At 40.1% G+C, this 67,805-nt stretch overlaps 2 protein-coding genes across 2 annotated transcripts; one reads left to right on the top strand and one right to left on the bottom strand.

Annotated features, from left to right (window-relative positions):
* Nucleotides 1-5,652: 5,652 nt before the first annotated feature.
* On the top strand, nucleotides 5,653-13,522 carry PSMC1 (proteasome 26S subunit, ATPase 1). Its single transcript, XM_058025630.1, has 11 exons — nucleotides 5,653-5,700; nucleotides 6,082-6,135; nucleotides 6,963-7,059; nucleotides 7,382-7,506; nucleotides 7,975-8,160; nucleotides 8,352-8,480; nucleotides 9,396-9,492; nucleotides 9,671-9,860; nucleotides 10,852-11,003; nucleotides 12,322-12,476; nucleotides 13,225-13,522. The coding sequence occupies exons 1-11, from the start codon at nucleotides 5,698-5,700 to the stop codon at nucleotides 13,357-13,359; spliced, it is 1,323 nt and encodes a 440-aa protein (XP_057881613.1). The 5' UTR covers nucleotides 5,653-5,697; the 3' UTR covers nucleotides 13,360-13,522.
* A 2,725-nt stretch (nucleotides 13,523-16,247) lies between these two features.
* Nucleotides 16,248-44,393, bottom strand: NRDE2 (NRDE-2, necessary for RNA interference, domain containing). The gene is made up of 14 exons (XM_058025629.1): nucleotides 44,293-44,393; nucleotides 40,418-40,526; nucleotides 38,147-38,359; nucleotides 35,978-36,127; nucleotides 33,291-33,753; nucleotides 32,690-33,092; nucleotides 29,060-29,193; nucleotides 26,951-27,071; nucleotides 24,764-24,939; nucleotides 23,671-24,057; nucleotides 22,437-23,365; nucleotides 20,095-20,233; nucleotides 17,678-17,749; nucleotides 16,248-17,041 (listed from the first exon to the last, which is right to left on the bottom strand). Exons 1-14 carry the CDS (start codon nucleotides 44,369-44,371, stop codon nucleotides 16,916-16,918), a joined length of 3,501 nt encoding a protein of 1,166 aa, XP_057881612.1. The 5' UTR covers nucleotides 44,372-44,393; the 3' UTR covers nucleotides 16,248-16,915.
* Between the last annotated feature and the right edge of the window lie 23,412 nt (nucleotides 44,394-67,805).

The following is a 67,805-nucleotide window of genomic DNA, read 5'->3' on the forward strand; positions in this document are numbered from 1 at the left end:
GAAAAGGAGAACTAAAAAAACACCCTCCTCAGCAGCTAAAGGAATCATCTGTAGAAACTGCTTCTTGAGGATGACTGAGTTGACTAACTCAACAGATTCAATTTGCATTATTAACAATAAACATAATTACATAGATGTATCAACAATACTTCCAGATAGTGCTGCAATTACAGGCTGATTGAACAGACTGTGCATCATGAAATCAAAGCCACAATTACTCAACAGAGAATGTGAACATGGTGAGACACTTGTGCAGTATTAGATTACAGTGCTGCAGGAAATGACAGAGGAGCCATTACATTAAAGTCAACAGATTAATGCAGAACCAGTACTTCAGGGAGGAGCAATTAAAGCCAACATGTCTTCAGTTCCAGTGGCAAGGTGGTGAAGCTTGTGGCTCCTAGGTTACCAGGGACCTTGCTTTTCTGATGTCTCACACAATTACTTCCCATTCTCCTACACTGATGATAGCTCTCTCCCTTCTTTCCAATTTCCACTGCCTTTAATACTCCAGTGCATTCAGCCACTTATGCTTTTCATTGTTAGAGCCAGCCTGGCTTTCTATCCACCTCAGTGGGCATTGGGACTGTCCCTAAACACTTTCTGACAAAGACTCTCCTCCAAACTCCTGTTTTTAATGAAGGCTTTGCTGGTGTATTTGTGCAGGTGGCTCTGCCCTCTGGCCTCTCTGCACTGCACTGTGAGGAGAAGACCTGCAGCAGGCATAATGGCTTTCCTGGGCTTTGCAAAGCAGGAACACTTGCAGCATTAGATGAGTAATTTTAACAACTCTGCCCTTTCATGACGGAAAACATACAGATCATTAGCAGTTAATAAAACAGTGGAGCACAAAGATTTGGCAAACATTTATTACTGTCTAGGAATTTCAGACTCACAGCCTAAGTAGTAGCCAGTATAATATTTAGAAAGCATTTGTGTCATTAGAAATACTGCTTTCTCAGAAATAAAAGGAAAAGTCTGTTTCTTCTCTTTACATAAAAATTATTTCACTATCTTTTCATAATTTGATTGAGTCCTGCAAAGTGAATCCAACTCATTTATGTGAATATTGATGTAATTACTGAAGAAATGTTCCATTTGTTAAAACCCTCCTCAGCTATTAGTGTATCAATGGGCTGACTCTGAGGACCACTGCATGATGGGATCTTTTCAACATCAGCAATCATTAATTAGCCAGGTGAAGAACTCTGTATTCCATTTAGAGGATAACTCCCTATTTGATCACTTATCTTTTCCTCTTTGCCCCAAATGTAGTAAGTTTCTTATCCCATAGTCTTTTGTTCCAGCTTTCCTAAAGCTACCAAAAACTACAGAATTTTAACCAGCTAATGTTAGACTTTACAAAAAATCAGTTTCTTATTACATTTTCCTGCCACACAACAAGGAAGCAACATAGCAACATCATTCTGTGCTCACTGCTGAAGTACCACAGGATCTTCTCTTACCAAGAAGCCACACTACCTGGTATTTTGCTGACCTCTGCACAGTGAGAAAGAGAGAAAGGTATATTCTTCATGCACTTGCTTTCCATTGGGCTTAGGATTCCACTTTGCTCTGGCTCTGCTCTCACTCCTTGGAATCCTTTGGGCCAAACTTTGCCATCATTTATGGGAATGTATTTGCCACCAGATGGGTGAGGTGTCTCTGATACTTCTCACACTAAGGGAGAAATAGTTTCACTTCAGCTGTTGGATGGTAAGACTGAGGCAGTCTCCTTCAGCTACCAGCCTGCCTGCAAGACTAGGAGGCTTAACTTAGGGGAATTGTATGTTGCTCTGAGACTTCCAAATGACATCAGATAAAGACATAGGATATTATAAACAGAATTTTTAATAAAATTACTACTTCTGTGGTATTCTGAAAAAAAAAATATTCAAGGTGTCAAAGTCTGCTACAGCATGGAAAGATTCCCAAGAGATTTATTACCAAAATTTTTGAAAACATTCATGCACTTCAGATGTTTTGAATTCTGTTTGTTTAGTTCTAAATAATTCCTGCTCCAAGAACTCTGCTTTTCATTGGTAATCAGACCACAACAACCACACATTATCAGTGGGAGTTGATATGCAGATGAGTCAATAGCCAGAAACTCAGGTGAGCTATCCAAATTAATAGATACTGCAAAAAAATTAAACATATTAGTTGTGGCACTAATCAACTCCCACCAGAGCCAGAAGGCAAGCAGGATGGGACAGAGACTTCATGATGTGCCAGCACACCTCAGCCCCTAGAACAGAAAAGGGAACTAAAAATTATGCCATCCTGTTTATGCTGTAGTAAAGCACAGTGGGATTAATACAGCTCTGAGAGTGAACACTTGCTGTACTGCTCAGCTGTCTCCTTAGTAATTATTTAGCTAAAAAACAAACACATATTTCCTTATGATTCTTGCTATTCAGCAGTTGATAGTTTTTCCTCATTTCCTGATCTCCCTCTCTCAAATACACACATTTTACTGCAATACCTTCCTTCAGCTGTAACAGTGTGCCAAAATGAACTCTGCCCTTTGCAGATAGAAATTGTTTTTTCTACTCTATTCAATTTGGCATCATTTGCCCTTCAAATAAATCTTTGATATATTAAATTTGGTCATTTTGGCTACAGAACCAAAACCAGATTTGTTCAACTTTATTTAAGGTAGTAGTTAGTCTGGAAAATGGACAAACATCACTTCCTCACAAAGCTAATTAGGGATATCTGGTTGGACATTTTGACATTTCTCTTTGCCAAATGTTTGGGGGTTGTTTTTTTTCCAAAAATAAGACTATGGCAAGGGTTGGTTACAATTCATTTCTTTATTCAAAGAAAGCTTGAGAAAAAACTTCAACATTGTCAACTCATTCTACTTGCTTTTTAAACTAAAAAAATATGTTGCCTTTCCACGTGGATGAAAAAAACTTAATTCTGTTTTCACAGAAAATGTTACAGTATACTCCAAGTTTATTTAATAAATCTCTTAAACTTGTTATTGTTAAAATTAAGTACATCAGCTATTTTAAAGAATGGTCTCAGCAACCTTTCATATATGACCTTGTTCTAACCAATATGTAGTAATCATATTTAAAGCCATTTATGAAAAGAGGGTGTCCAAATTGCAGCTTTTGAAAACTCAACCCACTATATGTAGCTGCAATAGCAAGATCAGTATTTTTCCAATCTGTGGGTTTATTTCATTTTATGCAAACATAAAAAGCTCTAGGCAGCTAGACATATACTAAGAAAGACAAATTAACATCAACCACATAAGCTATCCTAGTAATTTCCTGTATGTGCAAAGGGAAAATAAACCTCTTTGCTATTTATTAGTCCTAAGCCCAATGTCCCCCAGCCCTCAGCTGCCCTCTCCCTCCTCAAAGGCCTGGGAACAGAGCTGAGGGCTTTAGAGTATGCCTAAAAGATCAGCAGTAAGCTTGCTGCAGAAAAAAGAACAGGGGTAGAAAACACCGACTAAAAACAAAGCACAAAAGCTCCCACCCTCTCTGAACAAGTCTCAGTATTTTTTGATATGAAGAGCTTTTTGGTGCCCCTGAGGCTATGTTCATCTTTAACAAACAAGGATTCTGTGTTCCTTCCTGTTACCCTGGCTCACTCTTTTGGTTTTTTTGTTTTGTTTTGTTTTTTCTAGTGAGCATAACTCTAGAAATCAGAGGCCCTTGGATCATTTTAATTTTTTATACAATATTTATTGTTTAAAATTCCTAATTTGACATTATCTGTACTCTGCAGCCAAACTAAAATTCAGGATGTGTAAAGTTAAGGCAAGCAGCCAGGTTACAGAACCAGATTTCTATTTCACTTCCAGTTTGCCAGCACTGTTCACCCCAAGAACTGAAGCCATTAACCAGATCACCCCAAACACAGTTTTCTCCTCCTGCAGTTCATGTTTTCTGTCACAGCTGTTCCATAGTTTAAGTGAATGAGGTGGGAGACAATCTTGCCAACATCCTTTCACACTTGCTTCCATATATAATTTCCTAATATTTATTAATAGTAAAAAAACAAATAGATGTCACAAATTTGTCTTGTCAACTTGTAAATGGAAAGTTCAGTTTTACACTCATCCTACACCCTTACCATTTAGGTCAGTTTATGCCATAATCCTCACAGTTAAAATGTCTGCAAAGCTACATGGCACTAAAATCAGGCTTTCCAAAGAAAAAAATGATAAGAATTCTCAATCATAACCAGAACTACCAATTACAGGTATAATTTGGAATAAATATGAGTCTATCTTAGTCTAAAGGGAGGTTAAAGGGAGGAAGAATTTTGTGAGGGAAAGAATGTTCTAGCATCTTTTACACTGTAAGGTTAAAAGAAATACAGGTGCAATCCTGTAAGACTGTAAACTCCAAAAAAGTGAATGTTATTAAAGCAAAGAAGGCCTGTTATATTTAATTTTGTTTCAATGCCTTTAAAAGTTACAGAACAGCTGATACTGTAACAAAAAGGCAGCTAATTCATAAAACAATAAAAACAATAGATAAGTCAAATTAAATTCACAGTGCACAGCAGTAACCCTTGTGAAGGAATGGAACCAAACCAAAGTAAATGATCAAAACCAACCTCACACCTTTCTACACAGCTCAGCCAGTGACGTTAATAATTAATAAAGTTCCCTACTCAGACAGGAATTCTAGAGAAAGTGTGAAAGAAAATACAACATCAAAGCAAAGCAATCCACTTCCTACTGTCTGCTGCAAACCAAAACCTCTTTTTGCAAATGCTCTGATCCCTACACTGAACACTGATGGATGTAAATATGATCTATATGCTGGTTGACTGGGTGAGAGCAGGCTGGCGGTATTTTCAGGCCATGCCCTCATCCTGGCTGAAACCTTCCCGCTGACAGCGATGCCCTCCCAGCCCAAAGCAGAGGGGAGACCTGCAGAGCCCGGAGGAGCGGAGCTCCGGCCGTGGCGGGCACGGTGTCACGGAGCCGCCGCCGGCAGAGCCCGGAGGAGCGGAGCTCTGGCCGTGGCGAGCACGGTGTCACGGAGCCGCCGCCGGCAGAGCCCGGAGGAGCGGAGCTCTGGCCGTGGCGGGCACAGTCACGGAGCCGCCGCCTGCAGAGCCCGGAGGAGCGGAGCTCCGGCCGTGGCGGGCACAGTCACGGAGCCGCCGCCGCTGCGGCCGCGCTCACGGGCGGCGCCGCCGGTGCCGAGGAGCGGGGTGGAACCGGCGGGACCCGACCCTGCCTCGGCTCAGTCGGGCTCGAGCTCAGGCCGAGCTGTGCCTTGGGAACGTCAGAAGCGGGCACTGACAGGTTCTCCTGCGTATCCCAGGAACACCCCAGACCGGTACAACTCAGTGTAGGTACAAAAGTTATGGTTTTATGGAGGGAGGGATTTCCTGAAACTTCACCCATGTTCCTACAGTGCTGCCACAAGAAAAACAATTCTAAAAGCATACACAAAAACGTTTTTATATTGCCCAGCTGATGCGAGAGAGGGAAGGAAGGATCAGCGGTAGGAAAAGCCCGCTGGAACTTTAAAGATTTGCCACTTTTCGCAGCCCCTCCGCCGCCCTCCCCTCACAAACCGCGGGCGAGGGCGCTCCCTGCCGGCCGCTGCGGCGCCACACCGCGTTTGGTCCCGCGCGCTCGCGTGTCCCTCGCCGCTGCCCGTAGTGACGCGGCCTTGAGGTGCGGGCGGTGCCGGTGGCGGCGGTCGCGGCGCGATGGTGAGAGCGGCCCCGGCACCCCGGGCACCCCCGGCACCGAGCGCGGCACCGAGCGCGGCCTCGGGGGGCAGAGCCGGCTCTGACTGCAGCGCCGAACCGGGGCCCTGCGCCCTTCGGGCTCCGCCGCCGGCGCCCGGCGTTTTGCGGAGTCACCGCCGGCGCCTGCAGGCCGCGGCCCGGCCTGGGGGGAGCGCGGGCGGGGGCGCCGGGCGGGACGGTTCTTTGGTTTTGGACAATAAGTTAAATAAGTCAGCGCTTTGTTTAGACAGGAGAAATCCAATTACGGCACTTCTGTACGTGGAATTGCCCGCAGGCGTCTCGATTCATAGAACTGCACCTATGTTATTGTTTTTGTCGTTTGTTTTTTTACCTTTTGTCTAGGGTCAAAGTCAGAGTGGTGGACACGGGCCTGGTGGGAGCAAGAAGGATGACAAGGTAACTGAAACCCAAATAAATACCTACAGAAAGAATTACGGGTGTGATGCTACAGAGCCTGGCTGCAATAGGCTTCTTAAATTTACTTCTAAAAATTATTGTTGTATTTGGAACTGTATAAAATTATGCTCTTGCTGGATCTGATGAATGTCTTTTCTGGGTGTACATTGGAGGAAGCAAGTGTTGTTCATAAATAAAAAAGGGAGCTTAAGAAAACTGAAATTTCACAGTGATTTGTTTTTCTAAAAAAGAACCAAACTATAAATGTGTCGACTTAAGAAAGAGTAGTTGCCTTCAAGCTGTCACTTAGGGAGCTGTTGCTGGCTTGGAAGTGGCATTGCACAATCATCTGCAGTAAGAGTGTACTTCAGGCTGGGGGACATCAGGGGCCTCCCCGGTCTCCTTTGGAAAAGGAAGGTTCAGTGCACATGGCAGGCAGTGACTAGGCTGGGAAACTGAGTGTGTCTGATTTATTGACTGAAAAGCAGCAGGAAGGTGGACATTCAATATTTTTCTCATTGTGTCATCTATTAGTTTTGTTTGTGATTTACTTCAGGCTTGAGCCTTCCATGTCCTATATTCACTGAAAAATGGCAGAAGTTTAAATTAGAGGGGTGTAAAATAAGCAGGAGAAAAAAATTTTGAACATTCTTAAAAAATAGGAGTAATGGGTTTTTTTGGGCTTTTTGCTAGAGATCGTGAAGAGAAAGTTTTGTTATGAAGTCCTTCACCTTGAGCCCTTTTTTAGTCTGTGCATTTAACACCTGTGTGTATTGTTTACTTGTTATTATCCCATTTTTTTTAATTGCATTCTTTTTATGAATAAGGACAAGAAGAAGAAATATGAACCTCCAGTTCCAACCAGAGTGGGGAAAAAGAAAAAGAAGACCAAGGGACCAGATGCTGCCAGCAAACTCCCTCTGGGTAAGCATTCTGCCTCTGTGGAGGTCACTAACACAGTGCCAAATGTCATTTTATTTCTAATTAACATAAAAAAGCTCCCCACAGAATAAAATTGTAGTTTTGCAAGGTGCTGCCCATAAACTCCAGGTAAGAGACAGGGAAATTGAGCTGAATGAAAATGCAGGGGAAACATTAAATCTGTTTTTCACCTGGAGTTACAGTGGGACAAGTAAGATACAAGTTACAGTCAGGAAAATGAAGCAGGATTTCTGGTAATGAATTAGTGTTAGTTGGTGCCATGTCAAACTTGTTCTGAAATCCTGTGATTCTGCTTTGGTTGCAGTGACTCCCCACACACAGTGCAGACTCAAGTTGTTGAAATTGGAGAGAATTAAAGATTACCTCTTAATGGAGGAAGAGTTTATCAGAAATCAAGAACAGATGAAGCCTTTGGAAGAAAAACAAGAGGTGAGGTTTGAGTGAAATGTTACTTCTAATGTTACAGTAAGTGCTCTTAATTAACGTGAGCTGCTTCCTACCAGAGCAGTGAGATAAAGTACCAGCAGTGTGCAAGTTCATGCAAACATATCAGGTTTATCAAATTCCTCATTAATTAGCTAAATTGTTTTAGACCAAGCACAGATCACTACAGATGAAGCCATGGGAGTTTTTTGTTTGTTAATGCTCAAAGTACAGCTCACAGCTATCCATCAACAGGGAGAGAAGGTTCTAGTTATTCCCATCCATGTGGATGGTGTCCATAGGGTAGCACTAAGTTAATAGTGGGTTTTGTTACTGACCTCTGTCTTTTTGGGGCAGTAGAACAATAGCAAAGACTGGTTCTGCTGTGTTCTGTCTGCATTGTTGAGCCAGTGTTGTACAAGAGTGTTTTTGCCTGTGTTGTTGAGTTGTTTCCTGGGTTTTTGCTGACTACAGGAGGAAAGGTCCAAGGTGGATGACCTGAGAGGAACGCCGATGTCCGTGGGTACCTTGGAGGAGATCATCGATGACAACCACGCCATCGTGTCCACGTCTGTGGGATCAGAGCACTACGTCAGTATTCTGTCTTTTGTGGACAAGGACCTGCTAGAGCCAGGCTGCTCTGTTTTGCTAAATCATAAGGTGGGTTGTTTTTATCAAATCAAGTTTCTTACAAGTTCTTGTACTGTTTTTAACTGGCTTCATTTTTCTGAATACCCCAGGAGAGAGAATGCTATTTATTTCACACCTAAATAAGTGGGAATAGGGATTAGACTTCAGCTTGTATTAAAATCCTGCTTGCCTTCTTTGACAACTCTTAATTCTTGAATTAGGTTCATGCTGTGATAGGGGTCCTGATGGATGACACAGACCCTCTAGTGACTGTGATGAAAGTAGAGAAAGCTCCTCAAGAAACCTACGCTGACATTGGTGGCCTTGACAACCAAATTCAAGAAATCAAGGTATTCAGTTGTACTCATTTACTGTTAACCAGCAATGTAACTGTTGTGCTAGGAGTTGAGAAGAGAAGCAGCAGGACTGGCTGCTGTTCCTGGAGTGGTGTCCTTTATCTTTCTGTAGTGCATTTCCTTGTTAGATTTTACTAGGCAGACTCGTGGAACTCAATCTTTTAAGCGGGTCACCAGAGGCTGTGTGCACAGGAACCTTTCTCAGTGCTCAGGAACCTGTAGAGCCCAGAGCTTATAAAATCTCTCTAATAGCTTATTACTTTGCAACAGGTAAAGTTTCATTTGTTGCAAGATGAGAGTTAAATTGTACAAACTGCAGAGGCTATTTTGCGTGTCTGATGCCATCCAATCTAGCTTAAGGATTTAGTCTTTCAGGGCAATTGCTTGTTTAGTTTTTGCATTTGTTTGTTGTTTGGTTGGGGTGTGTTTGGCCAGTTGGTTTTTTCCCTACCAGCAGAACTCTGCCTGAACCATACTAAAACTCAGCCCTTTTGATCTGGGTAGGTGTCTAAAACCACAAATGCTCTTAAAATCGATGGTATTGGGTGACTCCTTATAGAAGGCACCCTTTCATAGTTCCCTGGCCTCAAGGTCATCCTCAAGGTTGTTTGGGGTTCAGGAGCTCCTGGGTTCTACATGTGGGATGGTGCATTGAGGATGGAGGAGGGGGAATGTTCACTGCTGCTCCACCACACGTCAGGTGGGAGCAATAGGAAGACTTGTGCAGGTGGAGCGTTTGTCTGCCTTACATTTGGAGGCAGCAGAGGGTCATACTGTTTGATGTGTGTCTTGGAATCAGTTTAGTGCTTTTTGCCTTCACTGCTTTCATTATTGCTGTTTTGAAGATCCCTACAGATCTCTGTTGGAGATCACTCAGTCTTACAAAAACATGTTTTTCTTGTGTTTCAGGAGTCTGTGGAGCTTCCTCTCACCCACCCTGAATATTATGAAGAGATGGGAATAAAGCCACCCAAAGGAGTCATTCTGTATGGCCCACCTGGCACAGGTATTTTGCAGTCAGCAACACCTGTGCTGAGATAATACAAGTTAAATAATTTACACTTGGTTGGCATTTAAATCATTGCCAAGTCTGTCACAAATTTCATACAACTGTTTTGTTAGGGCACTTTTTTCTTTTCCTTCTCTGCAAACTAATCACAACATTTCTTTCCAACTGAAAATAGGCAAAACTTTACTGGCCAAAGCGGTGGCAAACCAAACCTCAGCAACGTTCCTGAGGGTGGTGGGCTCGGAGCTGATCCAGAAGTACCTGGGGGACGGCCCCAAGCTGGTGCGGGAGCTGTTCCGCGTGGCCGAGGAGCACGCGCCCTCCATCGTCTTCATCGACGAGATCGACGCCATCGGCACCAAGAGGTGCAGTCACGGGGTGCCAGGGGCAGTCAGCTGTACAGAAATGCTGCTTCTGCAGCTGTACTGAGACTCACTTCCTTTGCTCTGCTACCCTTTGCATACACTGCTTTGATGTATTCGTTTGTAACAAGTAACACTTAAGTAACTTCCATGGAAACGCAATATATCACAGCCTTTTCATACTAAATAGACATGACAGAGATAACCTCTCTTCTCTTGTTACATGGCAGCATCTCCAGGAGAGAGTGTCAAAACCTGAAAGAGACACTGTGTATATGGGATTCTCTAGCTGCAAGTCCATATACTGTAATTAACTTAAGTGATCCAATGTTAAAGCAGAATATTTTAAATATAGAATATATCCATTTGTTGTTTGCCTCTTTAGTAGGTGGCTAAATACTTCTGCTCTGAGAGTATTTTACAGAGGGTTACACAGTGTATGTTGTGGAGAAGCATTGCTTGTGCCACACTAAACTGTTGTTCAGCCCATATCCAAACTGTATTACTCTGAAAATTCTGTAGGTTTGTTCGATGGTCCAGGGCAAATAGTCTGTAAAGTAGTCAGTGGTTTTTAAATAAATAAGAAAGTAAGAAGAATACACGTTTATTACCAACCCAAAGTGCTGCCAGCCCAAAGTGCTAGCTGCTGCCTTATGTATGGATGTATGTGCTGTTAAGAATTAGATTTTTTCCTTTTTATGTTGATTTTGTTAGGTGTGAGGAAGATATTTCCAAATATATAACAAACATGTAAAAAAATCCCAGATCTCCTTCACATGATGGCTGTTACCTTCCCTACCTACCAGAATAGTTCAGTGTCTCTTTACTTAACCTAGATGTCACAACACGATTCTGGAAATCTGTGTTTTGTTTATATGGATAAACATTAATTTTTTATTTAAATCTCTTATAGATGTGTACAAAAAAAATACTCCTCTCCCACCTTTGTGCCAGTTACTTAGTGCTTTTTCTGACTGTTTTTTTTCCCTAAAAGGTATGACTCCAATTCAGGGGGTGAGAGAGAGATCCAGCGCACGATGTTGGAGCTGCTGAACCAGCTGGATGGGTTTGACTCTCGGGGGGATGTTAAAGTTATCATGGCTACCAACAGAATAGAAACACTGGACCCAGCTTTAATTAGACCAGGTAAGGAACTTCTCTGCTGTGTATGCTTAAGCCACTTCTCTTGTGAAAGGACTTGTCATAACTGGACACACACAGGCAGATAAAAAGACTGCAAACTTGTTCTTATTCATTATCTCATCTATGCTGTTGCATCTGTTGAAATCAGAACCTATTCACAAGCTTCAAAATAGGAGAAAAACCTTTGGAAGAGAAGAAACACGTTAATTCCTTTATATATACGTAAACAATATGAATATTCTTCCTTTCTATTAAGATGGCACAGCCATTTTAAGTAGTTGTTAAGCAGGCTGTGTGCAGCAGCAGTACACCTGCAGCAGCAGTACACCTGCAGCAGCTGGGGAAGGCAGGGCAGCACCACCTGTGTTTTGGGGGTGAGAGCCTAAGCTTTGCCAGAGCCAGCCTGGATCCTGGTGCAGGGAAAGCAGGCTGCTCCTTACTGACCTGGCACACTCCTGCCATATGGGGGATGAGTGAGGGAGACATGTTGAGCTTGAGCAGCCACAGGAAGTATTTTCAAATGGCCACTAAAAATGTACCAAAGCATAGAATGTCTGTTAAGTTGGAAGGTAGAAAATCACACAGAGATCCAAGGAAAAGCTGAAATACCTCCATGGTATGAAATTGCTGAGGTATGTTTGGCCTGGTTTTGTCAACATTTAGCTTTAGACCCATAAGCTCAAACGCAGTGCTGTTAGAGTACAGAGGAGATAATACTGTGTCAGAATTGAAAGAGATAGTCTGACCTTGCTTTCTACTCCAAGACATGATTCATTGTGGCAGGTAGAACCATGGAACTGTTCAGGTTGGAAAGAATCTTTCAGGTCATTGAGTCCAACCATTAAGGTGTCATGGCCAAGTCCACCACTAAGCCACATCCTCAAGTCCACTTCTGTGCCTCCTTTGAGCACCCAGGGATGGCAGCTTCACCCCTTCCTTGGGTAACCTGTTCTAATAATTGACAACCCTTTCCATGGAGGAGTTTTTCCTAATGCCCAATCTAAACCTCCCCATGTGAACTTCAGGCCATTTTTTCTTGACCTGTTACCTGAGTGAAGAGACCAATCTCCACCTGGCTACAGCCTCCTTTCAGGCAGTTGCAGACAGTGTTAAAGGTCTCCCCTGAGCCTCCTTTTCCCCAGATGTTCCTTCAGGTGTTCCTCACAGGACTTGTGCTCCAGACCCTTCACCAGCTCCATTGCCCATCTCTGGACATGCTCCAGCTTGAGAGTTACTGCCAGCTAAACCCTTCAGGTGTTCTTCCTGCTGTTTGCAACAGCTGCATGCAGAAAACCTAAGGCTGAACTTCTCTTTGGCACAGGACGGATCGACAGGAAGATAGAGTTCCCTCTGCCTGATGAAAAGACGAAGAAACGAATCTTTCAGATTCACACGAGCAGGATGACCTTGGCAGATGATGTGACTTTGGATGAGTTGATTATGGCAAAAGACGATCTCAGTGGTGCAGATATTAAGGTCAGTGCACATCACCATTGTTTATACTTCAAAGCAAAAATCAAATCTCATTTTTGCTGCATCCAAAACCATTGTCACCTGAACCGTTCCCCAATTTTCTGTGCATACATCACCGAGGGACAGTGGGGTGGTTTAAAATACCTTTTGTGAGTACCAGGTACTCTGCTGTACAAATGGGAAATTATCAAAATTGTAATTGTGAAGTAGTTTGTGCTGGTAGGAGTATGTACCTGTGTTACCTGAATATGAAATTTTAAAGTAGTGAAGTAGAAACTAAAAGGAAAGTGTGTAATCTTGTGCAAGGTATCTTAAACAGTACTTTAGATAGGATAAGTAGCATTTTTAGGAACTGTTGCAAGGTAGATTAAAATGCAATTGTATATTAGGAAGCTTCAGCAATCCTGTCTGTTTTTTTAAAGCAGAGCCCTTGTTACAGTTACCACACTCATGAGCTTAAACTCATCCCTGCAGAAGGATCACACAGCTGGATGTGTCTGCCCTGCCACAGGGAAATTACTGTTGTTACAATGCTCCCTTTCTGTCAGGGAGGTGTAACTCTTGACTACCTCTGTCCTTTCAGTCAGCCCACCTGGCTTTATCCAGCCTGCTTTAATGCTACAGAACAGTGTCAAACTACAGAGCATAGATTTTGTTAACTGCAGCAGTAGGAAAGATGCAGCTGCCTTTGAGGGTGTGGTTTGAAGGGGTTGCACAGCAAGTGTAACCATTCTTGCTTCCTGTGTTGCAGGCAATTTGTACAGAAGCTGGATTGATGGCTTTGAGGGAGCGGAGAATGAAAGTAACGAATGAAGATTTCAAAAAGTCTAAGGAGAATGTTCTCTATAAAAAGCAAGAGGGAACCCCTGAGGGATTGTATCTTTAAGTCATCTGTCTCTTTGGGAGCTCTACAGACTCTCTGTGTTGGTGAGAACCTTGTGTAAAACCACACAGCTAGTTTGCATTCATGAACAGGTTAAAAGCTGGTGGGTTGTGGGTTTCAGTCAGTGTAACTTTTCACTTCCCAATAAAACATTTATTTGAATTGAGCTGTTTTGGTGGCACAGCCCTGCTATTTACATGAAACTGTTGCATTCACTGACTCAAGAAAAAGTGCTGGTGACCCAAGTGCTTGTCTCAGTGATCACACCATGCAGATGCTCCAATTCTTAGTCCTCCTTAGGCATAGCAGTCTCTTACAACTACTCTAGCACTGCTGTTGTTCTTGATTACCTTCTTATATCTTTTTTTTAGGAGCTAATAGGACAAGTGTCACTTTTGAGTAACCTCAGTGTCATCAGTCATTTATACATGAAAATCAATGACAAGTATGCAACTGTGAGCAACAGTGAGACACACTTTAAAGGTAACCATCTCTAGCACTTGCAAGATGGATGCTCATTAGTAATCCTACCTTAAACAACTAAACATGTTTGGATAGGGTACTTTTAAGATTAGAGTTTATAAATTTGTTTTTCCCAAAAGGGTTTCAGTTCATTAGATAAACATCTGAAAAGAGCCAGCAGTAGGAACAGGTTCAAGGGCCCCATGCTGCCCATGGCAGGATGTGCCCACTCCTAAGGCACCAGCCCCAGTGCTGGAGGTGCAGGTCTGGCATGCAGCAGATGTGCACAGAGAAATCCCAACTACATGTGCCAGGCTTGCTGTTCTGCAGCATAACCTTGAATTCTTCCCCCTGGACAATTCTGTTGCCTACAGCTCCATTCCCATGGGGCCAGGTGTCCACTGTCCATTGTAGCCATGCAGGTCCTACTTACCAAGTATCCTGTGTAGTACTCTTCTGTGAAGGGCTTGTTAAGTTCTAAGGAATTCATTTCCAGATGTTGTACATGTGAACTTTAGGGTTTATATAAAGTTCCACATGCAAACCAGTTTTGCATTATGCAGTCTTTGTTCTGGGAACTTTCTGTGGGAGCAAATGCAGGCCAGTAACAGAGTGTGGAGAGTTACACCCAGAGCAATGCCTTCCCTCACTGCCAGTGCTCCAACAACAATGGCAGCAGCAGGGCCAAGAGATTTTATTCTTCTTTGTAAAAATTATGTGGCTCCTTGTTAAAAATGAACCCTACAGATGAATGGAATTCTTTATTTAATCTGGATGACAGAAATCCTGAAATAGAATTGTTTTTCATCTGAAGCTAGAAAAACAAGTTTTATTACCCATTCTTATAAATCTTAGGAGATCTGTCTCCTTGGAAAGGTCACAAAAAGCTAGGGGATTTTTAGCACTTTCTAATCATGGCAGTTGATCTCACTGTTGCTTGAGGGGCTGAAGAGCTGTATGACATGCATGGCAAGGCACTTTTATTAGGAACATGGCTGTTACTGCTGGCTCAGAGCAACAGCCACAAAGAGATGGGTTCAGCTCCCTGAAGAACAGCTGCATTGCATTAAAGGAACCTAAGGACTCTGTTCTAGTACCCTCTCTGCCACCCCAGGAATTGAAAAACACACCTTTGAAAATTCAGCTCTTAGCTTTTGCAGCAGAATTTAACTGCTGCCACTTTTGCCAGAGTTTCTGAACTTGACCAGACAAAAGTAATAAATATCAGGAGAAAGTGAACAGCAAGTATATTCCCCACAAGGACAGGAAAGCTACTGGGGACTGAATTAAAAGGCAGGACCTGCTCCAGGAAGCCTCTGACCATCAAAAGGAAGGAAGCAGCCCAAGTGCTGCTTTGGGAGAAACTTCAAAGGAAAGGACTTGGGACAGGATGCATGGAAGAACAGAGAAGTGATGGGTACAGAAGTCATTGCTGCCATCACTGGAAGTTTTCAAATGTGACTGCAGAGAGCTTGTTAATCTCATCCAGGCTCCCTGTGCTCCAGAAGGTTGGACCAGATGATCTTTCAAGGTTCCTCTGTGACTAAGCAGGAGCACAATCAAGCTTTTCCCCCTCCCCATGGCCCTTTCAGGGCTTTAGAGGTGATGGCATGTGATGGCAAAGCATTAACAAACACAGGCAGAATTTGTCCTGGTCCTGTGCAGGGTACAGAGTAACTTCTACCTCCAATTCAGGAGCTCTGTCATTTTTGTAGAAAGTAAAAAATTAACCGTATTTTTCAAAAGACTAATTGATTACAGCAAAACCAGCATCACTTGCAACTACATCAATATTATAAGGCTTTTCAGAAGTGCTGTAATGGCATTTTAAATTATACATATTCCCTGCAATATTTAAAATCATTTTAGAAAGGAATAAATGAAATGCAGCCTGGACTAAAGTGTATTCTATCTTGCACCGTGGTGGCAAACCCAAGCTAGAAGCTCTATGTCTTGGTTCAGACACAGATTCATGTGGAATAGGATCTCACCAGCTGGATGCTCCCAGTTGCTTTAGTGCTGCTAGTGACAATTTGTTTGCTCATGAAAGCTGTCTGAAGCAGTTTAGGGTATTCTGTGGCTGCAGGTATACTTGTTTCAGATGAAAATCCAGTTTCTGAGTCCTTGGCTCTCAAGAGTAGGGATGCTAAACAATCCTTTCCATGTTTCAGCATGTTCTGTGTTAGAAAATATATATATAACATAAGTGTATCTGTAAATTGTTACCATATTTCATACTATTTCTCTAGGAGCTTGCTAAAAGCCTCATGGACTAGAAGCTACTTTTAAAATCATCATAGAAGACTATGCCTTCTTGATGAGAATCAAATACAGATCAAACCTTCACTTCTCTTACAACAACTGCCTGGACTTGAGTCAAAGCCAGTAATTAATTACAAAAGTTTGTTTAGAAGTGAGCTGCTTAGAGATGCATTATGGACACATTTTCATTTTTAATACACTCAGTTCTATTTTTAATACATAAGAAATAAGTTACTTTTGAATTTTCAAATATTCAGGTATATTTTTCAGGAAGATTTACATTTAAATGGTCATCTGTCAAAACATATCAAAATAGGTGCCTGCTCAAACAAAAATGTAGCTTTTACAGTATATGTACAGATGTAATGGCTGTTTGACTTGGCAGCTGCATATGCACAGCCATACCATGCTGAAGGAAATTACTGAAGTCTGCCAAGTGGAGGACAGTGGAGCATCCATTTGGCAGATGTTTATTTCCTGTGCTGCTCATCAAGCCATAGTTGGCATGTACTGAACCTCTACTGAGCCCTGGGGAATGTAATTTCAAACAATAGAGGAAGAAATGCAGGCAACTTCCAACAAGAGGCTATTTAAAGAGGCTGTCCTGTGGGAGCCAGCAACACTGCAGAGAAATGGATCCATTATTAAGGGCAAAATGCAATCCTTGATTCCAGAGTACTTGCAGGTAGTAGAACTCCATTTTTATAGGAATTTATATAAAATATTTAACAACAAAAAATGTCAAGTACATAGTACCCAAGTCCCAACAGAGTTCCTGTATGAAAATGGATCTAATTGTTAGCTTTGGAAGCAGCTTCTGTACTGCCAGTAGATTTTAAATCTCCAGTAGTAGATCCAGCTCTTCCATAGGCACCCGCACCCTCAGCTCCTTCTCAGTCATCAGATCGAGCGTTTCCTGCAGATCCTCAGGGAAATACTCCACTGCATCCATGTACAGCACCTGCAGAGACAGCAACAACATTTCCTGTGCTACCTCTAGCAAGAAACACAGGATAAAGTAAGTAGACAGCAACAACTGTAGCAAGAACATAAGAAATACCATGTGTTATTTAAGGTAATAGGAACAGAATTAGCACTCCTTCAGTGCTTGTTTAATCAAAGTCTTTTCTAAGTCATACTGAGTAACTTCATTCAAAAAGATGAAATGGAGGTCAAGAGGCACTGGAGCATTTGCAGCAAATACAGACATTACCTGAGGAGTTGCAGGTTCTCTCAATAATTTTTATGTATTATTACATAAATAAATTTTTATTTAGCTATGTATTTCTGATAATCTCATGCTCATGATAAAAGTCTGAAAGACTCAATCATTTCTAGATCACAAAGGATTTCTTACTGCTGTGCCTCAGCACAACACCTTTCTGTCCTGGAACACAAACTGCAGTGACTATTGATCATGCTTCCATTTAAGATACATCTCTTATTTGCAGAAAATTCTAACATTACTGCCTCAAAAACCTCTCCTTTCATTTGCATATAACTTCTTACAACAACTGCTAAAGCTAAACTTTATTTTCAAATACAGAACTTCAAAAATTAAAGTATGATGACAAGTTTACTTGTTTTCTGTGCTTACCTTTGCCCAAGGACAGTTTTGAAGAGCTTTATAAAACAATCCTTTACTTTTTTCTTTTTTTCCTAGTGAAGCCTGTGTGATAAAAAACATTCATACTTCAGTGCAGTAATAGCTGAAATACTGAAACAATTACTTCTGAGACAAAGAAATGATTGCTGAAAAGCTCAGTGTTCTTCTGTTGAGAAATCATTTTTATTATACATTGTGGTAGCTATGTATTTTGTCAGATTACACTCTGCAGATGTCTTACAGGAGTTTCAAGGCTTTACTTTTAAGATAAGGAAGAGAACAAGGACTCTCAGCTACTCAAAGAAACCCAGACAGACCAAGAACAGAACATGGTGCTTTGGCCACTCGTCTTGGTTTGGTATCAGATGCAAACTTGCTGGTGGCACAGACTCTCTGACCATCCAGATCACTACTGAAGGTGCTGAAGGGCACTGGTGCCTGTGTCAGTCCCTGGGGTGCAGCAGGAGTTCATGCTGCTGACTGAAGCCTTTGAGCCTGGCAGTTCAGGCAGACTCCAGCCCCCATCCCTGTCCACTCACCTAACCCATGGTTCATCAGCTAAGACAAAACAGACCTATGGACTTAGGGTAATACTGAACAACTTCTTCTGTGACTTTGTCTGAAAATTTAAAACTTTCTGATTGATTTTGCTTCTCTAAACAATGCTAGTCCAAGCTATTACTGTATTTGCCTCCATCTTACTAGCATCTAGTAAATACTCCTTGTTGTGCTTGTGGAAAAGGTATCTTCCATGAATGGAGCACTAGTGATAAAATACATAATGGCTGATCTTTGGTATTTGTGCATACTGGGGTGTCATCATTAATCTGCAAAGAATAACAGTAATTCACTTGTACATTCCTACATACAAAGTTGTATAAAATATTTACAAGCATTTATTTGTTTAGAAATGGTCACAATTAACAGTCCCACACAGGAGATCTTCTCAAACACAGAACGAGATTTCTTCCCCTGCCTCCTCTCTATTTCACAGCCTTCTGACTGCTGATCCCCCTCTGACAACTCATTACACCAGGGGACATGAACAGAAGAGTAACTCTGGGGAATGAAAGTTATTACTTGAGTGTTTTCATCTTCCATATTGTACTGTAGAGCAGCAAGAAAACCAAGATGGCAAAGCTGACTGTATAATTTTATTTCTGTACTTCCACGGGGAACTATGGAAGAAACAAACATTATTGCTTTTCAGCATTAAACTGCAATGCCAGTTAATGTAACTTCTATATGCAGCTTTTAAGAATCACAAGACTGTCAAAATTGAAGGCAAGTACAGAAGCTATAGCTATGTTTTGCCTACCATGCATTTATTTTGCATATGAACTGCACCTCAAGCGTTGAGGGAGCTGGCAGATGTCACTGAGAGGTCACTCTTGACAATCTTTGATTGATCACATCAACTGGGAGAAGGACCCAAAGACTGAAGTAAGTAAAACATCACTCTTGCTTTCAAGAAGGGGAAGAGATGTACCCAGTGAACTACAGGCAGGTCAGCCTCACCTTGTGCCTTGGGAAGGTGACAGAACAGCCAACCCTGGAAACCATTTCCAGGCACATGAGTGAGAAGAAAATCAGCAGCAGACAGTGTGAATTCACTAAAAGTCATGACTGAGCAACTCCATAAACTGCCATGATGAAATGCCTGGCCTGGTGGATAAGGGGAGAGCAGTGGACATTGTCTACCTGGACTTCAGCAAGGCCTTTGATACTGTCTCCTGTAAGAGCCTCCTAAATGAGCAGCTGACAAAAGAACTGGATGCACAGACAGGGAGAAAACTGTCCAAGAGGGCCCAGAGGGTGGTGATGTGTGGAACAAGTCTGGTTACAGGTCAGTGACCAGCAGTGCCCCTGGTACTGTGGGACCAATCTCATTGAACACCTTTGTTAATGATCTGGCTCATGGTGCAGAGTACACCCTCAGCAGGCCTGCAGACCACACAGAACTGAGAGCAGTGGCTGATCCACCACAGGGTCATGCTGCCATCCAGAGGGATGGCAATGGGATGAAGGAATCAGCTGACAGAAACCTCCAAGTTCTACAGGAAGTGCAAATTCCTGCACCCAATTTACACTGGAGTCCACTCCACTGGAAAGCAGCTTGACATCTATTGGTATCTCAGGACATACTTTTATCTATGTAAGATGACAGACACAATGTCTGCATCTATATTAAGACCACACTGTCAGAAGCTATTACTCCTAATCCACATGAATTACCTTTTCCTTAATGTTCCCAACAATAAGGAGCAGTACAAGTCAAATATATCACTTTGCAAATCAGAGAGGCATGGCAGAATTTAGTGTTCCCTTTTCTAAGCAGTATTCCAGCTGTGTTGATGAGAATTCCAAATAGGGTAAAACAGAACAAAACAGATTATTTTTCTTCTTACCATAAAGTTCAAATACATTCTCCATAGCAGTGGACAGTGGGTACCATTTTCACTCTGAACTGCATGTTCAAACAGAGCCACAATCCGATTTGTTAATCCAGTTTCAGGAATAGTGCAATGTATTTCACCAACCTCTGCCCTGAAACACAGAGAACAAACAACAGTCCTTTAAATCCAAGCCAAGGGACCACATCTGGGTAACAAGGGGTAAAGAACAGAGCACTGCCTCTGTTCACAGCACCACGTATAGCCAGGTTTTTTGTAATGTGTGCTATAAGCTCAATGTTATAAACCAGATTCTTAGCACTTGCTAATGCAATCAATGCATTTCTAAATAGGAAAATTAGGAAAAAAATACAAAATTCAGTATTTTGGTGAAAATTCATGTAGTATGTTCAAAAATAATTTCTCTTTGAAAATAAAAATCCACTATCATATGATCTTAAAACATCTTAGTCTGCCTCCTCGATAATTTATCATTCTAAGCTTGGCAGAACAGCTCAAAAGAAATTCAAATCTGGATGAGCACATCTTCTTCTGGTGCCCAGGCAAGTTTGTTCAAATTTACCCATCACTTTTGCAATGCCATACATTGGTCTTCAATCAAGGTCAAAATTACAGCTCTGGATTTCAACCACAATTATAGCAGTAATTTTCACCCAGAGATTCAAATTGCCTAAGTTCCAGGCAGAACACAAAAGCAGATACACAGCTTTCACCAAAGCACTGATTTCCTTCAACAGCTGATACAGACTGGCTTACTTCTGATGCTTGATCTTGACAAACAGACTGGAGCACTGATGGCAACATCACTTGTCTGTGCATGTTCTCTGAGCCTGCCAGCTTCCACTCACCACTAACACCTGGCTCCTGACCTATCTCTTTCATTTCTTGTGTCTTTGAAGTAATTTTCCCCTCATCTTGACCTTTGCCATGAGGGAAAATTATGTAACCTTCTCTGCATGAGTCAAGCATTTGAAACCTTGTACCTAACAATGACATAAAAACATTCCTGTTTTACCCTTTGTGCTCATTTTTCCATCTGAATTCCATGTGCTTAAGGGGAAATACAAACCAGAACATGAAATAGTCAGACACAACACAGACATTTTCTAATTTTATCACAACATCACAAAACATTAGTTTTATCCATGACTGACAGGGCACATCTCCCTGCTGCAGTAGTTCAGCTCTGCTCTTCCAACACCCAACTTGTCCCCTATTAATGTAATCTATAAGGGTAGTGAACAATCTGGAAAGGAACTCAACCTCACAGGGAAAATAATTCTGAAATTTTCAGTTCCAAGTAACAATAATGAAAACCTATCATAGTGTTAGTCTGAAATTAACAGTAAATCAAATCACAATCCTTTACATTTGGTGGCTGTAGAATTCTTATAACAATTTAGGATTACACAGACTGAGTTCAGGAACGTCACTATCATATCTGAATGCCTGTTGCCAGCCTGCAGCAATCAAAGAAGTGGCTGCACCATCATTTCAAAGTATACTGGTAACTGTGTAACTTCACCAAGTGTGAATATTGTGAGCTCACAGCCCTGTAAAACCTCCAGGGAACTGTTTCCCAGATATCTGCTGTCATGTACAGACACAAACAGCCAAGCTGTCAATGTCACTGCAGATAGGAAGGCAGCAGTGGACAGGCAGCTCCAAACAATGAGAAGACAATAGTTAATAGTTAAGCTCTAAGAATGAACAAGTACCTTGTTCCCCTTATCTTCTACCCTTTCCTCCTTTCTCAGGAGCAAAAAATCTGAGCCCAAACAACTGTGAATTCATGGAATTTCCAGCCTCTTCTCCCTAGTAACAGCCCCACACGAAAACTCTCAAGGACTCACTATGGAAACAGATCTGCCACAGCTGTATTTGTGATTCAGGAGTAAAGTAGGGCAGCCAGCTCAGGCAGAAACTGCAGCACAGCTCTGTATTATGCTCTTTATTGCTGTAGTACTAAAATGCAGCAGTTTCTAAACTCACTGTCTATCCTGGCCATCTAAGCAGGCTTAGTTATTTAAAAATTCCTTAAAGAAATGTGTACCATCCTGATGCTAGTAGCAAGTAATCAAACAAACCCAAACACAATCTGGCTCAGGAGAAAGGACATAAGGCTATCACCCAGGGCTTTCATTCTGTTCAAGATTCTGCCACTGACTCACTGTTCAGCCTTGAGCAAAAAACCTCCAGCTACAGCTGGAGCTACAGCTCTTGCAGCTACAGCTTCTTCACCTGCAAAATGAGAACTGTGACAGCATTTTCTCTCCTCTGTTGAGTGATTAGACAGATTCAAAACAGCATAATTGCAAGGAGGTGCAAGGTGTTACCTCTGGACCTTCTCTGTGAGCTTTTTTCTCATTTGCTCTGCTTGGATTGCAAACAGCCATGGCTCTAAAGAGTTAGTAGACCTTGTGACACTATCAAAAAATCTTCGTGCTTTGCTGGCACAGTGAGACTTCCTTTGGATGTGGATGTATGACCTCCAGAGGGACTGGTTGCTTGGATACCGTTTCAGAGCCCCTGCCAGTGCCTCTCGCAGGGGATTCAAAGGATAGACACTCATTTTCATGTGGAATCTCAGCAAATTTGTATGCAGCAGGGTGACAGCTTCAAGAGCAGTGGGAAAATTTAGAATGCCAAAATTCTCCCCTGTATTTTCACATTTCTGTGAACCAGAAACTTCAAGTTTTTCTGAAGCCTGCGTATATATTAATACTGCAGCATCAATCCCAACAGTCAGATACTGAAACAGTGCATAGCAACCAACCAGGTTAACCAGCTGATCAGTATCATTGGCCTGACCCTGATCAGAATTTGCTGCTTGACTTAAATAATCTTGCAGTGCATGCTCATATGTTTTACGAGCTTTCAAGACATTCACAGGTGACACTTGTCCACTATAGGGCACAAAGGGTCCATTCTCAGTCAATTTGGTCAATACATGAACAGCACGAGAGGTGACAGCTCCTTCCAGGCTTTCCAGCAGCTCCACTTCCAGCTGAGCATACAGCAGGCTGAGGCTGCAGAGCTGAGCACTCTTCAACCCTCCTGTCCCTGCTGTGCAAAGAGCTGTGTCAAACACCTTCCTGGAATCATCTGTGTTGCCAAGCAGCCACTCCAGGTAGGCATAGAGCCTCCAGAGAGAAAGGTTGTTTCGGTTGTCAGGTGCTTTAAGGAAATTCTTGGCCAACTTTTTACTTTTCCTCCCTTGTGCTTTTAGCTTCTTTTTCTTTTTTGCTTGGAGACACTGAATTACCTGCAGGGAAAAATAAATAGAGTATATTTTGAGAGAGATGGAAGCAGAAAGGAGAAAAAAAGCCTCTCACAGCAATTTTTAATAATATAATTACAAAATTACATATTATCATATAATAAAATTTATGCAAAACTTCAAAAAATTGTTTGCTACAGGTATGCCACTCTTCAACATGTTCTGAAGGAGTTTTTGGTTTTCTTCTTTTTCCCCCTTGTGCAATCTTAACTGACATTTCCTGATTTGAATACTTATTACAGAAGAAAGCCACACATCACAACATTGATTATATGCAGACTCCTCATTACCTTAGATATTTCATACTGCAGCCAACAAATGGCCAGGTTAGATTTTTCCTTTCCTGTAAATATCTGGGACAGAACTTGGAAGACATTCTGTATGAACTCCTCCCCTTCTCTGTAGTGGCCTATCTGATGTCTGCCTCGTGGCATTGTGTCCATATGACCAATACTGTTGAATCCAGAAAGTGGAAAATCAACAGAAGTCAGTGGTTTATCATCATAAAGCACATTGTCAAAGATGTTATTTTCATCCATGGCAATATAGAGACTGGAAGGAAAGAGTTTACTTGTACATGGAACTCCCAGGAATTGCAAAAAAGAGTACAGCAGTTGGTGTTGAAGCTTTGGGTTAGAAAGCCGGATTAAAGATGGTCCAAGGTCATCAAATAACACCTAAAAAATCCAAATTAAAACAAATTCCATTAATTTATGCAATCAAAAGCAGCAAAACTTTATGCAATTAAACAATTTATGCAATTAAAGAACCTTTTAAAATCAATAGTATTTAGAATTACCATTAAATAGTACCAAAATGTCATTCAAATTAAAAATGGACAAGTTAAACAAACAATCTGTTTTTCCAGTCAGACTGTAAATTTTCTATCAAGAGATTTCTTTGCCTGGGAACAACAAAGACTGCCACAGAAAATGTACAAAATGAAGGTCTGGAAGATTTTATTCATAGGCCTTTTAACACATTCAAATTTGAAAATCAATGTCTGACTTGACCTATTTCCCAAGGAATAAAAAATATCCAACTATCTGACTTGAAGGCAATGAAATCTTTGTTTATTTAATGCACATCTCTTCTTAAACACATATTTCTGTGAGATTTCTCCACACAGATGACAGGAATCACTGAACAGCAAAGACAGACTATTTTGCCTGCAGACTTTCCAAAGTTTACCATGAGCTTCCCATGGCTTTCAGAAGTCTCAGCACAAAACCTCAGGCAAATTTTGAATTTCAAAGAAAAAAATCTTTTTTCCAAACAAAGAAAAGTATTATTCTTCTAAAATATCCACAAACATGGCAATGAATTCAAATTAAAGGACAACTAGTCTTATCATCTCCCCTTGTTCTATTTTATCACAGTGACCTGTCTTTCTGGATCTTCACAATCTTCTTCAGTTTCCTTTTTGGTTTTGTCTGGCCTCCAAGGTAACCAGTGCCTTGCCTCCCGGGACTGTTCAATATCCAACCAAATATGCCACTTGGGAAGAGTTTTATCTTTTATTTCTTGATCTTCATCTATATCTTCTTCATCCTCATCATCTAAAATCAAATCAATATATACACACATTATTAAAGAAAAATTATCCCACCAAATCCAAAGGCCAGGCATGACATACACTTTATCTACTTTAACAATGGAAATAAATATAGTTAATTAAAAAAAACACACAAGACTTAGCTGAGATTTTCCACATCACAGTTCTGGGTTTTGACACCAGCTCTGTAATAGGAAGGTAGGAAGCTTCCAAACTTTTAGAAGTTGTGAATCAGTGTCAGCAGTCAAACTTTTCACAGAGGAGAAGAAAAAACACTGACAGGCTGTGGAGCACTTTTATCAACAGCAACTTGCAAGCTACAGCCAAGAGTCAGTCATCCTTTTGTGCAATTTACATTCTTCACTTCATACCTGAGCATAAAATTTCAAGTATGCTCTATCAATACTAGTTTGCATAAAACATTTTGAGAAAACCACTGACCATAAAAAATGGTATTTGAATATTAAACACTGCAAAACAAGTTTGGCCATGATGCTTTTAACAAGTGGTACTTTCAGCATTTGAATTAATGTGCAGATGAAACAACGCACACGTTTACACACACACACACAAAAGGATGTGTTTAACCACATCTCACTTTTATGATAATCTTTCTGGACTATTGGATATAATTACCATATTTTTCCTCTGACACTAATATATTAATTCTGTGCAGAAACTGATGAGCACCTATAGGCAAATTGAAAGCTTGTAGAGATGTTTCTTTTTATTGCTGAGGGAAAAAATTGCCCTCTAAATTTGATAGTTGCCTGCATCATAAAAATCAAGCTATTTCTCCAATACCATCTCCAACACCATCTCCAAATTCTTGATCCTGACATCTGCCATCTGAAACACTCCCAATCCCAGTTCTTCTTAAACCTCAGGTAAAACAAACAGGTGGTTGCAAGATTTTTACTCTCTCTATATTTTTGCGATCAATATAGTCAGCAACTCTATGAAAAAAGACAGTATTTCAACAATCTAATCAAAGTTTGAAGAAACCTGACAATTTTAAATGAACACACTCAATTGAAAATTGCACCTGGAGTTTGGGGGTTGGCACATAGGGGGAAACCACTGGTAGGTACTGGAGCTGCCCAAGACTGGCAGTGGTCCTCTTCTCTATACTGAGTCTTCTCAGTTTGTGAACAAAATGCCTAGAGCCATCAAAAATAAAACTGCTGAATTCAGGGGCCAAGGAAATTCCATCTTAATCCAGAGACAAGGGAGGGACTTAATTATCTTTCAGTTCCTTTGTTTACTAAAAGTAGACCCCAACTTGCTTCACCAGAGTTGCTACAGCAGGAGTAGCAAGAGCAAAGACAGTTCATCTTTGGTCAGACACATTCCAGCCTCCTGCTTCCTGCAAGCTGTATCTGCTTGAGAAATAGTCCTTGACATGAAAAAAAGCACTGTAGGCCACAAGACAAGGTAAGGCAAAGCAGCAGGGAGTGTTTTCTGCATCCCTGCTCATCCAGAAGCACTCCAGCCAAGTGAAGACACAATTCCTTCATTTCTGCATCACAAAGAGAAAGGAAACGTTTTCCTCCTATTTTTGCTATACCTTTGCTTGAGAAACTAAAATGTGACTCTAGAAATAGAATCATGAATCTAGGTATCCTTGAAGCAACTGTCATCTAACAATATAATCCCACTTCACCTTAATATTATGTTGGAAGGGTCTTAAGGGAAGCTTACTCTCACTTTTGATGGGTGTGACTCTCCACCAAGTACTCACACCTCTGGCTTTTCCAACACGAAGTGTAGGGTATGCCATCCTCTCCTCTAATTCTCACTGTAGGAAGGGCAACAATGTTCCATAAACAATATCATACCCAGAACATTCAGCACCTGCTATTCCCTGTGAAGTATGATATACATTATCTTGATATCAGTAAATATTTTTTAAAACTTGTATGCAAAACCATGACAAGAATCAGATTATATCATTCTAATCAAAATGTTTAGAAGAACACATGGACATACAACTACACATATTGAGACACACATACCAGGCTTAAGAACAACCCAGCCACCCTTTTCCTGTTGGTGCATCCATGCTTTCCAGCCTCTTGCTCCTTTTTCTCCAATTCGTGGTTCTCCACTATCCCAAAAGGGCTCAAAGAATTCCACCTATTGTTTTTGACAGGGCCAACCAAAACAAAACATAGGAAAAATCATTTTTGCTGTTGTACAGACATTATCTCTGTCAACTTAGGTTTCCCAGACCCTACAAGCATGTACTGGGTACAGTTTCTGTATCTGAAGACTTTGTTAGATACTGCTTAAGATTCAGCAGGCACAACTGAGTACTTCAGTTACAGCTGTGGCACATAAGGACTGCCATCAGCTCTTCTCATGAAAATAAAGATTGTTTTAAAAGGCAACAGGCTTTAAAGAAAGCAAAACACTTTTGTGCCTACAGTCCTTTATAGATCTTTCAAGGATAAAGATCCAAAGTCCCTAAGGTGTGGCTTTCAGAACCCAAAGCTCCCCTCCTCCCTAAGTTCTATGGGTCATGAAGAATTTGGCTAATGGAATGATAATTCAATCACACACCTATGGTCAAATAAAAATGTTACAGTTGCACATAAATATGACAAGACTAAAGACAAGAGGAAAAAGGTCCATAAAGACTTTAATCCTTCAGGTTTAAGGATGGCCAAAAAGGTCAGGGCACTTTCCAGTGAACCAGAAGTTCAGGGTTCTAATCCTGGTGACTTTGTCACTGCCAGTATGCAATCAGTCATCTCTAGATTCATCAATTCCTCCTCTGCTTTTATATCCTAAGCTCTAATGACAATCCCTCACCTATTAAATGCTTCTGCTGTTTACCAGCCCTTGGCTTGGACATTGAGATGTGACTGTTAATACTAATATTAACAATAAAATTTACTCCAAGAAAACCAAGCATTGATACATGAGAAAATTCCAGGCTTACAGCAAACTGCAAAATAGAATTCTGCTCCTTGTGGATTTATTCTTTGCTGCAAGTGAGAAAGTGAACTGTGAAAACAGTACAGAAACAAGTAATTCCAGACTGAGTCATAACACTTCTGTATGACAGCAGAATGTGTGATCAGCTGTAAATCTGGCATTTTCCTATTTTCAAGAACTGCATTTTCCAACCTAAACATGGTCCTTTTGAATCAAGGTTCCTTTTCATCCTGCTCTAAGATCTTTAAAATACTACAAATGAAATGCAGTTTTTCAAATGACTGGAACTTAACTACATGTATCTGTGCAATTACTCCATGACAGCTATGACTGAACTCTAAATTTTAGCTCTTTAAGAAGACATCACTATTTTTTAACCTGTAAGATTGCTCCATTTGTTGGTAACAGTATTAATCACCAGAGCAAGAACTGGAGTCTGAGTTTCTGGGAAGACAGTGAAGTAACTGCAGCAAATTTAATGTTTATCCTCCAGAGTAGCCCAGCTGCCTAAATGGTGGCCTCTCTACCACTCATTAAAAAGGAAACAGTTCCTAACAGTTCAGTGGGATGAGGCTACTGGCAAATATTAACTTCCTTATTATTAGCGGGGTGCATGTGCAACATCCTACTGAACAAATTAAGAGAAAAAGTAATTTAGTACTTCAACATTTACCATTATAAGCTGAACAGAATCTCATGGGTCAAATAAAAGGCACTTGAAAGCACAAAAGTGTTCCTAATGTAGCCATCAAATTAATGGAAATAGGTAACAAAATCTAAGAAACTTTGGCAAAAACTACCTGAACGGAAAGATTTTATGTCCTATCAGGTCTCTCCATCACCAGTAACAAAAAACCAGCATTTTGGGGAAAAAGAAGCAGGGCAAATGCTAGCTAGACACAGACATTGGTCAGCTAGCTCCATTTTTTTCCATTTTTAATTATTAAAAAAGATGAAATGACTGGTTATCACACTTCAATTATATACAGTAAAAGTAGCCATTGGCCTGTAGTTCCAGAGGACACACAAGCATGTTTTCAATGCAAGCATCACCTTGAAGAACCTCTAAGTAAGCTGTTATCCAAAATATTTCCCTATGGCCTTAAAAAGTCATCAGCATTTTTCTGGTACAGCATTTTCTGTAATACATAAAGACACACACCCATTTAAATGGAAATTGCTACCTGTCCCCTTGTTGGCAGATCTTTTACACTGTCAGGTTTAAAGAAGGTGAAGTCAATCAGAGCCTGAAACAAAGACACTGCTTTCTCAGAATGACCAGCCTGTCTCAGGAAGTGGCATTGCTGAATAAATATAGCTGTAAAGAAAAGAAGATAAAATTTTAGTACTTCAGATTTTGTTGCAAAGTGTTTTATTACAGCCCACAAATATAAAAATACATACACGACATGCTGTAGAAAATAATTGTTTTGGAACAGTATCAAAATCCAAACTATGAAGGGTAACCAGCATAAATGCATGTCAAAATGGTCACAGTTTAATGAGCTTTTAGACTGCTCACTTTAAATGTGCCAAAGAGATGGCTTTTTATCCATGCCATACAGGCACTGTCCCTCACTGTACCAACACCTGCCAGTGGGCCACAGCCCTCTCTGAGGATGCTGGGTGTTATCACAGGGCACACAGGAGGTGATAACAACAAAAATCCTTTTTGCCTCAGTTTTGCATGAGATATTTACATTGATAATATATTAGCAATATAGAATTTTCATTCTAATTGTGATTTCCTATTTCTGTATGCAAGACCTGAATCAAGTCAGTATTCTGGTCAATATATTACTGCTTAAAAGTAGGGAAAAGCCCTATCCCTCACTCTTCAACAAATTATTTGTCTAACCACTGCCATATTCCCACTGCACACCAAACTTCAGTCTCAGCTTGAAAAGGGAAGCAAAGTCCCAGTGTTCCTCTCCATATTTTGGACAAGAGTTGGAGAAGTAACAGGTATTATAAACACCTCCATTATGAGGCAGCTCAAGGACATTTCAGTGATACTTAATCACTCCAAATGACACTCCAGTCTTAACACAATAAAAGCTGTTTAAATTGCTTTAAATCATAACAGACTTGAAAAAAACCCCAAGCCCATAAAGACTGAATCACTGACAGCATGGAGAACAGTAAAACAGTTCTTTAAATGCTACTGTTCCTTCACTAAACACACTGTCTTTGGAGGGTTTGAAACAATCCAAATATTAGGTGTCTAGATACACACATGTAACAACACAGGTTAGCAGCAACTGCTCTTCATCGTCATCATCATCATCTTATATTTAGCACATGGGAAATTAATTACTCCTTACATCTGAATTTAGATATGTATCAGACACATAACCTGAATTCAGCAGAATATATACATTGGGCATTAAATAAATTTTTTTCTGCAAAGTCAATGATTATTCCTGCTGACAAAGACTCTGAGATTTGTGAAGGTATTTAAACAACAAAAACAATTATTAAGTTTATAATACAGTCTTCCTACGTATTTTAACTAATTTAGGCATTGTGTCAAACTGATACTGTAAAGATTGTCCTCTCCTACTCTCTTAGCTTCAGAAATGAACTTTGATTGAAATACTCTGAATTAGAAAATGCCTCATCAGGATTTGCTGCCAAACTGGTGCCAAAAATAAATTACAGTGTAAATTTTTCTGCATTAGAAAAAAAAAGTATTTGATGAAATGCAAAGATCAGCATTTCTTTGTGGCAGAAACTGAAAACAGCATGAATACATACTTAATTCAGTCCATGATGCTAAGACAGTTCTGCAGCTGACCTGACCTAGAAGATAAGGATGTTTCTCCCCAACCAGGAGGTCTAATTTGAAAAACAGAACACTGTTTACACAGCAAAAATTAAGAATACTTTATATTAATCTGCTTTATATTAACAGTTTCTAGTAAATTTAAAGTATTATAAATTATTATCTCAAAATTTATGTAAAGGCTGATCTATTATTTCAAATTCAGCTTTACCTTTTCAAAATTTTTCAATACTTAAAAAAAACACCCACCTATTTCCAAGCAGACAGTACTCCATACTGAACTGAACACTAGATGGCACAGTCCCCCACTATTTAAAATCAGAGCTCTTACACTGTGTCCCTAGGAAAGGTCAAAGGTTGAAGATATAAACCTAATGTACATCTACAGTGCTACTCACCTCATGGTAAGTTTGTGAAATATTCTGTATATTTATCTTAATGAACAATTTGGTTACCTTCCTAATAAGTACAATATCAATTAAAACTCAGCCCAAGAATTACACAGCTGAGTCACAAATGAAGAAATCCCAAAGAAATATCCCAGTGAAATTTCTCTAATCCTATAATTTGAATTCTGAAGAGGAAAAATAAAATACCTGAGAGTGTTCATAAACAAAACACTGGAGGCTTAAGACAGAACAACAAGAAGTTACTTTTTGTTCTGTTCCATTCAGGAATTTGAGTTCCTTTTCATTTTTAGCTTGCTGTGGATATTGCCAGCAAAAAAGTATTTAGAAAAAGATCAATCTAATATTGGTTAACCTGCTAAAGGAACTCTATTAAAAAATCCTCATAGCAGTTGACAATCTGCTTCATGAGTCATATACCTTCAAAGATGTGCAGGAAAACAAAATGAAAGAAAACCCTTCTTGTTTCCAAAACCAGATTCTGAATAAAACCTTTGTCCTGAGAATCATTCATTTTGGTGAGTGTACAAAGTGACTGAAATATTGGAAATCAGAGACAGGAGGAGCAATTAGAAGCTATCAGGCTGTACAATATGCACTGGCCAGTAGAGCATTTTTCCTCTGCAGCACTTTTGCAGTGCTTGATCCAAGATGAGTCAGCCAAAGACTGTATGAGATCTGAACACCTGAAACCAATGTGGTAACCCAGCATCTCTATCTGTTAGTCCAGACTGGATATTGCATAACATCATTGCTCCAACAGGAGTTACAGGACTGGATAAAAACAAGAGGTTTCTTGGACTATGATGCACATAAAAAAATGGACTTGTCTATAATAGTCTCTTAGATTGAAAATTAATTTTAAAATAAAAAATATCAAGTCAAAAATACACATGGTGACACTAATCTTTTCCCCTCCTCAAAGTATTCACAGAACAATAATCACAATGACATGCCAAGGTAGAGAAGTAAAGCTGAACTGGATAGTATAAATCATTTAGCTCCAAATAAATTTAAAGTGCATGCCAGAACTGAGCATGAACTCATTTCTTCCCTGAATCCACTCCAGCATCCCAACTATCTGAATTATTTTCCTTCCAGGGATAATTATACAATAAATTATAAAGTGGTAGATGTATGCATAGGAGAAATAGAAAAGGCATGATCACATGGTATTACAGCTTGGAATTCTCCATCTACAGACTGGGATTCTCAACAAAATTTCACATCAGACTTGTAATGTTCCTCCTCTTTTTTACAATTGATTAAAGTATCAATTGTAAAACTTCCAAACAAGAGATAATTCTTTTTTTCACAAGTCTCCCTTTTATAAAAGCACATCTCCTGGCTGTTGGCTGTGATCCTCCAGCCTTGACATTGTGCTATAAACCACTCAGCACATTAGACTTTAATGGATGTTGTATCACAAACTGTCCTGGGGAAGAGAAGGATCTGCCATATCCATATTTGGTTGGAATATCTGCTTCAATTCTCAGCTAAGAAACCAGGATGCCAGGCATTTTGGAGAGAAGAAAAGCTTCATGCAATACAGGAAAATCTGTTCTTAATGCATTAGCACCTGTGAAGGCCAATCTGACCATAATATGCAGAAAGAGCCTTACCCAGCATAGCTTCCTCAGTGCCAGGCAGCAGAGGGTGGGACACCATGCTGCCATCCTGCACAGCTGCCAGTGTTGTCAAACATTTCCCATAGAGGCTGTTGATCTTTGAAACAGAGAAGGTAGTGAACTGACTTTGACAGAACAGAAGGTATTTCTTCCACATCTCTGGATTATTGGGATGTAAAAATATTAGCTTCTGCCATTCTTTGATCACAGCTGGTGGTTCCCAGAATTCTGTGCAAAGCTTCAGCCTGGCAAGCTTCAGATCAACATTACTTGGATTGCTTTCAATTGCCCTCTCTAAAATGGCCAGTTTCTTTTCCAAGATTAACTTGAGTGATTTTCTCCTTAATTCCTGCTCTCCTGTACTGGCATAAGGGCTAGGTCCTCTCATTAATTCATCCTAAAACAAAAAGAAATATCATTACAACCTTAGGAAGAACAATCACTAGAATCACAAGAATGCTGACATTTGTGAAGCTGAGTTAACAATTCATTCTCCACCAAGAAAAGATATACAGTTCTAAACAAATGAAATTACACTATAATGTTCATGTATTTACTACTTATAATAAGCAACAAGGTCCATTAGAACACATACCTGAAAGGCAATAAATTCCATCCAAGCATTAATATCTCTTGGGTTTTCTCTTACTTTCTTGTTATATTCTTCTACTTTTGTCATTAGAACAGAGTTCATGTTTAGCCCAGGCTCTTGAACTGCTTGCTGTGTATTTACAGACTCACTGTCTGCACTCTTGCACCCTTTTCCTTGTAGCCACACTGTGGTTGATGGATCATAAATCCCAAGAGGATTTACTTCTGTTGTGTCAGAAGAATCATCAGTTTCCACTTGGGAAACTGGTATAAAAGCAGGTGGATCAGATGGAGAACTTTTATTACAGACAAGAATCCCATCTGTGTTCAGCATCTTCACATTGCTCTTTGTAAAGTAGCGCTCAGGCCGACTCTGTGCTTGCTTCCTTTTTGATGCAGAGCTGTCCCAGGTTATGCACTGCTTCTTTGCATCTATGCCAAGACAGGAGTCTCCTTTTCTTTTATATCTTGAAAGGGAAAATACAATTAAACATCTTCTAAAGAGATACCTCCTTTTTGAAAGAAATACTTTCATTCAAATTAACCCAAATAATGTATGCATATACCTTTAAAAGTTTAGGAACCTGGTAAATTTCTGCTTATTTAAAACTTCAAATTATAAACTCCTTCACTGCCATCACACTTTACATCACACTAAGCTTCCTCTGAATTCAACAACATATATCATACTCAAGCAGAAGAAACCCTTTTTCCTTTTCAGCATTTTAAACCATGTAGACAAACCCAGAGGAAGAACAACAGACACTATTTAGGGTTACTTAGATTAGACTATTTTAAACTGAAAATGAGACACCAGTTGTTCATCCAGCAATTTCCTTCTGCATCCCTAAGCCTCTGTCCATTTTATATGCCAAAGTGGAGAGGGGTGTGAAGAGAAAAAAATGGCCATGTTCATAAAGGCCACAATAATCCCATGGATTAAGACAGGAAAATACCATCTTCAAATATTACCAAGAATGTCATTTCAGTGGCAGATATAGGGACATGTAACACTAAAATAATACTTTTCATCTCAGAAAATAGCTGACAATCCAAAGGTGATAGAAAATTGAAACAAATTGTAACCAGGCAATTTTATTGCAAAGGCACAAAAAGCTACAAAAATATTACCCATAAATTCTCCCTCCTCCACAAATAATTATATACAGTATTATTGTATATACAGTAAACAATTTTCCTGAGAAAATCAGGAAGTGTACATATATAATGCATGAGTCAACTGTAGGCTCCTTTGGATGGGCTTCTGCATTAATGCAAGGAAATGTTCTGAAGGGTCATCACAGCACCAGTAACTCACTAAGGATATTGAATGTGCAATTTCTTCTATACTAACTTGAAATGTAGCATTGCATAGGACAGACACATTTTAGTACAATGCTTTTTTTTTTACAATGGTATCAAACTACTCAAATAAGCAAACCTCTTGACAAATGTAGTATGAAATAATCAATACCTTCACTTTCCTCTCAGACACAGAAACAGAACCATAGAGACTAAAAAGAGACTTGACCAAAGACAATTTATAACACAACCTCGGATTTCTGACCTCAAAAACATACATCTGCCCCAAGCTGCCACATCCAGATGGCCCTGTAGTTTGCTACACAGAGAATGTTTTTAAGAACAATGAAAATCATGCACATTATACCCATTATTTCATGCCATCTTTTGCCTTTTAAAACATTTATTCAAGAATTTTAGAATGGTTTGGGTTGGAAGGGGCCTTACAGATGCCAGGCAACTCATTCCAACCCCATGGGCAGAGACACCTTCCAATAGATCAGGCTGCTCAAAGCTGCTCCTTCCAACCTGGCCTCAAACACTTCCAGGGATGGAGCATCCAAGTCTCTGAGCAGCCTATTCCAATGCCTCACCACCCTCTCAGTAAAGAGTATAAAAAGTCCCTCTCCATCTTTCTTGTAGGCTCCCTTCAGGTACTGGATGGAGCCTTCTCTTTTCCAGGCTGAACAACCCCAATTCTCTCAGCCTTTACTCAAAGGAGAGGTGTTCCAGCTCTCTGTAATCAATCTGGTGCCCATTCTCCAGACTCCTTCCAAAAGGCTGATGCCCTGCCTGTGCTGGGGACTCCAGAGCTGGATACAGCACTTCAGGTGGGGTGTCACCAGGGCAGAGTGGGGCAGAACCCCCTCCCTTGCCCTGCTGGCCACACTGCTTTGGATGCAGCCCAGGATACAATTGGCTTTCTGGGCTGCCAGTGCATATTTCTGGCTCCTCATCCACTTGCTCCCATCACTGCTCTCACCCACCAGCACCCCCAAGTCCTTCTTGGCAGGGCTGTTCTGATCTGTTCATCCCCAGCCTGTGCTGATGCCCTGACCCAGGTGCAGCACCTTGCCATTGTTAAATCTCGAGGTCCTTGCCCAGGTCCCTCTGGATGTCATCCCAACTGCACTACTCAGCTTGGAGTTGTGAAACTTACTGAGTGTGCACTTGATCCTGCTGTCTGTGTCACTGATGAAGAACACAAGAACACATCAGGCAGCAGCACAGACCCCCTAGGGATATCACCTGCCACTGACACTGGCTCAACACCCAGTCAAATTCTGAAATAAGCTCCTCAGTTATCTTTTCTCATCTTCTATGCAAAAAGTTGCAGACAGACTCAAGTGACTCTGTGACAGTTTGGATACAGAGAACAATGTTCCATACCTTGCTATGTCCCCACGATACAAGGATTTGTAGGCCCAGTTTGCAGGGTCTGGTTTCTTGTCTATGCAGAAGGTGTCTGCTCTGGGCTCCTGGATATCATCAAGCCAAATACAGTGACTGCTGGTAACACCTGATGCTTTCTTACCTAGACTGCACAAAAGGAGAAGGAGGATATTCTAAGCATTTGTGCATATATTCAGCATTTACATAACCCAAAACATTAAATTTCTGTAGTTCACAGTAATTTAACTTACTCAACGTCATTGTACGTGACCCACTCCTGCAAAGTCAGTCCACACTTTGAAAAAAACAATTAGAAATACACTAATAGTACCATCAAATCAAAACACTGCAAGTCCTTGCACTTCCAAAAACTGAATTTATGATTATGAAAGGTAATAACCAGTTTAATCAACCAATTTAATCAATAGCTTGGCACACTATGATCCAAAAGCCACATACTACTACTTTCAGAATTTACTCTTGTCTTGGTAAGATGCTACAATCAAGAAAAATAACATCATCTGTAAGAGGATTTACTAGCTGTAATTATACCCATGCATTTGATAAAACCGTGTGTATCAAAGGGTTTATGGATTACAGTTATACAAGTTAACTTAAGTGGAAATTGCCACCTGCCTCTGAACTCTAGATAACTCTGAATTTCCAGTCTGAATTCATGGTACAATTATGTCAGTTTTAGAGTTCTGAAAAGTTTTCAAAAATGTCACAACATTTTTCACATTCAGAGCAATTTTGTGGTTCAGGTTTCAAAACCAGTCTTTTGAAAATTCAGTATTCTCTCAGCATCAATAATTTCTGGAAAGTAGTAAAAAAAGACACCATGAAAGAACTTCAACACTTTTATTTGGGCAAAACATTGGCTGTCTGGCCCAACCTGGCAAACAGCTTATGAACCATGCCCAGGCACCCTTCCATGGATGAGTGATGGGACTGAGCAGAATGGGTTCAGCACCCAAAGAGTTTTTACTGTCCTTCCTCACAGCCAAGGAAGCCTTAGCCACCACAAACCAATGAAAGTTCTCATAAAGGAGAGGCTAGAGGTATCAGACAACATCTGCAGCACCTCTGCCACTCCTCCACAGGGAAACAATGTTACCTTGGCATAGACACATCCCACCAATCTGTGCTTTCAGCTCCTGATTAACCCCCTTCGAGAGATGTAGTAAATTTGGGGAAATTCAAAGACTACCCAGACTGCATCAATTGTAGCAACAATTCCTCAATGTCACCAAACCCTCACTTTATCCAGGAGTAGCTGCAGTGTGGAATTAGAGCCAGAGCTGCTGATGCCAAAGAAAACACAGGAACCAGGGAATCAGAGAGAGGCAAAATGGCTGCTCAAACTAGCAAACATGGTGACAACCAGGAGAATGTGACTCACTGCCAGCTGGACAGTGAAATGTTAACCTTGAAATGTTAAAAACCCAGCAGCCTGAGGAAAGCACAGCTAGGGATGCCAAACCTGCATACTTGCTGCATTCATAGAACCTCATTTGCTGCTCAAAGATCATGATAGTCACTACATGCCTCTTTTCTTGCTCCATAAAAACATGACATCTCCACTAATTACACAGACCCTTAGAGCTCCTGGAATTAACAAAGAAGATTTAACAAAACACCCAATTTCAATCGCTCGAATACTCATATAGAAATATTACAAGTAGAAAGTATGAAGCAAAATATATGGATATAAAAGAAGTATAAAATCATAAATTTTGTCTTAAAATGAAAAAAACTAAATGTAAACTCTGTGAGGAGAAAGGTACATTACAAGGCAAACCCAGCCACATATTAATAATTAAGAATGTTTAATGCAATTGCTCTCCAAACCCTCACAAAAGATCAGTGAAAGGAAACAAGATGCTAACAAAAACTAGATATAAGCCTCTACATGACTTCAAAAATTTATTTCATAACCACCTTACCATGCTTTGCTCTGTACAACAGCACTACACTGAATATTTTAGTCAGTTTTTTTATATTATTAAACAAGTGGTTCTAAATCTGTTTCCCTTGCTTTGAATGCATGTTTAGTCAAACAAAGCTTAGAAAAAGATGATCAACCAATGGTAAGAATTTCAGTTGAAGAGACAAACACAAGAACACAATGGGTTTACATCTTGCACAGTGTTAATATTTACATACTTTGCTGCTGCTTCCTTTTCACTACTTTTGCCACTTCCTCTGTCCTTGATGTGCTTCGTGTCCACCTCTGACTCGCTGCTACTGGAATCTCCTTTGGTTTTCTTCTTTTTCTTTTTACTGATGTGATGCTTTTTCTTTTTCCTTTTCTTACTTGTCTGTTTCAGGCTCTCATCTGTATCACTCTCCTCCGACAACTCAGATCTGGAAGAAGTCCTGCTTGGAAAAAAGTATGTACATTTATATACACCAATACAGCTAAGCAGTAAAACTGTTACAGACTATCACTGTAAGAAAGTTCAGAACATTTTATTCTTTACCTTTATTCTCCCTCTATTTTTTTGAGATGGTAGCAGTAACGTACAGAGCAAAAGTGAGCTAAATCTGCATTAAATCACAACTACATTTTTCAGTTGCTGGAATTACTGACAGGAAGTCTTAATGTTTTAATTGTCAAGGCATTTTGATGTGTGATCTGTATAAATAGCCATCTGTTAACACTGTCAAATTAAAGAAGATGACTGAAATGATAACATTTCCTAACTTTGCTAAACAACTTAGGTCATGTTAAAAGACTGAGAAATCTTTCACTGTGACCTGCAAAAGAAAAAAGTCTGAATTTTTTTCCCTGTTTTTTTATGACTTATATAAAAAGTATCAAATTCCAGATTAAAAAAATCAAAGATTCCAGATTAAAAAAATCAAATCTACCAACCAAGAAACAATTTTTGATGTTACCATATAATACAGTATAAAATAATAATTAACACTATGTAGAACAGACAACTGAGCTATTGAGAAATCACACAAAGGACACATAGTTTTGGCAAAACATATGTATATTATTGTACACACCACAAAAACTCCCACACTTAATAATCAAATGAATAATGGAAGTCTTCTCTAACCCTTAATTAAAGCACAAGCTCTTTTAAAACGGTTTTTTTTTCTGCAGTCTTTCAATGAAAAAAAGGAGTGACAACTCTCATTATTCCTAATACGTCAATATAAGGAAATACTGTATTTCAGAAATAAGGCATCTCAAGCAACAGCCCTGACAGACTTTGTTTAGGGACACTAAAGAAAAAGACACCACAGAAGAATCATTAGTAGATCTTTAAAACAAACATGCACATTTCTGCAAACCAAACAAAGCAAACCCTTTCAAAACCACCCTCTCAATTCCACCAGGTTGGTGGAATTAGTTTTTACTGAGATGAAACCTATTTGTTTTTATTAAATCAAGTACCCAAGAAATAGACAAAACAACCCCCAAACAACAAACACCCAAACATTTTTCTGCACGCTATTTTTTGACAAAGTCCTTTTCAAAGATAAAATTAATATGGTGGGTTTATTATGTCATTCTATCTGATGGTAACTTGCAAAATCCTTAGCTTTATGACATTAGTCCTAAAAAGATTTGAAGAAACACAGCAGAATATATGACTGATAAACAAAACAGTGATTGCATTTCAAACACACAATGCACACAGATGCAAGACTAAGTATGGAATAAGATGTGATGAGGTGTGCTTGGTGTTATAAAGATATTCTCTATCATGACCTCCAACAATCATTGTAGACAAGGGAGCTTGTATCAAATTAACAGAGACCAAGGTTTTGAACTTGACAGCTACAACCTGACTGCATTCACTATGGAGTGCTAGTGACAGTGCAGATAAGCCAAGTATGGCACCCCGTCCAGTGAATGTATTAAAACCAGTTCTTCAGCAAAAGGGGCTGCTCAAAGCTCATTTCTGCAAAAGATATCACCACCCACTTCAGCTGACCAGCATGCTCTACAGCCACACTCAACTTCATACTTGTAGTATTTCATTAGTTCACATCAGCAACTGTTTTTCAAAAAGTAAAACACTGTGAAATGGCTGATTTCTCTGGTTTCCCCAGACAAAGCATAAAGATGATGCTTAATCTTTACATTATTTCAAGGGTCACTTTAGACATTCAAAAGCTAATGAAGAATGATGATTGCTCAGTTCCCTCTCCATTTCAAAATAACAATCATTTAAATGCAGCTCTGAGAAAAAGAAAATAGGAATGTAATTGCATACACACAATTTCTCATTATTTTAAGTTAAAAGACATGGAAGCATTATTCATTCTTTTACACAAGACTCAGTTCAGGCATTTTAAAATACTGAACAAGAGAATGAGAAGCAGCTTTTAGCTTCTGAATTTGGTCTCATATAACAAAAGATAAGCAGGACAAAAGAAAGAGGCTATTTCAAAAGACATTGAAGCACATTCTACCTTATTAATGGTGATTTTTCAGGAATGAGATTGGCAACTTCTGTAGAGCGTTGGTGCAGCAATAGTGCATCTTCTGCAGAGAAGCTTGGGTTACTAAGCCAGTCTAAATCTGCAGGTAAAAAAAGTGTGAGATCAATACAAATTAGCTTGCTGTTCTTTTTAAGGTGGGGTTAATCTAGTCAGCAGACAGTTAAATTCACAGTAAATGTCACTAAGTCATGTGCAATAACTGAGCCTATTGGAAAGCACTCAATGAAATTGCCATTTAGCTCATACAGAAAGCAGATTCCATGTTTAATACACAGCTCTATACATAAGAAAATAATCCATCCAACATTCATTTTTATGATTTAAAGACTCTAACTTTATATATTTATAGACTGTATAAATTTGCTATATATGTATAAGATAATTTACTGTATCATAATATATTTACTACTATATATCGATTACACATTAATTTCTATATACAATATATAATAGAAACAATATATAATAGAAATAGTTACACATTTTAAAAATAAAATTTAAAAATTACAGGAAAGCATAATTAAACAAAAGGTATAGTTAATTAATGTGATAAAGCTTACACAAACTAACAAAAGTGTACTTTACTGACTGTGTGGAAAACATTCTTAACACAGTTTTATTGGTAGGCACATCCATTATTGGTAAGAATATTCAAGTGTTTTCTACATGGCCAAAACATGGCACTGGATTGTCAGTTCTCTAGCCACTGAAATATGATTAGACCTTTCAACAGTGTGAAAGAAAGCTATTTGATGCTAATTTGGATAGACTAGTCAGCACTAAGCATTCTGCATCTAAATCACCAGATAAGATCAGACATGGACAGAATGTGGAAGGGGAAACTTTTTGTCACAATTTTACTGATATTAAAAGTTTAATAATGATTTTCACAGCATTTTCATATCTAGAATTCCTTTAAGCATGTAAGATTTCTTAGCTATTAAACAACAAAAATTATTTTGTGTAAATACAGAACTTAAAAGCAGTCCCTCCAGTGCTACACTGACAGAGATAACTGAGGAACAAATGTGGTCTCCCTGCCTCTCCTCCATGCTCTTTACCATCACTTTTGCCTCAGCGTTCTTCCTGTCACACTCTTGTCTTTGTGCTCTTGACTACACTGACCTCTACTCCTCAATCAGCAAGAACTCACTGTCTGTCAAGCCATATACTTTTCCTCCTTTTAAAGTATTTCTTTCAGAAACAGAATTTTGGTATGAAAAGCTTCTCCTCTCTCATGTCCCTGAGCTGTCATCCACCAAAGGATTTAAAGCAGAGTAGGCTGCAAAACAGTCTGTTAACCTAAGTGGAACGCATCAAGAAATACATAAAACAAAGCAAAGCCACAGTTTGTGTTTCCCAGGGGCCCATCCCCATTATGAAAGGCCCCATGAGGAGTGATCACCTCCCTGGTTCTTGAGCCTCCACCTCTGTGCAAGGGAGAATCCACAATTCATGGCAGTGTCCAGACCAAAACACACTCCCCATGAGCAGACCAGCCAACATGCTGCAGAACACCACCATGCAGCATTTCCCAGCCTGTGCCTGCAGCTTGGTTCTACCTGAGCAGGTAAGATCAACCTGCATCTTTAATGCACTGAAGAATCACTCTGTGAGAGCCAAGACTGTGGCACAGTCAATGCAGCTCTGTGGCTACAGCAGGGAAGTTCAGAATTCTCCAAGTACAGTATCTTCTGAAGAATTTAACCAAACTGACCTAATACTCAGAAAGAAATGAGCAATTTTTGCCATTATACAACATTCAAGTTCAAGCTGCTTGTAAATAATCTCAAGTGTTCAGCTAGCTGGATGCAAGCATTTCAAACATCACAATGCATTCCAAACTTTCAAACACGATCTCTTCACTGGTTAGGGTTTTTTCTTGGGGAATGTCTAAGAAGTTTATCATTTTTGCAGAGCAGATATAAAAGACCTATTTTTCAATAATATGCATGTACTTGTTACATGTTAATGAGCAACAGCAGCAGCAATCCAATGACATTCTCTTTATACCTTCTCAAGCAGAAAGAAAAATTAAGAATTTACAGTGCATGTTGACAGAGACAATTTTTAAGAGTTACATGAAGTCTTTTGTTGCCTCTCAGGATCCTGAAAACCTGCTTTCAGCAAAATTCACTGCATTGTCTGACCTACAGCATAGTTCAGACACAAATAATGCTTACTAATGTCAGCAGGGTTACTTATCACCACTGCTCTCTTCATGGCTACACATAAATTCACAATTTATCTTCCACCAAACACTAATTAAGCTTGACAACATAATTATATCAAAGCATATAGAAAATGCAGCACTGAGAGGCTGCTGCAACTCAGCAATTGAGCAGCACTGGAAGCATAAGCACTGCTTCTGTTTCTGTTTCAGACAGCACTTCCACTTCAGAAATGGTTTAGGAAAGTTTTTAAAAGTATGAGACAGAGTGGTTGGCTGCATGAAACATGACCAATATATATACATTACTACTTCAGCTTTTACAGTAAATCTATGAAACAGTCCTAAATGTCTGCTAAAAGCACCTTAGTTTTACATAACATTAAAATCAAAATACTCTGGGATCTCTGTATTATGATGCACTTTGGCTTCACATCAGGTCTGAGCAGAGAACCATCTATCAGAGAGACAGATGCCTGTCAAGTTCTCAAGTTCTCACAAGCTGAATGTGTGAAATTTGATATAGACTGCCATAAATGGGGTTCTGAGTTAATATTTAATTTTTATAACTCACATTAAAATGTTGTTGTCAACAACAAAGTACAATATTTATTAAAACATAAACCAAACAAATTATGTTCCAGGTTTGTCAATAATTCTCACACAAAAAGCTTCCAGTATACCAAAATGTAAGTCATAAGCAGTGCTAACAACTGAAATCTGGATCCAAAAGTCAGTCTTACACCTTTTTCTGTATAATCTGATCTTCCAGACAGTGGAAGGTGGCCTGAAGCAACATAGGCTACTGTAACAAACTTAAAGGCTAAATTCCTAAAGTTTTAAAATATAACCAAAGTCTTATTACCAGAAAATTTTACAGTATCTCTGCCTGACAGAGTAGCTCCTCTATTCCTACAAACTGTAGTTTGGGATCTTATTATGTCCACTACTCCCTACACCAGATGTCATTACCAGAAAGGATCCTGAATGCAGCGACAACATCTCCATACAGGCAGTGAGTATCAACCACTGCTATGCCATCAGAGGTAATGCAGAACTGGCTAGAACAAGAAGCTAAAGCACCATACTGACTGGACCAAACACACAAGAAATGGAGCCTAGGGAAATAATTCCTTGGTTTCCCTTTGCTGTGGTGTCCAGGTAATGGGAAGATGTAAGGGTGGCAAGCAAAAGGAAGGGTTAGTTCAAATCCTGTTCAGCAGAATAAATAAACTTAGTACCTACTTCACCGCTTGCCATTACACCAGAAAGTGTTATTTACTTTAATATTATTATTTATTTTATTAAAAGTATTACTCGCTAGACATCAACTACAACAGTCAATGTGATACAATGAATCATAATCTCACTTGGGACCTTCCAAAAAAGTCCTTTCCAACTATGATTCGGCTTAATGAGCAAGGAGTTAAAAAAACACTTTTCAAGATATCCATAGCTAGTGGCGAAAAAAAGAAAAAAAAAAAAAAAAAGAAAATAAAACCAACGACAAAGCCAAAGCCCCCGTGCCGCGCTCCGCAGCCTCTGGGGGCGATGGGCCCGGGCCCGGCGGCAGCCCCGCCCCCGCCGCCGCTGCACGGCCGGAGCGGGGCTGGCGGCGTGTGCCGGGGGCCGCTGGGGAGCTGTTAAGGGAAAGATGGTTCTCCCAGGACTTTACCTCTCGAGGAGCCCGCGGAGCTGCCGGCGGGGGGCTCCCCTGGCTGGGCGGCCCCGGCGAAGGCCGGGAACAGCGCCATGTCCCGGCGCCGCCGCACCGCAGCCGCGCTGCCGCCGGCAAGATGGCGCCGCGCCGCCGAGCGCGCTGGGAGCGGTAGTTCTTCCGCCCGGCCCCAAGATGGCGGCTGGGGAAGGAGGGCGCGGCGCTGGGGTTACTGCTGGCGGGCGGATTTCTGTGGGACTCCGCGTATCGTGCGCCCTCCGCCGCCGCACTGCGGGACTGGAGCAGGGAAGTGCTGCGGGAAGAGGCGGGGGGCAGTTGCCAGAGCGGCAGTTTCCAGAGCCAGCCCGTCCTTCCCACCGCCCTCATCCCTCATGACGCTCCCCGGGACAGAAGGCGCGAGCGATGTCTCGGGAGCCGGGAGCGCTCGGCTGTGTGAAAGGCGCTGCCGGGAGAGGCCGGGAACGCTCGGCTGTGTGAAAGGCGCTGCCGGGAGAGGCCGGGAACGCTCGGCAGTGTGAAAGGCGCTGCCGGGAGAGGCCGGGAACGCTCGGCTGTGTTAAAGGCGCTGCCGGGAGAGGCCGGGAACGCTCGGCTGTGTTAAAGGTGCTGCCGGGAGAGGCCAGGCGGCCTTTGCTGGTAACCAGTGCCTGCCCCGAGACCCGGGCAGCCTGGCAGCCTGGCCCAGCACAACAAATTAACAAATAAATAACAAATAAAGGAACAAATAAAGGAACAAATAAATAAGCCCCTGCAGCCGGGCCCTCTGACCCCGCAGCCACCCTGCATGTCTGACAGCAGCCATGAGCCTGCCCTCCACAGAGGAACTGGAAAAATAATTTTTTATGTTTTTCACTTTGTGCTTTCTTGGACAGGATGTTCCGCTTCTTAATTATGTATTGTCTGAAACAGTATTTCCTTCTTTTCCTCTAGCCAGTGCCTGATTCTTGTATTGTGAGGAAAAAATAAGCACCCTATTCACTTTTTCTGCAAAATTTTATACCCTATTAATATACTTCAGTATTCTTCTTCAACTGAAACGTTTGCCTATTTGCTTTGTATGCTAAAGCCACTCCAAAATAGTCTCCTTGTTGAATTTCTTTAGCTCTTCTAATTCTTACTAATACTGTTGCATGACCAGAATTTCATGTAATGATTAAGGTGTACAGTGAATTTAGGGATTATATGGAATTATGATGACTAGTTTGTTTTGTGCTCCTTTTCCAATCCCTTCTGATCATTCTGTTTGGCTTTTGTCTTCTCCTGAGCTCCAGAATCTGTCAAGAAACCATTTGTGACTGGCAAAAAGATAATAGGGAACTACTGTGTGTAGATGATAGGATCAGCTTCCCTATACACACTGCTTCACATCTACCAAACTGATTTTTGGTCATTTTATACTTCATCTTTTAAAAACTTCAGTGACCTTTCTCAGTCAGATTTCCAGTTGATTGCTGTGAATACCTTTGCACCATCTGCACACTTTATGGTCACTCCATTTGCAGCCATTTTTTAGATGTTGATGATTTCATCCTTTAGAAAACTCTAAAATAATTTCTAATGCCTTTTTTTCCTGCCTTAAGTTTATTATTAGTTCATAAAATGCTATTCATCAACAGGAGATAAGTATGAAAGTACAGAGAGAAGAGGATTCAGAACACAGCAGTGACCACGGACACTGATAGTCTGGAAGTCACCAAATGAGGGGGCCTGATTGCACACTAGGAAAGTTTGGCTTCAAGTGTACACTCACCTCCTCATGTGGAGCCAAGTTTTTGTTTAAGTACATTATCATCTATGAAGTTTTGTAGTTAAACATTAGAATGTAGAAAATATAGTATGTGATATATAGAAATATATATCCACCTAGAACTCATACAGGAGATAGGGAAGACATGAAAAGAAGCACATTACCAATTTTGAAGAGAGAATTACAAAATATGCATGTTTTAGCCTTTATCCTGAGAACAGGAGATGTTTGTAATTTTGCAACCTGCAGTTGTCTTTCTCCCTGCCTGGCATAATTTCTCCAGGTAGTTTTAGAACTCATGATCAGTATCAACCAAATTTAAAAGAGGGTTACAGGTTATTACATTATTACAAATCAAATGAGAACAGGTAGAAACTCAGAGCAGGATTTTGAGTGGTAGCAAAACTCCAATATGCATGCAGTTCACATTGGGAGACTGACCTACTGAGAAAGTTGAGTCAGAACTCTTCTGTTAATGGAAATATTTCTTATAATCATATTTGGATAGTTCCTGAAATCTGTAACTGTGTTTATTCTGCAAACTTCAGCAACAGGAAAACGACTACCTATCTGCAGAAGAATATTTCCCTCTTCTCTTATGAGTGAGACTCAAAGCCCTTTCAAGCTTTTGATGCTCTAGTGCAAGATAAACTAAATAGATTTAATAAAAAAACCATTCTGCTATTTGCTGAATGTAATTTTTCACATTGTCTCTGAGCTGTTTGCTGTGATGGTAGCTAATGGTTTCTCAACAAAGAGAATACAGAAAATGTGCTTTTTGAGAGTAAAACTAATGGCCAAAGAGAGAGTTGATAAGAATCCTAAGCACACATTTCTGCCGTGTCTCTGAAAGTTAAACCAAATTATGTCTAAAGGATGAGAATAAACAGTTAATAAACTGTTATTGTTGCCATACATCCGTTACTGTGACACAGAAAAACCCCAACCAAACAAACACATTTAACACTACCACAAAATTGAAACAGTTATCTTCCATTATCACAAGTGAAGTTAAACTTGTGTCAATGTTGCTTTTAAATTATTGCACAAGTAGTTACTATTTAACATTAGGACAAGTTGTCCCTGTAGTAAAATCTGCTTTGACATTTCCTTGTACTATTGAGTGAGCAGTGCCCATGCTGATGAAATGTGGTTTTCTGCAACATATCCAGTGTATTAAATAAATTGGTTGCCCCAATGCAGTTGAGCCACACTTTTCCTTAGGATTCACTAAAAAGCCTGACCAAAGGACCTCTTGATGTCTAGAGTAAAGAAATACCCAGCAGTTTCTTCAGTTCTATCCTAATAAAAGCAAGCAATCAAGCCTTTTACATTACAGACAAAACCACAGTAGCTGCATATTTAGCAACAAATTTAAATTACTAGTGTTCTCTTCAGTTTTAATTATCTGTTATATTACTTGTACAATAAGTATTCTAGGTGATGATATTGTATAATACTGCTATTATATTCAATGTATCACATTTTCTCCTCAAAGGACCTACTTTGCAGGTCAGTATGTTTATGATTGCTAGAGTCTTTTATACAGAGATTTTTATAAAAATGCAATTCAACTGCCTTCTTACAATGTAATAAACAATACCTGAATAAAATCTTACCAGTTTAAATTATTAATAAAAGAGGGCTGTAAAATTACATGGGAAAGGTGCAAACATTTTTCCTTCCACAGAGAAAATTAAACAGAAAGTAAACATATACAAGTTGATGGATGCATTATTGCTAATATTTTCACAAAGGCTGTCAGGCTCTCTTTCTAATGCTTTAATAAATCTGGTGGTTTATTTACTGATCCAAGTCCTATCTATAAAATCTTCACTTATGAAAAGCTTGCTGGGCTATCAAATGCTTGCTGGGTGGATCAGTTATTGCAGGTTTATTTGTGATGGACATATGTAATAAAGATAACTGGTTCAGTTCAGATATGCATTCTGATCTACACTTCAAAAACCTAAAGGAGTTCTCTTGACTTGATTTTTTCAGGATGAGTGGTAGTGCTGGCCTTGAACTTCAAATTGAAGCCATGGTCCTGTAGGCAAGTTTGAAATATGTGTACACTGTTCCATTATACAAAACAAAAACAGAAACAAAATTAATATGAAAAATGTGTATCAAAGCCATATTCTAGACAGGTCTGTGAGGTGTATAGACATAAAGCTCAGCCTTTTAAAGTATTTTGAATTCTGCTATGTATTCATGTATGCATATGTGAATATAAGTCTGTATTTCTATATCATTCCAGAAAAAGCAGGGTCTTGATATTGTTCCCAGTACATTTAGTGGGAACAAAGCACAGTAGGAGAGGAAGGAGGTACTTTGCAGACATAAGCACAGCATTTTGTGTGCTAGAATGGCCCTCTAGCATTTTATACCAGCCTTCTCAGGGTGAAGACTAGAGAATTTTAAGAAATCCATAATGTTTAAAGCTTCCTGTTCATATCCAGACCCATACAATTTTATCCAGTTTCTTTTTGCAGAGAAAAGAGGAGAGGAATTTTAGTTGTTAAAAAAATGCAAACCAAATCTACCAAACAAAAAACCCCACCCCACATCCACCCTTATTTTTGGCCTATTATTATATTTTACCTGCACCCGGTAGTTCTTCCACCTTTCTTTTTAAAATACCATAGGAATAGGTCCTCCTGTAAGAAAAATGCACTTGACATACTTCTTTTATTCTCAAATCAAAACAAGTGTTAAATGCCATTTTGTCAAAAACTTACTGCATAATTTTGAGGTGACTTCGTGATTTCATTCCAGTTACTGTAATGAGGTGGGTTTTTTGGTGCCTTGGGATCACAGGATCAGATGTTAATTTGGAGGAGGAGGATTCATACTCCTAATGAACATTTCAAAATGCAGCCTATGAAACAGCATGCTTAAATAGCCAGTATTTTAAAAATAAATAAGCTATACCAACAGTCAGGATTTTCTATTGCATTTAGCAATTCTCATTAGGCTTTTCCCCAGAGTAAAGCCAATCTTGCCATTTATCCCTGGTCTCTAACCTTTTGTGGACATGTGTCTGGAAGGGATGGTCTGAGCCACTGAGTTCAGCCTTCTCTGCAGAAAACCTCACCCCACAGGTGTGTTCATATATTCAATTTTCAAATTTGTTGAGCTTTTCTACCCACAGCTCCTGCAGAGAGACAGGTCCAGAACCACGATGTTCCAATGCTTAGAAACATCCTGATTTCCTCCTTAATTCCATTTATGTTTATATCCATCTGTTTCTGGGCCAGCAATTTCCTATGGCTTGAAATAGCTCTCTGCTTCATGAGGGTGCTAACCTGGATGTAATCTATGCACAGACAGCAATCATAGGCCACTCAGCCTTTCTGCCATTAAGCAATTTCAAAATTTTCAGTGCTCAGTCCACTGAATTTTTTGTCCTTTTCTCAGTTCATATTCTGAACTAGAATTGTACACAGTATTCAAGACACAGTGGTACTTCTCAGTCTCTACTAGAAATATTCTACAGCCCTGCATTTAATGTACAGTTGGCTGAATCATACTAGTGGCTCATAATGACCATAATGAATAATTGTAATTGGGCATTTCCAAGCAATTGCTTCCCTTATATGAATTTCCCCTATTATACCAGAAAATCTTGTTATTATTAATCCTTAAGGACACTGCCTTCTATTCTGTATTAAATTCAACTTTACTTCCATAGATTGCCTGTTTTATAGGATTGAAATTTTTGATATGGCTCATTGTGAGCAATGCCTCTGTTTTTACCATAAGCAAGTTTAATTAGCACATTCTTATTTTTGTGTCATTGCCTTTGCTAAATAATATTGGCCAATAGTTGGTATAAGGAGCCCCCACTGAACTCCCACTTTGGTCACATAGTCCCCTTTCCAGCACAAACCTATTCTCATTCCTCTTTTAGCCACTTCTTTATCTATTTCTTGTGCTATTTCCCATTTCACCTAATAATCTCACAAGGGCAGCATTGTCAAATACTTTACTGAGATAAAAATTGATTGTATCTAACAGGTTTCCATCCTAAAAATTCTGCTGCCATTAAAATACACCCATGGCCTATCTTTGGTAAACTTGAACTGCATTTTATCCCATCTTCTATTTATTTCCATACTGTTCATTCATTTCAAGCTTTATTTTAAAGCTTTGTGTGTTGTAGACTGACAGAATAATTGCAAATATCGCAAATGTTTATAAAATAAAAGTGAAGCTTTTTATATAGTACCACCACAAGCCCACAGGTGGATTGAAATCCCTACCACAAGCCATAAAACTTCATTCCCTAGTTTTTTCACTAGTCAATAATGCTCCCCCTCCCTTTGAATAAGTTTAGCTTCTCTCCTAGTTTAGCTTCCACCCCACAGTTCTTTTCACTTTGTGTATATTCTCTTCTGGCTTTGTCTTTCTTTTCTACATCCTTGTCTGTTCTGAAAGCTGCAAAATTGCTCATTAGGCTGGGACATGCACCAGATGATACAAAATCTTTAGGGCTCCCCCTCCTTTATGTGCTAGTTGCAATTTGCTGCCTATATTGCGAAATAGTCTTTTTGTTTCAGTTTTCTGCAGGACCTTGTGTCTGCACCTCCAAAACTCCATAGCTTTCCTGATTCATTCATTTCCCTTCTCCATTCTACACAGAGCTTTTTCTTGTTTTTTCTCTGACTGTGAAGGTAGTTACTCATCCCTCTTTCATACTTGGAATGTAAATTCCAGACATTTTTTGTATCTGTGTTAGATAAATTCCAGATCTTTGTCATGTTTAAACCTCTGATTTATTACCTCAATTACTATGTCTAGTTTATCAATATTTGTTCTTATAACATTAAAAAAGCTCTGTAAAACTTTGTCAAAACAGCTTTGTTTATTCTTCCATTTCATTTGGATTTTTCAGCCAGGTGGGTATGGAGAGAGGACTGTTCTGTTTTTAAATTAAACACAACCAGTTTCCTTCCCATCTTTACTACCTACATAAATTAGTCTAAAATAGCCTCTCTTAGTGCCCAGTAAATAAATAAAGAAGCTTTTGTTGTCACTTGCACGAGTACCTGAGCTGTAGTGGCATTAGCAGCCCACGTTTTTCACTGTACAACTGCATTTTTTAATGTCTTCAAACTTGCCAGAAAAATTCCTCATCCCCATGTTTTGCCAACAACTGAGCTGAGATGCCTACAGATTTTCCTTTCTCCAATCTCCATTTGTGCTGCAAAATTACATTAATTCAGCTCCCAATGAGACTGTAAACTTTCCTCAGTTTTCTAGAAAATTCTTATTTGTAAATAATATCACATAGATATCCATTATTGGCATTGAAAAGTTTATTACCAGACAATTTGTATAATGCTTGAGTTGTATGCAATGTCACCTCTTTGCCAGAATGCTGATTGCTGTCACTAGACAACTGATATGACAGGCATTGAAGCTAGTTGATAAATACACAATTAAAAAAATCTACAATATAATGACCTGAAATCCTGCTGTCCTCAACTATTACACTCCTTTCAGCACACTGAAGATTATTAAGCCTATAAAAAACCCAACCTAATATACCTAAATTATGGATGCCATCACTAAGTCATAATACTGTATGAACTGGGACTAATCAATTATATATTTATTAAAATTTAATCCTCTATCTTACTAGCAGTGAAAGTCCTATCATACAGACTGCAGTTATTCTGCTGATGTGCTGCTCCTTTTCACCCTAAAAGCATTAGTATGCTCACAACTTTGAAAAGAGGAGGATGTATAGGTAAGCTCTATAACAGCAATTGGAAATTTAATTTTCATGTAGAGAAGAAAGAACAATAATTTTATTTTTATGGTTCTTCCTCAAAGAGCCATAGGTATGTCCTCAAAGGTGTGTCTGTGCTTTTTTCATGCACATTTTTTTCACCTTACCTGTCCCTTAGTGTTGTGCTACACCCATTAAATTGCATAAAAGCAGTTCTTTTGGCTCAGAAGGCTGGAACCTTGTACAGTCATTAAATGTATTAGGAGGAAAAGTAAGGATGATGGCAATTCAAACCTAGTTCTTAGTGCAAGAATAAGAATAGCCTAAGCCAAAATAATTTGAATGCCCATACACCTGAATAAGGGTAAGAGTGAAAATATATACACAATTTTATATTCTGCAGTTTATTCTATACACACATACAGGAGCAGAGCAGTTCAAAATTTACAAATTCCCAAGAAAATTCAGTACTTCAAAAATCTGTTAGTCTGTACCACAAACATGAATATGCTCAACTTTATCAAAATGTTTGCAACCGTCTTCATTCCCACGTGAACAGAAGGTTGGACTAGAAGATATTCTGAAGGCCCTTCCAATCTGACTCATGCTATGATCCTGCATGAATTCTTTCTCTAGAATTGTCTCTCTTCACAACCATTATTCCACACCCAGACATGCACAAAAACAGATGACAACCTTTTTTCAAAGAGCTCATAGCACAGATCTGTCTCCCATACATATTTATTCCCTTTTTGGTACCCAAACTCAGGATGAACATGACCACACATGACCATCTGCTCACAAATGGCCAGGCATATATTGTTCCTTTTCTTTTTCCAGACACTCAGTATTGTACAACAATCATTTCTCTCACTGTCTATCCCAAATACTTCTTCCCTTATTAAATGTTACATTCTTTTGTAATTCCCCATAGATTCTTCATTACTTTCTCTCAGATCATAAATTTTGTTCAAAGCTGTTGGGCTTTCATGAACCCTGAGTTCATTTTCTCAACAGCAGCCATTATCTGAAATACTTCCTACCCATCTGACTATATGAGTTTCTTTGGACAAAGAACTTCTCACCTATTTTCATTACTTCACTTTATTTACATCAAGTGTCATGTAAATATGGACAACTTCCATGATGCTTCATTGACAGTTTCTTATTTCATACACTTTGCTTTGATAAACAATTCTTGTCTACTCTTTTCATTATTATCCACATTAGATAGGAGCTCTTCTTTCTATAATTTAGCCTAGCAACCAGACCATTCTGAACTAGAAATCATATATGTATGTAAAACAGTACAAAAAAAAATACATATAGAAGTAAATAGGAAAGCAGGTAACAATTTACACAATTAATTAAAGATTAGGAAATTATTGTTACTGTTCATCAGTATATCAGTATATCCAGAACAACTTCATTACAGTATAGCTAATCATGGTAGACAATCTTGTGCTGAAAGCAATGTAAAGCTGCAGCTGCATTTCCTAGGAATCACAACCATTGATTCCCCATATTTAGGGCTGCTCAGAGTCCTAAAATCCAAATAACACTTAAATGGCATTTTACCAACTCTGCTATCAAAAGGGTATCAGTGAGTTTTAGAATTAAGTATTTCTGAGCTGAGCACATTGCTGTTTTAATGAAGAAAGTACACCGTATGCTTAAATCAAAAACTTCTGGCACCCTCACACTGAGAGGGGAAGCTGCACTCCACCCCAAACTCTGTTACAGCCTTTGGCAGGAGCACACAGTAGCCTCATATGAACTGTGGAATCTCTAAACACTGTCAGAGCAGCCTTCATTTAGGAAGAGCTACATAAAGCAGGCTCTGCTAGGTTCATCCAAGTTCATTTATAGAACACTGCACCTTCAGTTTGTGGGTTGGTATCCCATATTTGTTAAAAAAAAAATCAGGAACACTATACTAGAAAGGAAAGGGACTCCATTGTTGACATTACAGAAATTCTTGAACAGCCATAATCATTAATGGAGGCCCCGTACTAGAGTACCACTACAGAAATATGAACCCTTAAGACTTTAAGACTTTGTAAAGTATCCTATTTTAAAATGCTAACATCAGGGTTTTTCTTTGGCTGCTGGAAGTAATTACTTTCTATTGCTATTCGGTAAATAACTATTTCTAAAAGGTAAATTACTAGGACTAGCAGTCTCATAGGAGCCCAGAGAGAAGGACATTCAGATAATCAGCACAGCGAGTTGTCAGAAACATAGATAAGATGGGGAGAGGTGCTTAGAGAGACTAAAGAGGAAAGGGAGGAAAGCAGTAAGAAGGGCCAGAGTTAGAAAATGCCAATAATGTTAATTAATAGCTATACCAAACAGTTTTCTGCTGATATAATTTTTTCTGCTCAAGTCAAAAGAAATAGAGTATTTTCACGTGTTGTTTTTCCCTGTTGTTCAGGGATCTTCTTCCCTGGGGTTGCCAGCTCTGTTTTGATAGTCAGATGGGGTGGGAGATTTCTCCAGCAGCAAATTCGGACATCTTTTTTCCTGTCAAGGAAAGAGCTTGACAGTCATCAGTTCCGCTGCTTGTCAGAAGGGAATCTGCTTGCTCCTTGTCAAAGTGCCTGCTCTGCATTTATTACCTTTGTTTGGATTTCTTTTCTTTGTGCAGTTATATTTTCTGCACACAAGGATTCTCACCCTCTCAACAAAAAGCGCAGTCAGACCCATCAGATGGCACTCCTAGAAGGGATTTCTGAAGCCTGATGATCACCAGTCTCCCTCCACCCTGTGCATTTCCCCTCCCTGCCGAGCAGGGTGGCGTGACAGAGGCAGCTCCAAGGACAAGTCATTTATTTCTCTGCCGTTCTGGCCCTGCCACACCCGGCTGTGGGACACAGGGCCCCTGCAGCAGCTTTATTTGCAGCCTTGCCTTTGCTGAAGTCAATGACAAAGATGACTGGTGAATCTGAGGCACTATTGCTTCTCATTCCCAACAAGCCATGAAGTGCCCAGTGAGACATGGCTCACTGAAGCAATTGAGTTTTTCAGAGTATTGTGTGTGATTTTTAATTCTGTAACCCTGCAGTTTTCTAAGAGCTGGTTCAGTACTAAATGGAAGATAATCCTGTTTTCATCTGCTGAAATCAAATAATTATATTTATTGATAGCATTCCTAAATTATTTTATTTGCAAGGGAGAAAAAGCCTTCTCTCAAATCTCCAACTACCTACCATATTTTTTCTTTTTTAAAAATTATTTCACCTTCTCAAAACATGTTTGGTGATAGTGAAAGCATTGTTTTATTTGAGATTACTCCTAATCTACAATGGTATAGTGAAATTACAGAAATACAGCTGAACTGTGGCTACTGATTCATGATAAAAAATGTCAGTAATAGCTTAAAACCTTCTTAATACCCCTGTGCCCCTCAGCTGTGCCAACAAAATTGCTTGCAGGGCTTCTGAACTAAGGTTCATTAAAAAGTTGCCAGTACTAAGTCAAGGAACTGACTGGAGTTAAAAAAGAATTCTTGATTGTGATAATCACTAGCACATTCAGTTGCTAGCACAACTGAATGGCTGGCATGCCACAGGCAGAAGAGGGAACAGGAGCAGGGAAGCAAGAATACCTCATGCTGGTAGCAGTGCCTGGACAGCAGCAAAAACCAGCCTGTGCTAGATCAAAACTGAGAGCAGGATTGTAACACCCACTGAGCCAATTCTCAATTATTTATGATTAGATTATCTTCATTGCAGATGATCTGTGCCACAAATGTAAAACCAACCACCCTGCCTCCAGCATAGGTATTAGCTGAAGCCCATGACTGTACAAACACCTCTTGCAAGATTGGGCCTGGCTTGGGAACAATGCATGCACCGTCCTGCAGAGCCAGAGATCACAAATTCTGTCAAACCAGAGTGGCCTCTGTGAAAAAAACAGCTGAAGCTTTTCCTCACCGTGTTCCCAGAAGCAGGAGTGACAGACAGCACGCTGCAGTCACACCACATTGCTTCCCCCCAGGAGCAGCTCAAACCTAGCTGGGCTGCAGGCCAGCTGCAGGCGCCTTCATGTGGAAATGATCCCCAGCAGGCAGGATTGATGTGGAAATGATCCCCAGCAGGCAGGATTGTGGGAGGCCTGTCAGGTCAGGTGAATCCGATACACAGGCACGGATCCGCTTTGGATATCTGACCCAACAAACTCTCCTACGGGCAACTGGGGAGATAGCATTGAAACATCAACAGCAAGAGTCCTGGCCAGTTTCTGCAGGAAAGTATGGCAAGAATGAAAAGGCCAAAATGTCATAGGTGACACCACCAGACTATAAAGTATTACTTGCAAAAGAAAATGGGAAACATTACAATTAGGAGGAGTAGGGTGTTGAGAAGCGTTCCCATCTTTGGGTCAGCTCCAGCCCAACTGAGCTGCATGACCCTAAGGATTCAGCTGAAGTCATAAGGTGATTTTTTCTTGGTTGTTTGTTACAGTGCTAACACTGTTTACAAGCACAGTTGTTTCCTACAAACTATGATCACCTCTCAGTGTGGAAGTACATTTAAGTTCTGGACAGCATTTTTGCAGCTGTTTATTCTCTTTTATTTGTATTGCACCATAAAAGTGCTTACCATTTTGGATTATTTTGAAAGAACATTGTTTCCCATAGAAAAGCAAGCCAACTTACAAGTGAGCACAAGTAATTTGACTTTAATGTAATCACTATCGCAGTTTGCCTTTAATGGATGATCAAAAATTCACACCTAATTATTTTCATACTTTGCATACATTCAGATAAGGTGCACAACTCCATAAAAACAAGTTAGCCTCAGGACTTGCAGTTCTGTGTGTCTTGCCTGCCCTGTATAAGCAATACCAAACAAAGCTAAACAAGCTGTTGGCCTGCTCCTATGTTGCAATCTTGTGGAATATCATATTCATATTCTCTAGAAGTGTCAATTCCTTTTAGCCCCCAGAGTTGCTCAGATTTCTACATCTTTAAGGGTTTTTCCATAAGGAAAAGAAATTGATGAAATTTAATATGACCCTTGATTTTAGGAATAATGGACATTACAACTTGATTTATGGAGCACAAAGAAATTCACATGAATAGGAACAATTTATTTGCCTGTAGTTCCCAGACTTTTTGTAGGCAGCTGTATTCTAAAAATCTTCTTTCCAGCATTTCTGATGTCACATAGACAGAATTAGAGCAGCTTCTCAGTGACTTCCACAGTTCTGAAATGATTTTTGAATCCTCAGAAAATCAGCTGAATCTTTGACCCTCCTGTTGCCTGCACCTACAGTACCCAGGGTGAGCACAATATTTTCTAGTGCCCGCTATATAAATCAAAGTTGTAATTTGTTCTTGTGATCCCTGAATGGAAAGCAGCTCTCATGGCCCCTACTTTGAACAAAACAGTTGAACTGTCCAAAGCCCAACACAGTTAGCATGCTCTTCAGCCTTCATTTTTTTCATATTGTCAAGCAGATCTCTTTGGAATTGTACAGAATCTCTCAGCTTAGCCAGCTAGCACAGGTGATCCCATGTGGCCATCCACTGAAGCCAAGAGAATTACTGCAGGGATGGATCTGGCAGTACAACATGTTGAACTGAGTTCCCTTAAGCAAGAAATCAGCACAAACGCACAAATCCAACTGTGTCTGAGAGTTCTGTTTTGCAGCCATCTGTACAGGCTTTTATTGTTAAACAGAAGTAAACCAAATGTTAGATTAAATGATATTCATTGATTTATGCATGAAGGTAAAAAAAATACACAATAATTATGAAAGCTGAAAATAACTAGGTAAAGCTGGTTTGAGTTATTAGAAACCCCAAAAAACATTATGTTTCAGTAAAACACTAAGGTTCATACACCCTAAGACATGTTAACATTGTAAATTAACACCAGAATTCCAATATGACATTTTAAGATAATCTGATCTAAAAGATAAAGCCAGCTGAAGGCAGTTTGCTGTATGCCAGTTTCTCAGACAAAACAAGAGAGCTGAAATGTTTCCTCCTTTGTAAGGGTAATAAAATCTTGCATCATTTCTGTAGAAGAAAGAATGTGCTTGATTACTGTTTGCCAAATCAATAAGGAATTGCATGGTGAAACATATTGCTACAGAAATCCACCAGGGTCAAGAACTGAGTAAATTCTAAAATGTACATGAATACCAAACTACCTGGAGCTGTGGTTGTTCACAATAATTCTGGAAGCCTTTTAACAAATCATGCTTCAAAATTAAGAAAATATTTTACTGTTAAAGTTTAGACTACAATTCTTCACGGGGATGGACTGATTCCTCTTACCAGCAGCAAGTAATTAATTCAAGGACCTCATCTTGCCATAGATGTAGAAAGATACTGACCCAGTCTGATCTCCAGTCTGGTGCAGAACAGTATTTTCTACATAGCAACCTCTGAGCTTCCTGTGATCTCCCTGCTGTTTTGGAGCTGAAGAAAACAGAGTAGATGCCAATTTCAGGTTGTTTTGGTTGGGTTTTTTTTGCCATTTTGCTTTATCAGTAACTACCATTTTAAGAATAAGGCACATAAATAATGACACCAGTTTATAGATTTTTTTTCTCAATATAGTAACTCAACTATGGTTGATCTCTGCAGTTAGATTTTTTTTTAAATGTAGCTCTGAACTAAAACTTGATCCACCTTCTGCTTTCACTTGTATTTGGGGCCAGCTTCTGACCACTTTAAGCAGAGAAACACAGCAAGGGTTTAAGCACTAAAGTGGTCTCTGATTCAGACAAAATCAATAATCCAATTAATTCACACCATTATTTTGCCCTTTTAACACTCTTTTAATTGCAAAGAAGGCCACAAATAGAAGATACATGAGCTGGAACAATCACCACTGCAGGAGTTGTTCCATGCAGTCACTAACTGTTCATACAGTGAAGCTTTGGCACAGAGCAGCTTGTCTCCACCCCTGGAGCTGTGTGTGACCAGCAGGTGAGACCAGCCAGCTTTGGGCAGAGTTTTGCTGCTGTCTGGCTTAGCAGCTCTTCCTCTGCACCATCATGGCCCTCACTGTAGAAACCTAGCCAAGAGCCACCTTTTCCAAGACTCTGGGACCAAGACAAGTTTGGAAATGTGACATGGATGGAGTGTAGCCATATGAGGAAATGAAACCAGCTTCTTCTTCTGGAGATGAGGGAAGCAAGTTCAAACTTAGGACCTCAGTATATGATGCATGCACACAGGTACAGAAGTGGCATAAGATGGTGTGGAAGCACATCCACACCATCCTGCACATCCAGCACATCAGTCTGGGAACAGAAGTTTGATGCTTCCAGTAGCATCAAATGCCTGCCTTTATCCAATGGATTAATCCTGAGAGCCCCTGCTCTGTATCAGTCTGTTCTGCTGTCTTGGAATGTATGCCAGGATGGATAACAAACAAGTCAAAGTTTACATCCAGGAAGTCAATCACATGCTGAGACTGATCAAACCAGTACCACAATGAAAGAGGGCTCAGAGCCATAACCTCCTGCCATAAAACCTGTGACAGAATTAAGTCAAACAACTGGAGCAACAGGGTACTATAGAAAAAGCTCACTGTGTAACAGCCCAGTTTTAATAAACCAGCCAGGATATGGCACACAATTATTGACTGCAGGGATTCCCATAAAGCAACTGGCTTTTTAACAGCCCCTGGTTCCCAGCACAGTAAATGCTCTCCATGGGTGGGTGTGTCAGCTGCACAAGAAATGGTCTTTATGATCCTGATACAAGAGCAAGAGAAACCACAGTTTGCATTTACTTGGGGTGGAAGACAATGTACCTTTTATCACATACCCCAAGATTTTAACCATGGCCCCATCTTTGTCTGTGCCCTGTTAGCTAAACAGCTGGAATCAATGATCCTCCCACCACAGTAACAATTTTACAGTACACAGATCAAACTCTAACTGGAATACACAAGGAAACAGTTCACCAAAGTATGAATGCTATCATCCAGCATTCACTGGAATTAAATATTAGTGTTCCATCAAGCATTTTCTGGAATTAAATATTAGTGTTTTGACTTTACACAGCAGGGACCAAGTCAAGAAGTTGCAGTATTAGGTACATGATGGATGGGAGGCCACAGAATTTGTATTAATAGAGATCTAAAACATTCAATCACCTTCTGAGAAAGGTTAGTAGGTGGGTACCAGAATGGCTAAGACTCATAGGGAGTTATGATTTATTTCAGTAGGGTACAAGGAGAGGATTGCCTGTGTCTTGGGGCTGGTGATATGGTAAATACATACCTTCTTGGGTTTTGGTTTTAGGTTTTTGTTGGTTTTGAGTTTGTTGTTTTGTTTAGTTTAGTTTTTTAATAAGACTGTACCTTTTAAAAGAGCAATAGGTTGCCAGTCTCAAGGAAGGTAAACTACTCTGAGAAACTCAGCAAGTAGATTATATTGGTCCTTCCTGAAGGCTGGAAATACATTCTGACAGATTAGCTCTGGGTCAAGAACTGATAGTAGGTGATAATGTTACAGTAATCCTAAAGCCTAACTTTAGCTGTAGGTAATACTGGATGGGAAACTGCAAATTATTTAATTAATAAATTCAAGTGGGTACTATAGACACGTAAGACAACCAATCATACTTGAAAGGCTCCTAAGAATTACACTCAAATTTTAAACAATGAGAACAACATTATAATATTCAGCCATTTTTCTATAAACACTGCTAATAATCAATAGTAAGTCAATGCAAATAGACACAATTAAGATACTACTTGTTCCTGACTGTGTATCTTATATGCAAATAGAATTGCTTATTCAACAACCAAAACAACCTCTTAACAAAAGCACTCCTTTACTTAATGCAACTGTATGATGGATGAGAGCCCATGGTTATGGCTCCAAAATTAATGAGATTAACATACATCTGAACTTAGCCAACTGGTACATGGAACAAGACTTGTGCTGAATATAGCATCTTCCTCTATGATGGCTACAAAAACCACACATCAAAAGGATACAGAAATCAAAGAGATACCATGCAAACTTTGCTGGGTGGAATTGGTGTAGGACCACGAACATTGAATTTGTTTAATAGGAGAATTCCAGCAAATAAATTCTCAATATTGTAAGAATTGAAAGCTGTGGTAAGCAGAACTGCAAGCTGGCTAGCAACAGCTTTACAAACTTCCATACCAGACTGGCAAGTACCTGGCACCTTTACTGACACACTAATCTATCACTGTGGTGCCCATTCCTAACCTCTGAAACCATACCGCAAGAAGCCAGATGTGCTTTAGCTTGCATTTTATTTCAACTAACTAGCATATATCAGATTAATCAAATTTGGATAGCTATTGAAAATAGTCAAAGACAAATCTTAGAAGCTATATTCCCTAACTTGGTAAGAGGCAAATTCAATGGAGGATGGCTTTAAACTATTTAATATAATATTGAGGCTTGCATAATGTAGCTAAAAAGGAGTTAATACTGCAGTTGTTAGGAATTTGTCAGATGAGCGCCACTCATATAAAAATCATACCCCTATGCCTATTTGCTGTCATTCCTAAAGTCTTTCATAAAAATATGTGGATACCTCTAGTAGCAGGAGATTGTTTGCACTTTAACACACATGCCATCGATGACCCTAGCAAACACCATGCTCACTGGCTGTCATGCTGAGGATGCACCTGCCTAACCACACCTCCAGCTCAGAATTACTCAGTATGAAATACTCCTCTGGTATCTGCATCTGGCAGCAGGTCTCCAGTGAGATGTGTATATGGCAATGGGTTTGAATGTGTGTCTGTACCCACCTTCAAAACTATCCACTTCAAAATAAGGTAAATATTGGACACAGGAAAATTTGCTGCTATCATATAACATGTGTGATTTACAGATTTATAGGTTAACTTCTTGTTGACTGGAAAAATAGGTGTCTTATTTTGTGCTGTTTAAGAGACAGTAACATGTGGCACGACCTTTGAGACACAAGATAACTTCCTCAACAAAAAGCCAATGTTACCTAATATCCATCTGAAACTGTAAAACTTCCAGATGAAAGACAAATGAAAATTGATATATGATGATAACAAACTGATTCAAATAGTGAAAACAAATTATGCTAAGACATTTTTGTCGTGGTAAGCAGTACTTCACATCATCAAATTCACAAGTTGACAGTAATCTAAATGGCAGTTTGTGCTTAGTGTCTTTTTTGATCAAGAGTATCAGGATAGATATGAATATTTGCAAATGACACTAAATGGAAAAGGTATAATGTAGAGTATTTTCTAGTACAGGTACAACTGGTGAAAATCAGAAATCCTCCTACATGTTTAGATTCCAGGCACTACTAGATTTTCCAGCAGCTGGTAAAACTCTGCAAAACTTCACTGAATGCTGGACAATTTGCTGAAGTGTTCCACCACAGTATCTGACTATATCACAACCACTCAGATCAACCACTTTCCTAACTCACCTCAAGCTTTTCAAAGGCAAAGTAAAAAGGCCTTCCTGAAAAATCCTTTCCACCCAAAAATAAATTTGCACCAGTTAAAGAGAAAATAATGTATAATAATACTTGATGTACTAATTATAACATTCTTGTGTTCTTGTGCAATTGTTCTTGGCTGACCCAAAAGTCACTTATCAAGTTTATCTGACATCAGCTTTTATAAAAATAGGAAATAAAACAAACAAACAAGCATCATTTTAGCAACTTTAATAGCTGTGCCAAAATTTAATCACTTGGGCTGAATATTGCCATGATGATTGTCTGCTTTGGCCTGTACAAACTTAATTCAGAACTGTTTATATTATACTCTAATAATAACAGCTGTAGAAAAGCCCATAGAGGAGTTAATAATTTCATCCTTAGAACAGGACTTGACTAGCTTGCAGCAAATACAGCACAGTCACACTCCAAACAAAGAGGCTAAAGCAAAATTCTGAATAGCCACTCACTAAATAGCCCCATCTAACCTGGATGCAGAACCAGACAGACCCAACAGAGCTCCCCCCCAAAATTGCATATGATTATGTTGGTCCAGGCTGTCATATAATGTAAACAACCAACTTTAACTTCAACTCTTCCCACCTTTTATATGCTTAAACTTGCAGTGTAACACCTTTATATGATTGTGTTTACACTTGCATGCACACATAAATCCCACAAATATACAAATCAAATAGAAAGAGTGCATCCAAATGGTGCAAGTTTTAGAAGAAAGCACATATTACCTGTAAAGGAAAAATTCAAATATTCACCTAACATGAACATGTAGGTCCACGTTCTGTTATTTGGCAGTACCATTCAGGCTCCATAAGATGGCAGACCTGCATACATTTAACAGATGTTGGTGCAATTACATTGCTGTAAATAAATTGGTTTTTAAATGGTTGCTTTAAATTGATGGGGCATGTTTTCACTCAGAATGTTCAGAATGTGATATATTTAGAACTGTAATGAACTCTGCTTACTACCCTGTATTGCCTTTGCCATACACTGTGATGACTTTGGGCATGGCCTACATAAAGTACCTGTAAAAAAATAAAATGTAGCATCATCACTCACAGCTGATTGATTGGGAATTACCATTACTTGATCAATATAACTCTTTCTAATAAACACGAAATTGGTTTTTATTCCTATTGATTCCTTCTAGAACTTTTGGTCATTGTAAGATAACTGAGAATATATTACTGCCCTGAACACACCAAAGCCTGGAGGTTATCTTTTAAATAGTCTGATTTACAGGAGACTGCTTGGGGCAACAATGACTTACGTGTTAACCTAAAATTAGTATATTTATTTCTTGTTGAATGATGGGATGATGTCACTTCTGAAACTTTTTCCAGGTTCTCTGTCATTAATGTAGTTCTGTTATTTGTACAGTCATTACAGTGTTATTACAGTAAATTAATACAACAAATTTGTTTTATGAGTCATATTAGGCTGCTCTGGAAAATACTCCAGAACAAGGTGATGCCTTTAGCAATGCTTTATACCTATTTCCTTTCCATTTATTAAGACATCAACCTGGTTTAGACCTAACGTGTTCACACATGAAATTTTCTAAAACATTATCATACTTTAAATGACCAGGTAAGAAACAGAATGAGTTTGCAGTCTGACTTTTATGTTTCACTTTAGCAAACTTGGACTCATAAACATTATAATTACACAGGCATATAATTTTCCCATAAAGGTTTCATTGCACTTGTTCCACTTGGCTAGGATTACAAGGAAAAGTGGTTTGATTGTTTTTAATATTTTGAAAGAGTTCTTTGGAAAAAAGACAGTAAGAAGTGTTCATGCCAGCAGGAAAGCAGTTTGTACTCAGTAGGGCTCTGAAAAGGAAATCATGATAATTTTAAATTAAAAACTGATCTACTTCCAGGTAACCAAATGGAACAAAGAAAACAAATTACCAAGGAATTTAACTTAAAGTTCCAAAGCTCCTACACTAGCACATCAAGAATGTCATCCTGAAAACTGTAGTTAGGAAAAAACTTTCCCTAGAGTGAAAAAATTGGGCTGTTATGTTCATATGCAAATTTGTAATTTTTTCATATGTAAACATGCTCTTTAATAATTGCTTAGCAGCAAAAGCTTATTTAAAACAGTGCTCCCTGACACATTCACAGGCTTCTTGCTGACTCACTCTTCAAGAATGGGATTTTGAAAAAGAGCAATGAAAACACTCCAGTAACAGAAATACTGAAGAATTTAGATAATGAGTGTCTGTAACCTACTTCTACCTTTAGACACTTATTGTATCAAGCTTCACAGATGTGCCAGGAAGTTCTTGCTGCTTTGAAACCCCCGTCGTTTTTAAAGCAGTCCTGTAAGCTTCTTACTGGTGCAGAGACGACTTTCATTGCTTCTGGTTGATCTATGCTTATTTCAATTAGAGACATACAAAAAACCCCACACAAGTGGCTGTGGCATCTCTGCAGCTCCTTATGCAACAGGACTGCGCTGGGTTTTGGCCAGGCCCGAGGGGGCCGCCATCCCCACACGGATGCACACCAACCTCGCGTGCCTCGGCACAGCTTCGCAGCTCAGGGCTAATTTTGCAGAAGCATCTCTTTTGTGTTGAAGGATTTTGCAGGGTTTCAGCGAGATATTTCGGCGATCAGTCATCACTTCGCCGTGCACATCCTCCCCCAGCTGCCACTCAAGCTGTCACTGGGAGCAGCGGTCTGAGAGACGCTTCTCTCACGGGCAGCGCAAGGGCAGCCTGAGCACGTTTGTTCTGCCACACTTTGCACCTCTGGCACCCTGTGTTGTGGAAAAGGATTGAGAAAAGCGGCTTTGTCTTTCTGCCGCTTTTTTACGTAGAAACCCTGCTCTGAAGAGGTCACTGGCTGAGGAACAGCTTCTTCCTGCCAGCTCCGGCTCATCAGCAAAGCAGCTGCTATTGGTGCAAGCTGCAGCGGTACGAAGAGACGGCAAATCTTCCTCTGGGACCGCTGCTGATGCTGCCCAGAAGGGCCGAGAGGGCCCGGAGCTGGCGGGTGCTGCGGCCAGCGCCGGCTGCGGGCGGCCATTCCCGGCGCGGCCGCGGCCGCGGCCGCCCCCCGGCAGCGCGCTGGCACGCGCACCCCAGCATCCTCACTTGACGCATTGCAGGTACCGCGCGGCCAATCAGAGGCCCTGACTCTTAGCAGATAACCATTGCGGAGTCCCGTTAGCCAATCAGGCGCTCCTTGACAAAGTGCTGCCTCAGGAGCTTCAGCACCGCTGCCGTCGGGTGCCTCCGTGCCGGCCAGCGGTAACCTTCCGCGAGAGCATATAGGTCCCGCCGCCGGCCAGCGGCTCGCTGGCGGGAGCGGCCCGCCGAGGGACGGAGGGAGCCGGGACGGGAGCGGCCGCCCCAGCACTGCCTCCCCCTCGCTGTTCCTGCAGAACCTGGCAGCGTGCGGGGTGCAGCCCCATTCCCCGGGCAGCGAATGGCCGCCGAGTCCGGCACAGAGCCCTCCCGCTGCGGCCTCGTTGCCTGCGGGACGGTGAGGGGGAAAGGGCGCCTGGGGAGGCCCTGGAGGCTCCGGGAAAGCGCAGCGGTTGGTGCTGCGGGCCCGGGCCATCGCTGGTGGGTGTAACGCTAATCGCCATCGGCAGTTCCTGCGGGGGGAACGGGAGCACGACCAGCGCCGAGCCGAGCCAAAGCCTCGGTTCAGGCGAATCCCAGAGTGCCTCCAGAGGAGCTGCAGAGCTGCCGTGCCAAGCTGGCGAGCGGCATCTGCGGGAGCACAGCCGAGAGCCCTGCAGTGCCGCTCGGGAATTGCGGATGCCGCCACAGCGCCTTCGGGAGCGCCGGCAGCAGCCGCAGTGCCGAGCGGCTGCGGGGCATGAGGGCAGCTGCTGTCCTACCGAACAGCTCGGGTCCTCTGTGGCGAGCTGAGTCCCCAGCGTATGGACAGCTATTCCTCCATATCCTTCCAAACACCTACCATAGGTGTACCTGCTTGAAAATCCACCTGCTTCCCATACCCGCGTAATAAATCCACTTCACTCTGAATGCAGCTTCAGTGTAGCTGTGTTTTCATGCCAACAAATGCTGCCATGCCAGATCGCTCTCTAAAGGATGCTCCCTGGCCCCACTGGTGGCTGAGGGTTTGCTGCAAGGATCTCAGGACAGACAATTCTGGCAATAACATGTTTTTTCAAGAATTAAGCTAGATGAGTACTTGGCACCCATAAACCTCTCACAGAACAGAGTTAATTTTTTTTTTACACAAACCTGTGGGCCATCAGTGTGTCCTGAGAGAACAAGAAGAGACAAAGAAAGATGTGGGAGGAGGAGTAGGAAGATATCTATGTTAAAGTGATTTAACCTCATAATAATAATAACAAAATAGCCTATTTTGAGTCTTTTGGTTTTTTGCTTATTTAATGCTGAATATCTTGTTTCAGTTATATTTTAGTTGAGAGGATTGGTGCTCCGTAAGCCCCTAAAATAGAATATGGAGATAGAGACAGCAGAAGCAGAATGGTTGCCAAAGTGAAATGATCTGGAGTGCTGAGCACTGCATCAGCCCACACACAGGCCCACCCCGAGGATAGTGATGCAGAGAAGTCTTAGATGGTGCTCCCTGCTTGGAAAAATGATGTCAGTATTGGCAGACCTGAAACTAAACCAAAGGCTAACCAAAATAAATTCATTAAATGTACTTCCCTTCTATATAGCATAAAACCCCCATTCTCTGCACCTTTGTGTTAGGCTTGTGCTCTTTAACAGCGCTGCTGACAGCTTCACAGCCAGCACATAACAGTGCACTTACTAAATATAAGTACTTCATTAGCATCTAGAATACTTGTGCTACCACAAAAATAACAACAAATAGCCATACTGTGGGGAAGGTCAATGCTGCTTGCCAGGAAAGGTGTGCACAAAGTGCTACATGCCTAGGACAGACTGGATTTTTAGACATATTTTTATTCCACGGAAGCTGATAGCCTCAGAATAAAGCAGACAGAACAGAGGTTTAATTAGGCAGCTGATGTGAACTGTAGCCTCACAAAAATGTGGGGAAGAATATGAAGCCTCATGGGACAGCTCTACTTTTTAAGTTTACAAAAAAAGATGGCTTTCCTTGGTACAATTTCTGGAGTTTCAACAATGATGGGAGTTGCTTTAGGATTGAGATGCATATTCTGAGTGTTGTACGTTTTAACACTCTGAGCTTCACATGAGCTAGTGTCCCCAAAACCAAAAACCTAAAGGTCTACACAAAGAATGGGATCAAAGAGAAACCTTAAGGGGGATGTCAGAACCTACATTCTGGAGGCATCAGATGTCCCAGTTCACCAAAAGAATTAAAAGAGAGGAGCCCTCAGGAGAGCACTTCCATGGAGGTACTGCCATGGAATGTCCCCAGAGGAGAGGCAGTCATTGGCTCTCAGGCAATAGGTTACAGAGATTGGAATTTATAGTTTTATACTAGAAATGCATCTTCTTCTCAAGGTTGTTGAAAAACATGGGTTTTTATCTCCCCAGAAGCATAGATAAGTTGAAGTTATTTCATTATGAGGAGGGTTTTTTACTGGTGCATTCACAAACAACATGA

The sequence above is a fragment of the Melospiza georgiana genome, chromosome 6 (genome assembly GCF_028018845.1).
Source record: "Melospiza georgiana isolate bMelGeo1 chromosome 6, bMelGeo1.pri, whole genome shotgun sequence".
NCBI classification, from domain to species: domain Eukaryota; kingdom Metazoa; phylum Chordata; class Aves; order Passeriformes; family Passerellidae; genus Melospiza; species Melospiza georgiana.

What these genes read in the sequence shown, in the direction of transcription:
- PSMC1 (XM_058025630.1), top strand. An exon ending in CTGTTTTGCTAAATCATAAG is followed by an intron (nt 8,161 to 8,351) that starts GTGGGTTGTTTT and finishes TTCTTGAATTAG; the next exon opens with GTTCATGCTGTGATAGGGGT. An exon ending in GACGCCATCGGCACCAAGAG is followed by an intron (nt 9,861 to 10,851) that starts GTGCAGTCACGG and finishes TTTCCCTAAAAG; the next exon opens with GTATGACTCCAATTCAGGGG.
- NRDE2 (XM_058025629.1), bottom strand. Translation starts at nt 44,371, where the DNA reads ATGGCGCTGTTCCCGGCCTTCGCCGGGGCCGCCCAGCCAGGGGAGCCC. An exon ending in GAAAAGGAAGCAGCAGCAAA is followed by an intron (nt 36,128 to 38,146) that starts GTATGTAAATAT and finishes CCTTTTGTGCAG; the next exon opens with TCTAGGTAAGAAAGCATCAG. An exon ending in GAATGTATTTGAACTTTATG is followed by an intron (nt 17,750 to 20,094) that starts GTAAGAAGAAAA and finishes TTTATCACACAG; the next exon opens with GCTTCACTAGGAAAAAAAGA.